Source organism: Cupressus sempervirens, chromosome 3, assembly GCF_028749045.1.
Source record: "Cupressus sempervirens isolate cs-2001-9-10 chromosome 3, ASM2874904v1, whole genome shotgun sequence".
NCBI classification, from domain to species: Eukaryota; Viridiplantae; Streptophyta; class Pinopsida; order Cupressales; family Cupressaceae; genus Cupressus; species Cupressus sempervirens.
Window position 1 is genome coordinate 379,842,051 of NC_143120.1, and position 72,089 is coordinate 379,914,139.

Consider the following 72,089-nt stretch of genomic DNA (forward strand, 5'->3'; position numbering starts at 1 on the left):
GTGATAGCCATCCACCATTAGCAATTTGGCAACCAAGAAATCGATAAGTAGGAGATACTTTCTACAAGTCAAATAATGATATTGCTATCCAGATTTGAGTAGATTTTTTAAATCAAACTCTTTAACTCATGTTTCATGAGTATTGATTCTCACAAACTCATCTTTCATGAGAATGAATGGACCACTTAACACTCATTAGATCTAGGTGATGCTCAGAGAGGTGAAGCATCAAGACTTCCCAAGAGGTCACCCATCTCAATACTAACCTACTCATGAAACATGGGTCAATGAGTTTGATTCAAGAAAACTACACAATTGAATCCTAATAACAATATCACAATTTGACTTGTAGAATAAATTTCCTACTTATCAATTGATGAGCATAAGGCACAATACTTAAAAGTTTAGCAAATGGGGTTGCAAGTAGAGTAGGTTTAATTATGTAGGAAACATTGTTGTTAAGCCGAATTGGAGTAGTTTTGAGATGGTTGATCTCCCAAGGAATCCTACTGCTTCATCTCTATGAGCATCACCTAGACCCAATGAGTGTTAAGTGTTTCATTCATTCTAATGAAAGATAGTTTTGTGAGATCCATTACTCATGAAATATGAAGCAATAAAATTGACTCAAAAGTTACTACATAGTTGAGCCCTAATAGCAATATCACAACTAAGATATTGCCAACAAAATGGTAACTTCACTAACCAATCAAAATTTATTTATTTTGTTAGGTATATACATTCAAAATAGATACCTTGAATTACAACCAATAATGCTCTAAAAAATCCCTTATAAGATAAGATAATGATATTAATGTCCAACAAAAGACAAATGAAGGGTCCAAGGGATTGGAAGATACGATAGGGCAAAAAAGCAACCTAGCGGGAGCACCAAACGGTATTTGAAAAAGAACGAGCGACAAAACAAGGAGGAAACGAGAATGAATAGACAAGAGGACTAGATATCCTTTCTTGGTACAAAGAAATCCATCACTGAGGGATAAGATCCAGGGAGACCAAAAGCCCACACTCGAATCCAAGTAGCACTAGGAGTAGAATCTCACTGCCTAATGAGTCTGTGACGTGATTGAACAGAGCTGGTGTGTCTCGATGCAGGTGTCTCTGACAGTCACTTCCTGCCCCTGGAGGGTGACAAGGGGGCAAGAAGGCAGTGATGAGTTGATTTGAGGCCTAACTCTAAGGAAACATGAGCTATAAAGTGTGGGCACAGAGTTGCAAAGTCTCATGGAGCTAGAGGGCTAAACATTGTTGGTTAGGGTAGCTGAAGAAGGCCAACAAAGATCTGCAATCTCTGAATAGGCAATGAAACCTGCCTCTGATCTCATAGTAGATGGCACATCTAAATATGAAATGTATCTCGATCTCTATCTCAGATAGAGTACAAAGGCGACAGATTCGATCATCTCTGACCAAGTGGTGATCAGTCTGGCAACGTAGCCTGTCTAAACCCACTGAAGGGCGTGGCTCCAACATCGGCTCAAATAGAAAGGGCGCACAATAATCCCCTCATGGATCTCAAGTAAATGCTCCAAGCAGAAGGCCATCCGCGGGCGTAGACCCCTATGTGGGTTAACCTAGGTCGTGGTGGTGTATTGTCTGTAAATGTTGAGTCTGACATGCCCATTCAACGCACCCTGTCGAGGAGCAAATGAGCGAGAGCATCCAATGATAAATGGTAAGGAGGGAGACGATCAATATTAATCCCTATCGAGCAAGGCGGTGGCCTAGGCATACCAGCCACGAACTCTGGGTCTTAAAACGAAGCTAGCAATATCAACAGAGGAGTGGTAGGCAAGGTAAGAGTATCTATGGCGATTATCCGCAGAGTCAACAAAGTCGTTGAGGCAATGGAGAAACCAAATCAAGTCGAAGATAGTACTAAGTTTGAAGGGATGGCCCCCGAACTCAACCAAGATAATACTGTGCGGAGTGTACCGGCGACATCTGATGATCCGAAAAAGGAGAAGGGTCTGGACCTGCTCGACTGATGCCCAATCAAAGTCCAAAAGCGAAGGTCCCCAAACCACCAAGCCGTAAAGAACTGTCAATTTGACCAGAGAGTCCAAAAGCGATAACTTGGACTCGATGCCCTAAAAGTGATGTCAAAAGCGTTGTCTCTCCAACAGGGCAAGGGAGCCCATCCCCTTGGCAACCATGGGCAGGCAAGCTACCCTCATGCTGAACCTGGGGCTTGAGAAGTTAATCCCAAGGTAAGTGTATGACGAGACAATCTCAATCTCCTTATCCTAATAGGTAAAGTGAAGATGAGAGGTCTTCAAGCAATTGAAGACCATAACCCAAGTCTTGCCCAGGTTCATAACGAGCTGGCGACGGACACAGAAAGAGGCTAATCCATCAATAAGTCTCTGGAGCCCCTCAAGGGAGCAGGCAAGGAGAACTACGTCATCAGCAAAGAGGAGAATGGAGATAAGAACCCAGTGTAAGTAGCAACCGTCTCCGAGGAGTGAGGTATAAAAAAATCCCTTATAAACAATATCAGGTAAACAATTTAGTAATAGAAAGCCCTAGTGGGCTATTCCATTATAATTACTATTTACTCATTTCATAAATGGTTATTTTGGTCCTTTGGAGATGCTAGACTATGGGAAATTCAATAAGATTGTCACCTATATGTCAACCATAACAACATGATTGTAGGATTATTTCCCATTTCTATAAGAGTTCATCATGCAACTCTTGTTTTAGGGGTCATTATACAAGAAGTTAGTATACATTCATATCCTTCTTAATGATTTTGCTTTATTTGGATAATACTGGTAAGACAAATAATCCATGGCAAAATGACTTTTAACTTTCTGTGCAAATTGATCGACTTCTCTTCAAAAGCAGGATATGAAAGGGTATCTGGTTGTGTTATAGTTATGATCCTAATATCTTTCAAGCTAATTGTAATTTTTATGTAAGGCTAATCAGCCAATAATCTTGAAGTTTCTTACTGAGAATTTACCTGGACATGTAATGATATTATAAATTATCAACTTCGACGTGGGTCTAGCAGGTTACAAATTTATATTCTGAATATAAGACTAAATAAGTCTCAGGCAAGACCAGAGGTTTTCTTAACTTCCTTTTCTATCAGTGCCTGCACTTAATGGAGTTGTATCTATAAAAACATTAAATAATTTAATAAAATTTCTTCAAGCTTGGCCATTTATCGAATGACTAAATAATGTTATTTGGTGCAAACTCCAACCTCTTGTGCTTGTTACTCCAAATAAAGAAGGTAATTGCATTTTCAGTCTTATCAAGTTCTATAGCAATGTTCAAATATCTCTCCCTTCTAATAATCACGCCTCTATGAAGTGTCATAAACAAGGATTAAGATTGTCGTTAGCATGTAGAAAGCAAGTCTACTGAGAAAAGCTTCGATATTTTGACACAAATAAATCTTAAGTAGAATTCTACAACATTTTGTGTCAACATCTTTGCACTTTATTAAATAATATGCTAGTGAAAGTTTCACTAAAAACAAAATTTCTCTTGGTTTCTAAAATAACAGTATTGGCTAGTTCTTGGTAAATACATAGTTGTCAATGGCTCGCTATGAAGATCGTTACCCTTCAAAACTAAATATTCCACGTACAAATATACTGTCATGGTAAATATATAGTTGTCAATGGCTCGCTGTGAAGACCGTTATCCTTCATAACTAAATATTCAATGTACAAATATACTATCAAACATAAACAAAAGCACGTCCAGAAAACATGTTCGATAAGGGTTCCAGTCTTCAACAATATTGCAAAATATAATCACATCTACAGAAGATCTTTGGTGGGAAAGTGTGTCCTAGTCTTCAATCTACTCAAATGGAAATGATAATACCTGTGCAGGTAGTGTTAACGCATATACTACACTCATCATCTCATGTATAGTATGTTTCGTTAGATATACTAATCAAGTGTAATGTCCAAAAATTCATTACGATTTTCAATAACAAATGCTTCCATATATAGACTTTCATATAATTTCCCCGAAATTGACCTCTTTGATGATCCCCTTTAATATCATTATTGTAGAGTTAACCTCCTTAATAAACAACTGGCCCAACACAAAAGGATCTTGGCCCCTGCCAGACAAATTCAAGTTCCATGAGCAAGTCAACTACTCAGTAACCTTGTATGCATCATATTAGCCTTGTCCTAGCCCTATGGATTTCAACCTCAAACGCATCCTGACATCCAACCTAACTCGGCGAATTTCACCACTGAAACAAGTTAAGGTAACAAATTGACTCATTACAGAAGCTACTTATTAAGCACCTACCAAACCAGACCCGAGTTCCATGCATCTCAAGTCCATTATTCAATGACCTCAAAAATCAAAATATCAAAGGCCCTAAGCATAAACCACTAGACTCGCACTGTATCCTTACGTTCGACTACATTTTAACAGTTTTCATCTCCAAAGCATAAGGAGTGTAACGCCCCGCCAAGGGATCCAAAAGAATTAACCTAAAGTTTCACTAAGTTTGCTAAACTTTTTTTTTTTTTTTTGTTTGTAAGAAAGTATAACATACACATCAAACACATAGTAGCGGAAGCAATAACATGAAATCATCGACAACCATACATTGCAAGTTACATTTCTTAAAGATCCCAAGACGTTGAGTCACTTTTAAATTTAATTAATTCTAAGTCTAACAACTATCACATACATATGAAAGAATAATCAAAAAGTCCCATGTCCATAATATACATTTGTTCCGAATGCCTCTTAGCAAATTAATTCGGAATACTCAATCATCCACTGTACAAGTCATGGGGTATGAAAGGCTTAAAAGAATATACATACGTAAAAATAGAAATGCATCAACCTCCACAAATCCATGTTACAAAGTACAGTAAAAATATATGAAACTATTCGCCATACATGATACATCCATACATCCATAATGGTAAAACATCTATCATAAAATCTAACCATCCATCATAAAATCCAAGAACATAGTGGAGGTAAATGCCAACCAAGAAAACTCCAGCCATGGTGACCATGGAACGGATCTCAATGGTAAGAGAAAAAAGCACTACCACCCGACTGCGTGGAACCTAAATGGTCCACTCCCACCGCGCTGAGGAGATAGTCTCAAGTCCCAAATAGGATAACAAAACCTATAATCATAAATACTCTCTAAGTCCAGGAAATCCTATAAGTATGCTAACTCAAGGGTTCCTAAAAAGATCGACATCTAAACCCAGAGGTACCACAAGACACATAAGAAACCTAATATGCAAGCGGGAAAGTGTCATCGTTAAAGTCACGTAGAAGTTACCCGAGCAATCCCTTAGGAATCTCGGGTCCCTACTGATCCCTGCGACCACTAGTATCCTCTCGTACTGACTAGACATACTACGGAATGCAAGGTCGTAACCAAGCGTTCTCTCTACCCCATCCTAGTCTGTACTAGCACTCAAGGCATGGGAGAGAACATACAATTATTTTGTTAGGTTCATTTTCTCTCATTTAGTGTAAATGTTTTCACTTATTAAAACAACTTACAATGTGTTACTCCAAGTAGCCTCTTAGGGCCCCGATCCCCATTGCAAGCGACTTCCCGACACTACACATAAATAACCTACCCTAGGCTCATGAAATCATGAATCAAAGAATCATAATAAAATCACCTCAGTCCTATACAAGCAACTGAAAAACATCATAAAAGATAAGCCACAAAAATTACATCAGTTCATCATGAGCAACAGATAAGCATCAAATAATAATCATATGATCACGACAGTTCTCTATCAACAACTGAAGGCATCAATGATAGATCACAAAATCCAATGGTTCTCCAATGAGCAACCAGAAAGTATCCCAATAGTAAATTACAATACTGATCGAAGACTCCAAAATGCTCAAGTCAAAACATGACATCATCAAGAACATAACAAACACTTCAATCCTCTCAAGCGACCAAAAAGCAATCCAAGTATAACTGATCGAGACTCAAAAATGGTTATCAAATATAACTGATCGAGACTCGAAAATGGTACACCTCAGCTTCACATAAAGAAATTGGAAAGCAATAACAAACAGTAAATACATCCATCATAGAGCATACAATCACATTATCTTGGTTGGTTTGAAAAGATCAAGAACAAATCATCATAACCTCACATTCACAAACTCGGGCCTCTGGTAACAACCTAAACTGGTCAATACTAAAACAACCCCAACATACAGAGAACACAAAGAAAACATCAAAGTCTCACAGATTGGATTTGAAAGTATATTATTGAGTTAAGGTAAGGTTTATGTTCCAGTTTAACATCGATTTCAAGTAACTAAGTTTTCACAACTACCCCTTACGATTAACCCATTTCTATAATAACTTCCATTAAATCAATAATCCAAATCTACAATTTAATCAAATAATATTCATTATTAATTAACTTTAATTAAACTAATTTTAATTAAATTAATCAATAATTATTTGTTCTAATTACTTATTTTAATCTATTTATTAATTGTTAATTTATTAATATTTAACCAAAATTATTAATAAATTAATATTTACAAACTATGTTAAATGCATTAATATTTAATTATTAATTGTTAATAAAGATTAAAATTTTATTAATTAAAATTTTAAATAATTATTATTTTTTTTATAAATAATAAAAATTATATAAAAAATCAAAATTAAAAAAAAAACATTATGAACATACGTTTAAAGCCCGTCGGCTTGCAAGACCTCCTGCGGTCGCAGTACCTGTGACGCAGGTACTGTCGGCTCTGTCGACAGTGGGGGTGGGTACGGGGTAATTCCCTCCCCCCCCACTTAATCATATTAAATTATAATTAAAAAAAAAAAAAATGAATTTGTTTATATATATATATATATATATATATATATATATATATATATATATATATATATATATATATATATATATATATATATATATATATATATATATATATATGCTAAATTAATTCCTATACATATAACTATATTAAAAGAAATTGCCTCCTTTATATTGGTATAGAAATATAGTCAACCATCCGAACTTCTAATTTAGAATTTCAGTATTAGATTCAACCCTTCCCATTTAAATATCATGTATACAGAAGTTTATTGACAAGCATTTGATAAATTCCAATATTGTAATGTTTAAACATTCATCACAGAGAATTTAGATTTACAAACTCCAGACACGAAAAGATAATTGCATATTTAATCGATAATTAAAAACACAAGACCCTACCTGATCCTGATGCTATTATGCAATCTCCAAGAACTATAAGAGAATTCGCTCCTCTCAATAACCTTCCTCTAGAAAACTTTCTGAGTGCCAGCCTTCTGAAATTCGCTTCCAAAAGTTCTTTCCCAAAAATTTCCGTCCAAATTTGTGTCACAAAAATGAACCCCCAAAGTTGTGATAAAGAGTTTTCTCCTCAAATCGGGGCACTAATTGTGCGTTTACCCGAAAAGACTCTTTGCACAACTCAGTTAACTCCCAAATTAACCTTTATTATCTTTTATTTTATTTTGCATTCATCTTTCATGCACATTAAGTTGAATTATTAAATAACTTTATTGAATATTCCACTTGACTTCTATTTTAAATTAATTTATTACTTTAATCTCATGTGCACTTCATAAAATTAAAATAACATTATTAATTTCTATTATTTAATCTTTTAATTTATTTCTCAAATTTAAACTCATGCTTAGATCATGCGATCTAGAATCCTTAATAATTTAATATCTTTCAACTTTTAATTTATTTTACAAACTTAATTGATAAAATATTTAATTAATTTAAATAACAATAATATTTAACATTTATTTAAAAATGAACTCCAAATGTATTATTATTAAATTAAATAAAATAAATATTATCCTGTTCTAAATTTATCTTTGAACTTTAACCTCTAAAATTTAATTCTTTTATTTAATTAATTTCTCAATTAATTAAACATTAAAAACATCATATTAATTCTCCATTAAATTAAATCATTAATTAATCTTTTTAATTAGACTTAATTAATAGAAAACAAATCAAGGACTCATATAACAACATACGAAAACCCTTCATAAAAAAAACACATACTAAATCAAAACAAAAAGGGTTATAATCACGAAATTACATCATTTGATGCATTCAGAAGGTACTTAACTCAGATACTTGTCCTAATTATCAATTAGGACAATTGGCTAAAGGGTTTAGGATTTGGACTTAAGAGTTTATCTCCCCTCTCTTACCATTGAGATAATGCGATAGGGTACGCTTATCCTGGCAATTCAGGGAAGTCGATACCCGGTACCTGCAACCTACATAAAATTCACGCATGTACAAACACAATATTTTAAGCTAAACAGACAATGGCAGGAAGTGGTGCATCGTGTAGATCCCAACTAACAGGTGACTACGACTCCCTTCCTTAATCACATCAGAAACACCATACATAAAGAAAACAAACACGCACACCATACACATGTAGTATGGGGTAAGTATCCATAAAAAAACACATATGATAATAAACCATCTAACTAATCATCATCGATAACTGAAAACATTGAATAATCATCATACATGCATGAAATATAGAGTACCAAGTAATCTTCATCATATAATAAACTGAGTGTAAACCAACATCTGATAATCTCTAACATAATAATACTAATCATCAAACATAAAATTGGCCTAAAAGAGTTTGGCAAGGATGACAAAAATGCGACTTAGGGGCAGGCACTACAAGGAGCTTAATAGAAGTGGTAGGAAGACTTCCCAAAAAAGTTGCAGACTTTATTACATACTTGACAATTCAACCACGATCTTGACAAGAGACGCCCTGCTTTTCTACAACACTCTAATTCCGAATTGTCTTCAACAATGACATGCTTGCAATTGATCAAACTCCTACTCCTTAATCTATACATAAAATATAAAACCAAAACAATAAACTCAAGTCCCAAGCACTTGCCAAAGGGTAGTTACAATTGTAAATGAAACAATTAAATGTGGTTGTTTAAGAGAACTTTACGAATCAACTATTCAAAGAGCTCTTGAACATCTTCGTGTACTTTGAAAAAAATCATATCTATTTATGATGGCCTAAAAATGATGATAGCATTATATATATATATATATATATATATATATATATATATATATATATATATATCACTATTTAAATTTTAGTTGACACTTGTGTGTACATGTGAGATAGAAGTGGTGTGCATACAACCATAAAACTAAGTGATTTCATTGTAGGGGGTTCACCTATAAAGAATTTAATCCCAAAATGTCTAGATTCTAGATAATAAAAATTAACAGAATGTGGATTGAAATTGTCATGTCATAGAATTGCATGCTTTCTATCCATACACGGATAAAAGAATTTAAACGAACCCTACAATGACATATTCCTATCTCCACATGGCTTTGTTTTTTCTGTGTCATTAATTTGAGAGTTTTGTGGCATAAATAATAAGACAAGAATACGAAGAATTTGTTGCATCGATGACAAACAAACACAGTAGCCTTAATACAAGAATTTGATCAAAGTTTGTAGCCTTAAAAGGACTTGAGAATATCATCAACTGCAACTTTGTAATTTTGTCAGACTTTCTTATGCAGACTCGGACAGATGATGGAAGAAAACGAAAAAAAGGCGAAGAAATTGAATGGAGAACAATGTAACCCCAATACTGGGGTACGTCGAGACGCTAGGACGAGTTTCCAGGACGGGGAGAAAATGGGCCTCCTTTTCGGGACGGTGGGGGGATTGCCAGGAGATGATGGCAAGGGGAGAATGGAGCAGGGGTGAGTGTCGAAAAGTATACATATAGAACTTGAAATGCTTGTTATGAAATGATGTTTCAATAGAACATACCAAATTAAAATATTTGAACATATCAAAATTGCAAGATGAACAAGAACAATTGAACATTCAACATAGTAACATATTACATACCCAATAGTAACATTCAAAAAACAAAATTCAAATAGAAATCCAAGTACCCATTCCAATGGGAGCATGGTTGCGGAATGGCAGAGGTGGGGGTACTTGGGTGCGCAAGTACTCGGTGTGGGGATGTCTCGAGGACGGGTACTTCGAGGTTTGGGAGGTGGGTGCGAGTCCCCGTGTTACACTGATGGAGAAATACATCTCAATATGAATTTCAACAGATAACCAAAAAAAGTTGACTCATAGAATGATTATTATCAGTTAAAACAAAAAAGAAATAAGAGTTATTCAAAGGCAAGCAAAATTAACCTATCAAAACAGAAAAAAAAGTCATGCCGTGTGACACTTCAGAATCTGCAATAATTTGGTTTTATTACAAGGCTATCAAAGTTTACAAGAGCATAAAGTCCCCAAGTTAAATTGGATGACATATTGATCCATCTAATCCTCTACTCGAGGGAAGCGAGTGCACCCATCACCCAAACTGGTCATCGAGAGCTTAAATTTAAATATAGATAACAAGGTCAGGCCTTGAAAGGTGCAGACACTTCGACTAAGATGGTGAATGCAGCTGAAAGAATCATGAAAAACATGCACATTCAATCCAATGGTGCAGAGTATAGATGCGTATATACCAATAGTGCAATAATTCATGTGACAGAAAACCAAGATTAATGCATTTCGTGGCACCCAATTTCCTTCGAAAGATACAAGGCACCCGGGAAAAATTTCTTCAGAAGATTAAGAACCTGTAAAATACAATGGAGTAAGACTCAACCAAGAATGTGAGCAATTCATTACATCACCTACACTGAGATTCTTCATGAGGAGCTGAAATAACCTGCAAAATATGATAAAGGTGTCAGACTCACTTTGACAGTGTCCAAACAAAAGCTTCCTTCAGAAAGAAACATTTAATCCCGAATTCAAATGAAAGAGTCACTTCTTGCATAGAAACTAACTCTTCAGAAGAAAAAGCACATAGAAAAACAGACATTTTGTAGGAACTTCAACAGAAATGAGAATGTTTAACAATGATCTAACACAAATTTTGAGAGATCTTGGTAACTAAGCAGAGCCATGCCATTGAACTGCCTGGCTACACTGCAGGAGTTAACACTGCATTCTATGCAATATTAAACATGTCGCCTCACATTTCCAACATTTTCCCTTTTTGATTCTCTAGGTATATTTTTGTCAATTTTTTTTAACTCATCTCAGTGATACTCTGTTCCTCTGCTTAACAGTTTTGTTATATTACATAATAATTTAGCTCAAATAAAATCGCCAGTTTTCGGTGTCTTCTCCTTAAGTTCTGATGGCATCAAGTGCAGATAGTGTGCATGATTGTTTTATGCACTTGAAGTATAGCAGCTGGGTAAGGTCACATAGAAAATTCTAATATAGGTTAGTGATATGTAGCATGTACTTACAGTTTGAATGTACTAAGGAAATCAACTAAGCAAGCCCTAAAAATCCAGCATTGTGAACAATATATTCCTTGCTCATTTATTTAGGGCATTTATTTAATAACCACTCATCTAAATAGCATTGATATTTAATATTTATGTAACTGGTTTATTTTCCCTCACAAACAGACATTCATACAAGTGCACACACATTAAAGTGAGCTAGAGATTAAACGTTCAAATATATTCCACATTTGTTTTTTCCAATGCTTTATTCATTTAATTTTAAATTATCCTATAGAAATTTCATTTTATGCTTTATTTATTTGATTAACCTAGATATTTTTAACTTTTGTATTCATTGCAGTATGATAATCCATATTCTCCTCCTCAATCAGGCTTCCCTCCTCCTAGGATACCGATTCGTATGGTTTTGCAGAGGCTTCCACATCGGATGCGGGATGCTTCTGGAAGCCCTGTGGATGCTGGCCAGAAGCCACCCGCAGGCTCCCGGATGCGTTCCAGACACATCCGGGAGCCTGCGGGTGGCTTCCGGCCAGCATCCGCAAGGCTTCCAGAAGTATCCGGAAGCATCCGCAGGCCTAGCTGCATGAAAAGTGTAAAACTCATTCATGTTATTTATCTTTGCAGCATTCATGTTATTTACACGCTGTTCATCTTTGTTTTATATATATATATACATATTTGTTTTCTTTAAATGCCAAACTATGATATTGCTAGTGCCTAGAATATTTGATTATTAAACAGTATGTAGATACAACTTTGTTTATGATGTATGATTCTTAATATTTGTTGCTAATCAAAGTCTTTGACCAAAATTATTCATGCTGACTGTATGTCTTTACTGGGTCTTCAATACTAAATACTCATCGCAGTTGTATATATATATAGACATATATTAAGTATATTTGATATTTCTTGCGTTTCTTTGCATATTTTATATACACACACACACACACATTTCCTTCTGCATCCACATCCAACAAAAAAAAAATCCCCGCATCCCGTATCTGCTTCCGGAATCCGCATCCGAATCGGTAACTTAGTCCTCCTCAAAAGGAAAGCATCCAGTATGCTCTTGAACTTGCTTTGCAAACAAGTTGGAGTCTGTGTCCACGGAATTTGTGACAGTTCTGTCATATAATATTCCACCTGCAGGGGTCAATGAATCTGAATATCACTCTCTGATGGATATCCCTTCCCCCAGCATTTGATGGAGTTTTCTGAGTCATCACTAGAGTCTGAGAAATGATAAGCCCATTGCACATCAGATGGTGTGTTATTTCTACACTTCAACATTTGATTTACTGGAGCAAATGAGTGAAGAGCATTGTGAAAATCTGTAGCTTCCTTATCCCTATTCACAAGGTTATCCATTTCTCAGCAGTCTATAGGTTTTCCTGCTATTGTATAAGTCTTCCCCATTTTGAATCCCTGTGATATTTCTATTTCAACATTTGATTTACTGGAGTCAATGTGCGAAGAGCATTGTGAAAATCTGTAGCTTCCTTAATCCCTATTCACAAGGTTATCCATTTCTCGGCACTCTATAGGCTTTCCTGCTATTGTGTAAGTCTTCCCCATTTTGAATCCCTGTGATATTTCTATTTCATGTAGGGACCCTAATCTTGTGCTTAGAAAAGGATTGTCATGACTAGTTGAATCAACTCCATCATGCCTTACATCCCTGGAATGTCTCCCAAACCTTTTGCAAGTCTATCATTTGCAACTTCACACGGACAATCTGCTCCCAAACTAGACTGTAGTCCAAATTGATTGGAAGGCTTCTTATTAACTGCAACTGACTCACTTAAACCACGCTGACCCAGTTCTGTAACCACATTTCTTTTCATTGAAGGTGTCCTTTCAATGTCACATTTGTCCATGCCACCTAGCCCCTTCTGGAAAGAGAACTCTGAGACATCGTGAACATGAACTCTTGTCCCTTCCTCCTTCCAAATTACAACAGTGTCAGCTGTCACCATTATGACAGATCCCCTCGCCGTCGTAATTTGCAACAGCAAAAGTCCGATGGCCATCCGACGGAAGCTAATTAGAGGTTCTGTCACTAGGGTGATGGGTAGATGTCGCAATTTGGGTCCAAATGTAGTAGTGATCCTGCACTCTCTCATCCTGATGATGGATTACACAGTGTGATCCAAAACGTTGATGCTCAAAAACACACACAATCGAATCCAGAAATGAACTAGCATTACAAATGGATTGTGGAAATTTGATATTGTTAATTTTGCATGCATGTCTACCAGAGCAATTGCAACTCAAACATATATATAATCTCGTCAAATCTATTTTGTGCATTTCTGGCAAACATGGCATACCATGACCACATTTCGTTTGTGAATTATGTCAAAAAAATCACATGCCTTGTCTATGCTTCCATTTTGCAAGCATATCTACCATGGTAATTGCAACTACATCATCTGACAAAAATCCTTTATGCTTTAATGGATGTCCATAGCCTATTCCAAAGCTCTTGTTTTGGTACAAGTAGCAAGAATGCTGGCAAAGGTTGCGTGATTTAGCTTTATACCTACCAATTGCATTTACTTGAATATAAACACGCACATACATACTCACATGCTATATATATTTGTCAACGCATATACATATTTGTACATATCTACATATGTATGTATATATGAATGCACATATATATGTATATATGAATGCATGCCCATATAAATATATATATTATACATACATATGTGTATATATGTTGTGCATACATGTTTGCAGTTTGCACATATATATCCATGGGATTCTGTTGAATATGGGATACATGCACGCATGCATATTTAAATGTACATATATACACACATACAGATGCATACACATACATATATATATATATATATATATATATATATGAGTGTATGCATCTATATGTATATATGTGTGTATATATATGTATGTGTATACATACATACATACATACATACACATACATACACACACACACACACACACACACACACACACACACACACACACATATATATATATTCCTTCCTTTCACGCAATCACCCATGCTTATCCAGGATTGAAAGAAAATCTGTGCAGAAATAGTATGTGTACCCCTTGAAACCACAAAAAAGTCTGCAAAAACACCATCAATTACACACTAAGAACACTGTAAGCCTTGTCGCATTTGAGCAGCACAACTTGTGGCACCAATCTTTTCGGGATGACTTCCTGACAGCACTAAGTTGCAGCACAAACACAACCCCCTGGTCCATCTGTATAATATGCCCATTCCATGTCATTCATTTATTCATTTAGTATATCCTCTGACCCTGAGCCACACGCCATGTAAAAATATAGATGCACAATGTATATATACCAAAAAAGCATATATGCGTGCCCTAGCCTATAGCCCTCTGCCCATTCTCTTCACTCCCTTCAATTCCAGCTGTTGTTTGTGATCCATTCTCTCGGAATATTGTAAAGATATGCATTTTAGTTTGATGTTTAGACATTTCCTAAATGCTTTGTGTATGCTTCCATATTTTGCATGCATGTCTCTACCAGGGCAATTGCAAATTAAGAATATATATTCTCTCAACAAATCTATTTGCACATATCCAGCAATCATGGCATGCCATGACCACATTTCCTTCAGGCAACATTCACATGCCTTGTCTATGCTTCCATTCTGCCAGCCTGTCTGCCATGGCAAGTGGAACTGCAACATCTGACAAAAATCATTTATGCTTTCATGGATGTCTATACCTTATTCCAAAGCTCCCATTTTGGCACAGGCAGTGAGAGTGCTGGCCAAGATTGCAGAATTCAGCTTTACACCTGCCAATCACATTTGCTTGATCATAACACAAATGGCAACTCTCATACGAGTCACAGGCAGGGCAAACAATCAAAGAAAAACAGGATCTTGTGAAAGATCCCCAGCATTCTCATTCCTATTTGAAGGGCGGCATTACTGTTGGGGAGACGAGTATTTGACAGAATGTGCCCAGCCAAACTCCTCACTCTTTGCAAGTATCCTTCCTACCTGTGCCAAAATGGAATGGGTTTGGACATCCACCAAAGGACTATTGAAATTTGAGGGAAATCTAAGAAATACTTATCACCAACTTCTTGCCCTGATCCATTCCATTGTTGTTGACTACTGCAAAGTAAGATTGAAAAAACAAACATTTGGGCTTACTGCAGGTGTACCAACGAATGTTTTCGCTGTTAATCATCAGTATCAACAGCAATGGTATCCTGAAGGGATAGAGATGTTAAATTATGGCCCCTGGGAGGGCTCTAAATCATAACTAAAATTTTCTTTTTGTGCAAGGGAGTTGGGGAGGAGAAAAGAGTCTTCTATAGGTGGTGCTGTTGACATTGCTGGCATTCTACTCCGGGCCTTGCAAATGCTGTTCACATGATGAAGAAAGAGATGAAATGTGAATGTGAGGGTCAAGGCACCCAATTTTCATCCATTGTTTATTATCTCAGCCTGTACTGTACCCCCTGGTCCTTTTTTTGTGAATAATATGTAACTTTGATATTTTAATTGATAGAGAAGGGACTATTCATAAAAAATGCATAAATTTGTATCAAGTTCCCATCCAACGTCAAAAATAGTTTTCTGAGTGATAAAAGCTCTAAAACTGCTTAGGAGATGTCACTGAAGGTTCCACAAGAAAGACTCATAAGAATCAGAAAACGAAGATTCTAGAGGCAACTGTGCAGCATTTTTTTTTAGTCTATTGAAAGTTTGTTTCTTAATGTTAAAACTTAAACTTCAAAAATATTCTTCAATATATAAGTGTGAATTACATTATTTTATAAAAACTATTATTTTTTGGTTGGTACGTGTGAGGTTTTCAGCCCAGTAGTCTTGTTTTTCTAACATTAAATTTAATTATGGTGACACGCCTAATTTATCATTGACTTTTTTTTAATCCCATAATTATTAAAATAGTTTTAATTATATTCTAAATAGAAATTATAATTAATATAAATGTTGTATTTAATTAAGTCAGGTGTAATTTATAAGTTAAAATTTTATTATTATTGAGTGATGAATTTTATATATTTATGTCAATTACATATAATATGGAGCCATTTTTTAAAAAATTGATTAATATTAGTAAAAAGTAGAACAGTCTTATTTGAAATTAGTTCGTTCCCATCACCTCTCTCTATTCACATTCATTCCAACATATTTGATCCATATGTTATTGCTATTCACATAACATAAAAGCATCAATTATTTATGGAACATTTCACTAATGAATAACATAAAAGCCTACAAAAACTTTGGAGAAAAGTATAATTCATCAAAAGTGTGTACAGAGTAGGTTTCTCCTCTTTTAGTATTTGTGCTTTCTCCACTGTTTGGATTCTTGTAAGTTGAGCATTATTTCTTTTAAGTCTAATTATATTAGGGCTTTATTTTTTCTTTAGTTTGTATGTGGTCAGTGAGACATTACTTTCAAATCAGTGGCAGCTATGACTATATGAAATGGATGGAGGTAATGATAGTAAATGCAACACTTCTATTTTATGGCCCCAGCATAAAAGTCAACATGTTGATCACACTTTCCCAACTCCTTAAAGGGAGGAAACACTAGAATTGGGAATGACATGGGTTCGGCTGATGTCTCCAATTTGCCCCATATATCTCCTCATTTGATTTAGGCTAGCTGTTTATTATTACTTGTATTTATATAAAGGATGTTGCCTTCCCTAACAATAATACACACATATTCATACTCAAATACATATACATATAGATTACACACAAATACACAAGCATTTGTGTTACAAATACATACATCTACATGTACATATGCATATCCTCAGATTCATACTTACAGTCATTAAATATGAAAAAAATGCATATCCTCAGATTCATACTTATAGTCATTAAATACAAAAAAACATACTCCCTCGTTTATAAATACAACTCACATACACATACAAATTGTCAAATACAGAAACACAGACATATATAACACTCATAAATATACATATATAATAGAAATTTTGTTTCCTCATAATGGAATAAAGTTTTCATCTGATGAAATTAAGAAAAACTGGTTTTCAACCAATGAATAGTAAACAATTGAAATATTGATATTCACAGTCCAAAGCAGAGAGTAAAGATAAAAATTTAAAAATGATTTATTACAACTCCATACAGTTTTTGTCAAATGTAATAACTTTGCCTGTACTACTATTTGAGAAATTTATTAGTTAGCAAATCTAATTTTTGGACATCTTATATAAAGCTGATCTTTTGAAAACTTGAAAAATAACCCATAGAGATATACTTCCCCTTCACTTACTTCCACGTATTTAACAATATAGGCTACATATTCCAGAGATCATAAATTGAAAAAGTAGGGTGACTTGTGAAAGGGGAAGCAGCCAGGACATGGGAAAGCTGTGGCTGCCTGAATTTATTAAGCAATATAAATTTATATTTGACTAATTTTAGATATTAACATCCACTAGTTAAAAGAAATACAGCTTTTTTAGCCATTTAACTTATTCTGAAGTCAGGTGCAACAAGAGAATTCAATCTGATTAAAGTCATGAATATTTTAAGAAAATTAATTCTGATAAATGCATGATGCAAATAATGAATGGCAAAGAAGATGAATTTGTTTAGATACTGTCAAACTTCATAGTCTAAGCAAGGATTCATAAAAATCCTTACCTTCCATTCAGCCGTGGTGTGCCCAACCGTGCTCTATCAGCTTCCCTGTTCTCAGCAGCACCACCTTAACAGAAACACCAAAAAAACATGTTGGTAGTGGCCCTTTCTGTGTTGGAAAAGAAATTCCTAAATTTGAAACTAAAAAAATACACAAATTTGGATTTTTTTTTGAAGGAAAAGATCTCAAAACTGAAACAGATAAGAAATGCTGACTAAACACAAAAAAAGATGTCTATTCATGACAACATGTGTGAGATTCATGAAAACATGTGTGACAATCATGAAATGTAATTTACTTTGAAGAGTTATAATTTGTAATTGTGATTGGTGCTGAGCTGTTGCTCAGACTGTTGAGGGGGTGCTAATTTTTGAAAGATTTGGTGCCCTTAAAGTAGGGGTTTGGTGACTCCGTAGGGTTGGTGCCCTTGAACATTTTAATTGAATGTATTCGTGAGGCTCAATTAGGACAGTAAATCCTAGCAGCATTTCTCACTGATTTTTTCCATCCTAGGTTTCCACATAAAATGTTGTATTTGCATCTCTTTCTGCATTCACTTTCAATTCCTTTCAGTTTTAAGATTTAAGGTTGACAAGTTTCGTTAAAGTTTATACTGATTAAGGGTTAAAAAAACTCAGTAGTTGAATCATATTGTACATTTACATATTTATATACCTATTGAATCATATTCCACATGTATACATATGTATATACCTATTAGTATACATACACAAAGGGTATTGTGTACTTTGCATATATATACATATCTATCCATATACATATGCATAGAAATACAATGTACATAAATATACACTTACATAATCATAAGGTTGTTCCTAACAAAATCAATAGAATTAATTGAGTTAAATAAATTATCCAATTCTCATTTGCATTAAGATGAATGTTCTAATCAATGTTGATTAGACCATTTTGATTAAAAAGATGAGTAAGAGCCTGTAATGTCCCAACTAGCTAACCCTTGGTGATACCTCTTTCCTTCCTCGTAGAACATGTACAGTAGAATTTCTCTCTAGACAATTAGGTGGCGAATTTGTATGCTGGGGTTTGGAGGCTGGAGATCAGACATCGAGGTTGGAGGTCATGTGACAACGTTGTATGTTGTGCGGTAGAGTGACTGCTGTGTTACCACAACTGATATTGTGATCCAAACTGATGTTGATGATGAATAAGGTTAGTTAACCAAGAACAGAAAGGGATGTAAAAGGATTGGATCAGTTGTTATATTGTCGTTGATGTCAAGCCTATTGACTTATTGATTTATGTAAGTTGCCAAAGCATTAAAGGATGTGTCGTTGAATAACGAGATGGTTGGCAAAGATAGAAGATGAAATGTAGAAGTGATGTTAAGAGTATGAGCTTAAATGGACAATCAATGAATCAGTCTTTGACAAAGTAATAGTGGTTTGATTATTTTACATGATTTGATGAAGTGTAAGAATGATATACAAGTCAGTTATATTGGTCAATAATAAAGAATTAATGTTGTGAAGGGAAAAGACAAGGAATAAGTGAATGCTACCAAGCTGGAAATGGTGGTTGGTAAGCAAAGATATTGTTCGGTGTAAGTGTATCAAATGTGTTAAAAAACTAAATTTGTGATAGAGTTACTGAGAAAATAGAGTCAACCGAGTGAACAGTCTTAACCAAGCAAATGAAGATGTTCAGTTAAACAAGAACGCAAGTCGGTAGAGGTGAACAGTTTTGCAAAATCGACTGAAAAACAACATCGAATAAGAATCCAGAATGATCTAGAAGATTCTACGGAAGGAACAAAGTTTGTTAGCAAAATCAACAAATGAAAAGGGTTAGGTGCAGATCAATGATGAAGATTTAATGGATAGTTCGAGATCCAAGAAAAGTTCAAGTTCCAAGGTGAGATCGCGCTGGCAAAATTCATAAAACGTTTTTCCGAGCGACAAATACATTGAATGTGAGCTAAGATTTGATCAAACGGATGAGAATAATTCAAGGAAACCCTAATGAATGAGATAAAGCAGAAAAACATTGTCTATATAAAGGACGAGCAAGAAGGTTAATGTTGTTGATAGCCGAATAAGTACACAAGAGTACACCGAGCATAACAGATTTACAGAAAAGTGTGAATTTATAGAAAAGTGTGAATCAAGAGAAGGAAAGTGATGAGATGAAGGTTTTGTGTTGATCAGCCAACAAAGAAGAGTTTGAAGAAGAGCAAAGAGCAAAGAGGAGATCTGAACAGGCAAAGGTAGTTGTTATTTCGACATATCATTCCACTGTTACTTTCTAACCATTGTAGTAGAAAATCTCTTAACCAAGTGGATTTAACAGTCCTATTTCTAAATCCTTTGTAAGGTGGCATTCTAATGAATGTGCTAAGTCCTTTAATAAGGCCACTCATTTAGTCCTATTTCTAAATCCTTTCTAAGGTGGCATTCTAATGAATGTGCTAAGTCCTTTAATAAGGCCACTCATTTTAGGGTCATAGATCTTGTTGATCTTTGGTGAGAATCCCCTAACAAGATCATATCTAGCCAATGTGTTTGTAACCTTTAATAGGGTTGGCTCTTAATCGAGTGCACTTCAGGAGAGTGAATTTCTTTGTGGGTGACAATTCCCATAGGGGTTTTTACCCAAATTTCCACATTAAATACTGGTGTTAATGTGTAAATGGATGTGTTGCATGTTATTTCATGTTTTCAAATGCATAATGTTGTAAACTCTTGTTCATTGGTTGAATGTTGAAATTGATTAGTAAGGATTATTTGTTGATAAGTTTAAGAGGTGAAAATGGTTGAACGGGCTTGATAAAACTAATTCACCCTCCTCTCAATTATCCAACACGCGAGACCATATGGTAGGTACAGATCACCTACAGTGATCTTGTTGGGAGGTACAATGGATGCGAGCCTTGAAGGTTGTACATCAAGGTCCCAAAATGACTGACAAGAAGAAACTGGCTTCTCTAGGTGGTACTATAGAAGGGGAAGTTATACGATTAATGACAAGAGTGTGTAGTCAAAAGGAAATGTGTTCCAGGTCAAAGTTATACGATTGATGAGAAAAACGTCCATTCAAGAGGAAATGCGTTCCAGGTCATGGACAATCGAAGTCTTATGCAGGGTAATCTTTTGTGATGGTATAGCCACAATGCAATACAGTGGTGTGCATAAGTCGTACAATGTTTGTGATGTCCCCATTTCCAAGGCTTAATTGAAGAAGTAATATTAAACAATAATAAATAAATAATTATTATAATTATTATTAAAAATAGTATTTTAATATGATATCAAATTATTGTTGATATAATGGCAATATAAAAATGATATAATTACATAAACTATAATATAATTATAATACATAATTATATTATAATATCGTCTACATTAAATAAACTAAATATATTTATCAAATCTTAAAAATGAAAGTTTACCAATGATTATAATCTAAATTTAATAGAAAATATTCAAACAAATAATAATGTCATCAAATAAATGATAATATTAAATAGAAAATTTATAAGATAATAAATATGAGATATTAGTCTCATTAATCAATATAAATTCAAAATATGATAATAATCATAATAACAATAATTGATATCATTACTAGATAGCAATTATTATTATTCATGACTCAACCTATGCTTGAAAGGTGCGTCTCTTCAACATTCAAGATTTACAAGATATATTATGGGGTTCAGACTCTTTGGAAAGATCATCACGGATATATTTTATATTACTATGTTACCCTTATAAATTATTTTAAGGGTAACAAATAGGGCAAGGAACCATCGGTCAAAACACATCAGAGCTGGACGGCATTGAAGAATTAGAGATATATAAGGTACATACACCACACGCAAGGCAAAGGGAGGGGACATCTGAAAATGACACATGGAATCGAAAGGCAAAAAAATAGGAAAAAAGAACATATTTAAATTCAACATAGCCATCGTGAAAAGAAGTACAGGCACAGTGAACAGAGAGCAGCTTAATTAGCATTGAAGAAAACGCAGGAGAAGATATCTCCAGCGATAACCCTTCTCAGCATCTTAGCCACAAAATACATATTAGAATATATTATTGAATACTTTACCTTTATTTACTTCGTGCAAGGACAACAATGGACAAGAGGAAAGATAGGAATCACTTCATTATGCGTACATAGGAGGATATGGAAGTTACATATTAAAGAATAGAATCATCCAGAATCCAGTCATTATAAATAGTGTAAGAGACTGCTTATGACATCAAAGGAAGAGGATATATTTAGTGCATCACATTACAAAGCGGGGATGCAATCACCCTTTCAGTACCTTCTAAGCGATCACAAATCAAATGAGCACTATCAAATCTAAACCAGATTTGAATCAGTACAACAAGTATCATACATTTCATCCACAATTCATCTACAGACATGCCGGGATGATTACTTGATATGAGCATTCAGATCGAATAGGATATATTATGGAATATTAATGGAAGTGAAAGATTCAACGTGGAAGATATGGGCTTGGATGACAGATAAATTTGTGACTAGCCACAGCCAGAAAATAGCGAACATGATCATAGGGGTGGGAGCAAACGGAGGAACAATAAGGGGAGGACAACCAACCTACATACAAATATAAGACCATTCAGTCTAAGCATAGTGAACGATAATTGAAACTAAGACAATAGTGGTCAACCACTGGAAGTCATCAGGAGATAAAAAGAACAGACCACAGAAATAAATATAAATATGGTCAGCGTACAGTAGATATACAATCAATTCTATAGCATATTAGTAATCATATAAGTGAAACAGAACTCAGTCCTACTCTTACAAATTTAAGCCAAGTGAATAATCCAAGGAACATGAATTATCATACCATGCCCATAATAAAGCAATCATCAGAGTTCCAGTCTGAGGAATCATTGACAATCACAATCTCACTATAAAATTGATATATTTCAGCAAATACATTCAGGGAGATATACATTAACCTGTATAGATGGAAACAACTATAGCAATACCTCATAATCAAAACCTTAGCAGATTAAGGAATAGGGACTACAATAATCTTGTGGAGGTTGCTAGAATAGCAATCGTGCTTTACCATTCCTTTATCCTACTACATCACTGTTATACTACATCCATCATATAAGGTCAAAGATTTAAATATCAGAAGTAACTTTCCTAATCCACATGGAGATCACAAGTGGATCATCACATATATCAGATTATCAAGGGTTAGAAACTTAGAAGCAACCATTAGTATATATTGTAGATCAATATATTTCATTGCACTTCTTTAAGTTCACTTCAGGTTGACACAAATTTCTATATTTGAATTATATCCAATACTATCTTTGTGGTAAATAAAAGAGTTGCATATAAATTATGGATAGGGAGATGTCTTTTGCAATTGAATTATAATAACTTTGTTCCACCTTTTAAGAAATATTGCAGAGGACCATTACAATGTTAGTTTATCACCTCTAGTCGTTCGTCCTTAGAGATTATATGGCAAATATAGCAACATAGTGCAACACGAGTTTGCACATCCAATAGTTGAATTAAGATTAATAACTTCAATTTCATACAATGACGCTATGTTCCCTGGGGATGTGTCCCCCCCAAAAAAGCCAGTGTTACAAGGACAGGGACGTCCCTGTCCCGAGGACTTCATTGGGGCACTTCAAATTTGCCAGAATCGAAGCCAAGGAAAACACAAAGCAAAATAGGATAAGGGGATGAATCCTGCCAAAACGACAATTTGCCAAATACGGAAGATCTTTCAATTCCAAAATGGCAAACAGAGCAAAAGTCCCATTGGAATTTGCAATACAATGAACAATTCAAGTCACATAAAAAATACATCATACAAGCTGGTCATAAATACCCCTATGGGGGAAATCTTTAAGGGTGCACAATAAGTGTTGACAAGACAACACATACACCTATAGCAAAAAACAAATATGGGCTCAAGATATACATAAATCAATTGGGACCCCAAATACAAATACTTTTATTTTATTAATTAAAGGTCCTTTTTATTATATTGTATAAATTAAGCAACCAATTAATTAATTAATTTAATTTAATTATTACATTACAAAATTTGGGGACATTACAAATCCTCGCCGCCCAAAGATTGCTTGTCCTCAAGCAAAACCATCATTTGACTCATGCTATCAACTCCAGGGTCCAACCAACCACGTAGATAAGAAGAGTGAAATGCCATCAAAATCTAGCTACACCATATTGTAATCAAACTTTCGTTGTGCCATCCTAATACAAACATTGCTATGAAACTTTGGTGATGCCACATTGTCATATCTATAGTCACAAGAATCCCATAAGAACCAAACATAAACCACATTGATGCTCAAATCCAAAATCTCCATGCTATCATACTCAACATTGAGCAAGTACGTCTGGTTAATTCCATAGGGAAGTTCTTCACATGAAGAAACTCATGCCCAACAAGAGAGTAAGCATGAAAATCACTCAACTACAAAGGGCAAGCACCAAAATTACACAACTACAAACATCCATCTATAGAGTTGTTACTTGGTATCTTTGCAAACTTTTGAAAGATGTGTTCTAGAAACAAGATTTCATTTATGTAACTCAAGATCATTGTCCATGCTCTCCTATATGTTGTCCCTAACACAGTCTATACATTGCCACCTCCAAAATTCCACCTCAATACTGGAAAACAGTCGCTCACTAATTTCTTTATGGTATTCTGATAACTATTGTCCCTGGATGGCTTCCCATTCTATAAACTCCGCTTTTTTTAAGAATATGCTCTATTACAAGATTGAATGTTGTCGTGCAATGTCAGTGCCAAATTGTATGTAAGAAAAATTCACCGTATATTGTTGGATGATAGTTTGTACGATGTGAAAGAATTAATTGTACATGTTAGCAAAAGTCATATGGTAGTACAAATCTAATGATCGTTGGGATTGATGGTGATGTCTCTGGCCTATGGTATAGATAGTAAGTCGTGTAGTGTGGGCACACACCCTTGGGACACAGACACAACACATACCTCAAAAAACGACCAAGAATGTTAACATGGATAAGGCATACAGGCACAGACATAGATATTGGCATGGATGCAAACACTAACGTGGCCACAAACATGAACACAGACACAGATGTGGTCACAGACCCAGACATGGCCACAGACACTGTTACAGATATGAATGCAACACTAACACAAGTATAAATGCAGAGGCAAATATGGAAGAGGTAACGAGCATAAACATGGGCACAGAATAGGCGCAAAGGCAAACACAAACACAAGTATGGACACAGACGCAAACACAAGCATGGGCACAAACACAACAAGCACAATCACGAACACAATCACGAGTGCTGACACAAAGAAGATGCTGACACCCCTTCTATACACAGACATGAATAGATCACCCCTTCTATACTACCTCAGCTGCCCTTGATTCTCAAAATGATGCACCCATGCAAAAGAAAGGGACCATAACAAACTAAATTTCAAAATCAAAGTAGGGAAATTGCCAACATTAATGTGTCAAGATACCGGTGTTAGATAATTAAGGGGGGGGTGAATCAGTTATAACAAGTTATCCTACAGGCCTTAAAAACACTTTTCACCAACTTAAATTTCTTAAACTTTCAGATCATTTACTCGGCAACCAAATCTAGCATCATAACTTAAACTAATATAAACTTGCATCAAATTGTCAACTTAATATACCTTAATATACCAGGTATTAGAGTAATCGTTCAGCTTATACTGTGTTGCCGCAATAAACAGTTAACATGAAATAAACATGCAACACAATAAGCATTCACACATTTTGACACAAGTATTTAACATGGAAACACTGTAAAGAGAAAAAACACTGTAAAGAGAAAAAACACTTGGGATCCCGCAACCCAAATATTTTCACTCTTCTAAAGTGAGCTCTATTCGGAGCCAACCTTGTTGAAGGTTAGATACACATTGTTAAAGTGACCTTGTTAGTGGATCAAAGATGATCTAGACCTTTTCACTTCTTGACATTTCTAAAGAATGGTCTGATCTAAAGGACTTGCAACACATTCAAAAAAATGTCACCATATAGGATTTCAAAAGACTATTAGGTCCACTCAGTTAAAAAAATTTAAATGATCCGTTAGGTTTTAGCACTACTTTGCTTATTCAGATCTCTGCTTTGCACAATCTCTTTCTTTTATCCCATTTTGGCTGATTTACACACTTCACACATCAACTTAGCACTTCCTTTGCTTGATCTTCATAATATTGTTCTACTCAGTTCACTTTATGACAATCACCTTCTTCTTGAACTTGATCGGCAACAATCAGCATCAACAACAATAAACATCTTGTTCATCCCTTAAATAGAAAACTTTTGTCATTCCTCTAGAATCTTCCAGGTTTTATCGCTTAATCAAAATCATTAGATCTTCATCAAGTTCAAATGCATTGAATCTAGACGCTTGGGAACTACACTACCACCTTGAACTTTGTACTCCATTTCAAATTGATAAATCTCCATCAAATCTTCATTGAATTTCTCCACCCGTTGATCTCATTGCTAACTTCATCCTTATCTTTGAAACTTCTCAAACAATCGCAATTTTCATCAAATGTCAACCTCAGATTAAATCTTTTCTAAACTTGTTCTTGTTGTTCATACTCGGTGAACATTACAACTTGCTTGGTCAATACTAGACTTGATTAACATGTCATTGCTCGGTTAACACTAAACCTCTTCACTCGATTATCATGAGAAATCCAAGTAGACGGATTTCCAGATGGAGCAAAAGAGCATAATTGCATTCTGAAGCTTCAGAATCTAATATTGCCATTCTTTCAAAATGAAATCATCGATGACATACGACAGAAAGCAGAGTTGATTCTAAAGTAAGAGATTTTTTATGAGGAATGGTTATTTGGATATATCCACTCATCTAAAACAATGGAGCTTATTAGGAATCTAAAATTTGGAAAACAAGAAGCAAGCCTACATTTGAGATCGCAAAAACTTGGGAGTTGCCACCTAATAGCTCATTGTGGCATTTATTTTCCTTAGCCTATCAATGGATTTGTATGACTCATCTAAAGCTGAAGCTATCAGAGGTAGGGGTTTCCTACCATGTACGTACGTTAGCTAGCAGTTTTTGTTGTGCCTTTTCCTCGTCATGCCAAAGCATAGTGAAGGTGGATTCTCATTATTAAACATTGTTGTAAATTATTCAACAAAATGTCTGGAAAAGATAAGCATTTTGATTCGAGGTCGGGTGCAAATTACATATGTCAAAGAGTTCTTAGAAACTTGAACAATGAGTATGATTGAGTTCCACAACCTTTCTAAACACACCCCATGTTAGTGCACTATGGTGAATAGATGACAAGGAAGATGCTAGCGTGAACACATACACCATAGTGGAGAAAAGACACGGTATCATTTGAGGAAAAACTTCCCAAAGATATGCGATATGTACACCAAATTGGCATGGAAATATGTTTGTCTAATTGCCTCAAAAGGAGATCGCACCTCATGGAGCTCAATGTCTACATAGACAAGCATGCGAAATGTGGAATCTTGTTATGAATCGAAATGTGAAATGCATCAAAGAGATTCATCCCAAGAAGGAAGTGAAATGATTGGCAATTGTATACTATAATAGATTTATAACAAAGCATGCATATTCATTAAAGAAAATCAGAAGAGGAATTCAACCAAACATTCTATGTGATAATGCATTGGTAGGCAGTATGCAAATTTTGGAACATCAGACAAAGAACCTACAACTTGTTTGACAGAATACTCAATGCTCTTTGATGGGAATTCATCCATTTACTAAGAAGCTACAAGAAGTTCTTAAGCTAGTAAAAGTCACAAGTCAGTGTCAAACCCAAAGTTTGAAATAAAAAGTTTTCAACCAAAGCACAAAATAGATGCTCTAATCTAAGTTCGCAGGTATAAAATCCAATTCAATAACTTTTAACAGTATTCTCCCCTGCCACATGCGATAAAGACTTTAGAATGAGTTATGAACATGCGTTGAAATATCTTGGAGTGAGATTTTAATCAGTTGAAAATTTCTATATACATGCAAGTGCAAAATCGGGACATGGCATATTAAATGTTCAATGGATAGGTAATATGATTAAAATGTAACCAAGTGAATAATATGAATCACAACTATGGCTCAATGCGCAAGAAGAATATGGAACCAAAGTCAATGAAATTAGAAAAATAAAAGTAGATCTAGATACAATTGAACGATATGTTCTTGTTGATAAGTGAATGGCTCTTGGTTCAAGAAAGTACTTGCCAGGTGCTTCTATAAGATTAGTTATTTGGTGTTCTTCTCAAAATATATAATTTTAAAATTGCCTATTGTAAAAAGTGACTTATGTCACTTACTGTAACTAAAGTTAAGAGGTTGTGCTTTGACTCCTTAAGAGGTTGGAGTTGATTATGTACTATCCTCAAAAATTTCCAAACTCTAACAATTTGAGTGGTTAGAAATCCGAGAAGTTGGTTATGCTAGAATGGCTTATAAATTAAAGAATATCACATGTTAAAAAGGGGGCGACTTTTTGGATTTTGAAAATAGGGGACACTTATGTTTTGATAGCAAGATATTTTTTGGAAAGTGCATACAATTCTTTGGATGACGAATATTTTGCATATCCAAAGAAACAGACTCTTGATGAACCCATCTTTACTTCGAACTCTGCAAAGATGGATGAAGAAGACGGTAAAGATAATCAGTTTTTCTCTTGCAAACCAAGATCATTCATTGTCAGAAAGAAGTTCTACATACGAGCATAAAGAAGGCTTCATTCAAAACTATGATTCATGTGAATCAAAGTTAAATGTTGCAGCTCAAGAAAGTAATTCAACATCTGCACTAGTTGCTCAACAAAATCATACTTCCAGTGATCTTGATCAAGCTTAGTTTTTGAAAAGCTTCTATGGTAATCGAAGATTTGATCCTACCAAACTAGACCCTTCATTGCTTCAAAAACTATAGAAAATTGAACAAGAAGATGAAGGGGAAATTCATTTTCTTGCTGATGGAATACCTTGCGAGAAGAATATTGAAAGAGATTTATCAGAAGATGGATGCCTAGAAGATGATCAAGAAAAGATAAGTGAAAAAGGAAAAGAAATATGTATTAAGCCTTGTGATAGACATTACAAAGATCTTGAGAAGGTAATAGAAGTGATTCATGAATCTGAAAACAAGGATCCCGATGGAGAGGAATAAAAATCTCTACATACATGGCTTGCACCCATAGTTTGAAAAGAATGATGAATAGAGTGTCAGAGGATGAATCATATGTGGTCACTATTCCAAGTTGGTGTCTTGATGCTTCAAATGATGATTTCCTATGTGGAGAAGATCTTCCCAATTCTCTATTACTGGTCGCCGAAGAGGAAGACAAATGTTGATAAAAGTCAAGGTATGAGCTCATGTATTTCTTCCTCTAACATGTTGAGCAATGAAACTCGTGATGATCTTGTGAAAGTCGAGGAAAATAATCTTCCATTACATTTGTTTCAAATTATATATCCTGGCATTGAAAATCAATCTCTAGATATGAACAATGCTAATATCAAGAATGAGGCAATTTTGGAAAGGATCCATTCTATGTCTACGAGTAAAGATATTGAAGACCATCTCAAGGAGTGTGATCAGGAAAGTATAAGTGCTGATAAACTCAAGGAAGTTCAAGATAATACCCAAAGCTATTCAAGATTCCCTCTAGATCAAGGTCCTAATGCTTTAGGAAGTGACTCCCTTTGTAAGCACTCTCAAGTTGTTGATCATGATTATGATTCATCATTTATGAAAGTACATAATCCAAAGAGGCATTCACTCCTCGAGGTATTATACAAATTGAAAAGGACCATGTTGTAGATAATGACATGAAGACCTTAGATCAATTTGCAAAGGGATCAAAAGTTCATGAGGTATGTTCAAATCAAGAAATTGAGAAATATGAAAATGGAGTAGAAGCGAATCCTACCCCACAATCAAAGAGCAAGTGCGGGAGATATTAGTGATCACGATTGGAAGTTAAAGTAGGAACATCTAAGGTTGTCTCAAATGTTTTACTTGTATATTGAATAGGGGAAAATAGGACCTACCCTCAACCTGAATTCCCAAAAGGAATGATCCGAATTGATTAACCAAAAGGAAGTGATTAATGCACAAATGGATCAAGCAATGGAGAATAAGGAAGGAGGAGATCCTATAATCTTTGTTATGGAAAAGTAAGGACTTGAAATCTGAAATGAATAGAAGACAAATACTCACCTTAAAATAGGAGAAATCTGGAAAATGCTGATTTTTGATGTCTATGTTCAATTTCGGGGAATTTTGCAACTTGATTTGGACTGAGACGGACAAAACCCAGAAATCTTTTGTCCTTTCAAAGGTAGGTCGACCTTGACCCAGATAGCAAGGCACAATTGTGCCCTAAAAAGTTGACGTTGACCTGCACAACTCCGACGGAAATTGTGTTCACGAATCCCGCAAGTTCAACGAAAAGGGTATCCCAATCTGCACTTTAATTCATTGTTCCACACCTGTGTCTACAAGAAAAATGGTTTTGTTGTTTGGATGAAGGATTTGCCTTGGTCAAACCCTGGTTTGGAATCAAGCTTAATAATGGAATTGAAATAGAGAATGCTAACAAGTAGTAGAAGTAAATCTAACAATGACGCTATGATACTCAATAGATATGCAGTTGCATTTGAAATGTATATAAGTATATTGATATAAAAGCTTGAACATAACATTTAGCAAATGTAAATAAAAACCTCCACAATTGTATACTTGGAATCCACCTTGATAGAAGAATGAATAAATCTAGAAGATGAACAAAAGATCTTGAAAGAAGATCACACCACCATGATGGATAGATCTAGGGTTTTAAATGATGAACCTTGAATGCTCGAACCAAATCCCTTCAAAGGCTTGAACGCTTCAATCCTTAATCTTCAATGGAAAACTTGGATGCTTGAATAATAGAATGCTCACTTGAAAATGGATGCTTGGTAATGGATCGTAGATGCTCTTCATAGAAGGTAGATAATAACTTTGCTCTTAGATAGTGGATAGATTGTAGATGTCAAAATGAGGGAAGAAGGCTTCCTTATATAGAGATCTAGGGCAAAAACTTCTAAAAAAGGCCGACACGGGAGCATTAAATCAAAATTAACCCTAACCTCTAGAAATGGACCTAGATTAAATGTAATTTAAGAGTGTACCATTCTAAAACCTGAAACCATCAACCAGAAAGCAGGAAAATGAAACTTTCTGAAGCCTGATATCCTGAAACTCCCGAAAATTGAAAAATGGACCTAGGGTCAGGGACGAAGTCGACCCTGCCCTAGGTCTAGGTCGAGATCGTCCTTGACCTAGGTCAAAGTCGAGGTCGACCTTGACCGAAAAGGTCATCCTTGACCCAAAAAGTCAAAGTCCTCAGTTTCACAGAGAAAGTTGTCAAAAATAGGTTAGAAATAGAGAGACAGAAGTAGAATAGGGGAAGAACAGTCAAATCCATGCAAAGACCCATTTAAAGAGCTTGACATGACCCCAAACACTTACTCGAAGGGCTAAACACTCTTAACATGGAAGTGCTTCCATGTTAAGACGATACATTTAACCCCCACTTTAGCAAGAGTATGATTCGATGCAAACTCTTGGTAAAGGAGAAAAAAAGAAGAGATTCAAGTGGATTCGATAAAATAACACTTAACTAAGGACAAAATCCCCTAGGCCAAGGATTCTAACTCAACATACACGCACAAGAGTGCGAAAACAAAAGGAAAACCGAAACAACAGAAAAGAAGGGGTCAATACCAAACAAACCCAAATCAACTAGCACAGGAAACCTTGCTAAGAAATATTTCTCATACTAATATCATATTTGAAAAACTATCATAAAAATATAAATGATTGCATAAGAAAGACAAGAGCAACACTATAAATAGCATAGCTTCATGATCTAGTCCTACTAACATGAAAGCAAAAAGAAAGAAAAGAAGAAGTGATTACCTCGCCCAGTAAGATGCCCACCTTACCATGAATCACCAAAAGAGAGGGAGAGCCCAACAAGTGGCCAAACCTGATAGTTCACCCATACACTGTGCTTGCAATTGTAATGTGTCTTCTGACAGCTTCTGGAATACCCATAGATCCACCTTCTTGTATCACTATGAATATGATATTCGTGTCTCCTCAGGATTTAGCAACTTATGTGTGTTACCTTCGAAAGATTTAGCATATTGAAAATTGAAAAATGCGTATCTCTTCAAGATTGAGCAACTTATGTGCATTACCTTCAGAGGATTTAGCAATGTGTGTCTCTTCAGGACTCAACAACTTATGTGCATGCCTTTAGAGGATTTAGCATATACAAAAAAATGATGGATCTCTTCAGGATTTAGCAACTTATGTGCGTTACCTTCCGAAATATAGCGTATAAATTAAAAACTATAGTACAAGGGAGACCCTATATATGGCCCCCTCCTTATCGTGGTTGTCTACGAGACACGATAAGGAAGAGGAAGAGGATACCTACTTCACGATGGAAGGAGATATCTTGTTTAACAACAATGTATACCATACTCTTAACAAGGGATATTGACCCCTACATCCAAGAGTATAGATAATCATGAAAAGGATATGTCACTTATGGAAAAAGGATCCTCAAAGAAAGAGATCTTATCAACAAGACCCCCACCATAGAGGAGTGCTTTTAGATAGAATATCATCTTTCAAAGATAAACCAAACGGGAACAAAGATTCAATCACCAAGCCTCCTATAAAGAAGAGGAATAGGAATCTTTGGAATGAGGAAAACAACTCTAACACCAGAACAAGGGTAAGAGTTTATAAAGAACATAATTTGCAGCATAGAGAAGAGGTGATGACCTAGGGCAACAACCTCTTATGTAAAAAGATTATCCATAGTCAAAACATTTGTCAATATGAAGAAATAATATTGCGATATAAATAAGCACCACTAAGCTAAGGAAAGTAGTTCCCTAGACAAAGAGAAAGAAGAAAAAACCTTGCCCCCCAAGGAGGAAGACAAGGGATACCTTTACAAAACACAATGTCTTAGAAAAGATATCTTGAAGAAAGCATAATAGAAAATAAGAAGAAAGAATACTAATTAAGCCAAATAAAAGGCCTAATGGATCCTAGGAGATTGGATGACAATACACCTCTTGGCCCCCCATCCAGAGACAGGAGGAGAAGAAATCTATATTATATCAAGAGGAGGGGAATCCCCTATATCAAAATTATGAAGGAATTGTAAAACTGCCCGAGAATGAGATATAATTCCTAAAGCAGCTCATTCACGAACATACAATTTGAAATGTCTACAATTAGCAAGTAAGTGCATATTACGATAATGAAAAGGACATCTGTACTTGGATAAGGCATCTTTCGGTATAGGTTTAAAGATTTCCTTTTCGGAATTCATTAATTCAACATACACCTGTTTAGCCACCTCTTGACGAATATCAGAGTTATCCAAGGTAGGTGTAGGGAGAAGTTTATGAAGAGGAGGACGATGATTAACATTACCTTCCTTAACTTGAGATTTCGAACAATCAACACCATGCAAATCCAATTTAAAGGGTATATGAACTGAATACTTAATACCATGTTAATTAACTCCAAACCCTAAACCTTTATAACCATGTTTAGTTATTAGATTATATCCTGTAGTATACATATCATGTAAAGCTTCTACAAGAGGTGATTGTTTATCATGTTCATGAGAAAAGGTTGTATAAGGTGGAATAATAGGTTTGGAAGAAGTGTCTTTGCCCTTTCCTTTAGTATCATCATGAATCAAAGGAGAAGGTAAATCAAAGAAGTCTTGCACATCTGCATCCTGATCTATAGCTTGAATGTCATCATAAGTATGGGAAGAACGAGGATTAACAGATGGAGAATTAGGCATCGGATTAGGAATAATAAGATGCAGATTAGGAAGATTAGGAGATAGTGTATCATCTACCAAATCCTTCACATAATCCAAAAGAATAATAAGTCTACCACATGAATCTTTAATGAAAGTTTTGAATGTAGGAAGACTAGTATTGGTTATATTCACAAAAGCATAAGCGAGAATAAAATGAAAGATCATGAACATAATAAAATGAATCATACTCTCATAAACATCATAATTATGGTAAAGAGATGCTAAAAGAAGGGTAATAAGGAACATAACCACACACCAAAGCATCTTCTTAACTTCATAGTAAAAAATGCAAGAAATGTTTTTGTATTTTATTGAATACATAGATTTTTTTGTATTTTTGAATTTTAAAATGCAAGAGCATAAATAAAATCTAATCTTAATGCAAGAAAAGACCTAACAAATATGAAATGAAATGTAATACAGCAAAATACAATACGGCATCTAATTCCACAAAAGATGGGGCATAAGCATGTCGGGTTCACCAAAAGAATAGGGGAAAATAGGACCTATCCTCAACCCAAATTCCCAAAAGAAATGATCCGAATTGATTAGCCACAAGGAAGTGACTAATGCACAAATGGATCAAGCAATGGAGAATAAGAAAGGAGGAGATCCTATAATCTTTGTTATGGAAAAGTAAGTACTTGATCTGAAATGAATAGAAGACAAATACTCACCTTAAAATAGGATAACTCTGGAAAATGCTGATTTCTAATGTTTGTGTTCAGTTTCGGGGAATTCTACAACTTGATCTAAACTGGAAATGTCGAGACAGAGAAAACATAGAAATCTTTTGTCCTTTTGAAGGTAGGTCAACCTTGACCCAGATAGCGGAGCACAATCTTACCGTGGGGCACAATTGTGCCCCAAAAAGGCGACCTTAACCTGCACAGCTTCGACAAAAATTACGTTCACGAATCCAGCAAGTTTGACGAAAAGGATATCCAATTCTGTACTTTAATTCGCTGTTCCACACCTATATCTGCAAGAAAAATGGTTTTGTTGTTTGGATGAGGAGTTTGCCTTGGTCAAACCCCATTTGGAATCAACCTTAATAATGGAATTGAAATAGAGAATGCTAGCAAGTAGTAGAAGTAAATCCAACAATGAAGCTATGATACTCAATAAATATCCAATTGTATTTGAAATGTAAATAAGTATATTGATATGAAAGCTTGAACATAACATTTAGCAAATGTAAATCAAAACCTTTGTGATTGTATGCTTGGAATCCACCTTGATAGAAAAATGAATAAATCTAGAAGATGAACAAAGGATCTTGAAAGAAGATCACACCACCATGATGGATAGATCTAGGGTTTTAAATGATGATCTTGAATGCTTGAACCAAATCCCTTCAAAGGCTTGAATGCTTCAATCCTCGATCTTCAAAGGAAAACTTGGATGCTTGAATAATAGAATGCTTGCTCACTTGAAAATGGATCGTATATGCTCTTCATAAAAGGTAGATAATAACTTTGCTCCTAGATAGTGGATAGATTGTAGATGTCAAAATGAGGGAAGAAGGCTTCCTTATATAGGGATCTAGGGCACAAACTTTTAGAGAAGGCCGACATGGGAGCACTAAATCCCAATTAACCCTAACCCCTATGGACCTAAGATTAAATGCAATTTAAGAGTGTACCATTTTGAAACCCGAAATAGCCGACCCGAGAGCGGGAAAATGAAACTTTCTGAAGCTCGATATCCTGAAACCCCCGAAAATTGAAAAATGGATCTGGGGTCAAGGACGAGGTCAACCCTGCCCTAGGTCAAAGTCGATAGGTTAGGGTCGAGGTCGACTTTGACCTAAAAGATCATCCTTGACCCAGAAAGTCAAAGTCCTTAGTTTTACAGGGAAAGTTGTCAAAAATAGGCTAGAAATAGAGAGAGAGAGAGAGAGAGAGAGAGAGAGAGAGAGAGAGAGAGAGAGAGAGAGAGAGAGAGAGGCAAAACAGGGGGAAAACAACCAGATCCATGCAAAGACCCATTTAAGGCGCTTGACATAACCTCAGACCACTTACTTGGAGGGCTAAACACTCATAACATGGAAGTGCTTGCATTTTAAGCTGATACATATATTTTGCAAAGAAGTCAACTTTAGGATTCATTTTGGTTTTGGTCCATTCCTTAGCTTTTTCCTAGTTATGGTTAAGGATTAAAAAATTAGAGTTGTACAAGTTAGAATTGGTTACAAACCATCTTCAGAGTAGTCATTAAAAAATTAGAGTTGTACAAGTTAGAATTGGTTACAAATCATCTTCAAAGTAGTCCTAACTTAAACTTTTTAAGTAGTTATTAACCCAAAAAGTTGGTTATGCTAAAATAGATTATAAATTCATGAATAACACATGTTATTGGGGACTTTTTGGATTTAGAAAGAAGGGGACACTTATGTTGAAGTTTGATAGCAAAGCAATTTTTGGAAAGTGCATACATTTTTTGCTCTTGTAATCAGCAAAATTTCTTATGTTCTAGGTGCAAACAAATTAAAGGAAGTGCATTTTGTGTTCTCTTTTCTACAAAGTCTGAACTGTTTGGGTGTTGATTCTTGTTGTAATTTATGTTTTCACAGTATGGTGTAGATGTTAATGAATCATCGAAACATCACTGAGCTAATGCTAGCCTTCAAGCGTAGTTCTCGATCGTTCTTGTTAGCAATTGAAGCTGATTTAGGAAGTCTTGAAAGTCGTTTGGTGCATTCGTTTTTAATAGCTTTCTTTGTATCTTTCTAAATTTGAATACATCTTTATTATAAAATCCAAATTACATCTTACGAGGGAGCTGCCCCTCCAAACGCAGAGGCAGGTCATATACCAAGAGCCTATCCAACTGTTGGAGAAATTGATTTGCCACACATTCCATTGGGCCAAATCATACTTTTCATAGTGACAAATCTGTTTACCAACACACGCCCAAATACTAAAGCACCCAATATACTGATCTACCAAGAAGGCTGCCACCCTATAGAGATATAGAAGTGTTTGACGGATACAAGGCAGGATATGAAAGACTCTTTCATAATGATGATATGCAAGACTTGATTACGGACGAATTCATACAATTTGTGGATGCAAAAAATCTACGCAATGATGCTCTTCGTCATCAATTTAGGAAGAATGCTCATAGTTGGTGGCACCTCCATGGCCAAATCTTCCAAACATTGCAGCCCCTTGCAATCAAAGTGATATTACAAGTTTAATTTTAAAAAAATTACCATCAGTTTACTTTGTCTTCATAAATTACTGGAAATTCTAAGAATCAAGATCCATAATTTTAATTTTATGTTAATTGGTTACTTGGTCATGTCTTCATAAGTTGCTAGTTCATCTTCTTTCGAATGAAGTTGGAGCACATATTCTTTCATCCACTCAATGAAGCACAATATGTTGCAATAAAAAGAGCAGAGAACTTGGTATTCATGCATTACAACTCGCATCTCCTTTCGCACAAGACTAAAGAATACAAAGAAGGGGAGACAAAGAGGTGGGATGTTGATGCAGTACAAGCCTGGTATACCCCCAAAGGAGATGACCAAACCCCTAGCAAATACAACACAACAGAAGAATAACAAGATACAATTAAAAACAAAGTCTTTTATTAACAACAGAATCTTGAATTACATCAGTTGAACCACATACATGTCGAGTTGTAAGGCCTTCTGATTTCGGCCAATACATTTCAGATTACAAACCAAACTCTTTACTTATGAGTTATACTCCTACTCTACTCTTCCATGCTCTCTCACAAGACTCAATTGCATCACATATATAGCCATCAAGATGCACAAGTGGTCTTTGAGTTCACAATCTCCAATAATAGGAAATGTTTTATACAATATAGGATTGGCCCTCAGTGAATTAATGACCAAATACATAATGCATTATAAGATCTTCAACAGCCTTAGGTATAGGTCCACACGTTATCCAAACATCTAGATCCAAGAGTGTGTAAGCTAACTCTTAAATATAAAAACTCAATGATACAAGTACCAAGCATCATATGAAGCACCACATACGATATCAGTACCTGAGAAGATGACCATAACTCCAAACAACTGTAACATTAAATTCTATGCACATACGATAATGATCCATGATAGGTTCACAATAAGAAGCCAAGCCCGTGGAATCTGGAAAGCCGAATTAAATTGCTAGGAAAATAACTAGAAATCAATAAACAAAGCAAATATCGTTTTGGGGATGCAAGATTGCTAACAGCCCAAGGATGCTTCTACATCAAACAACCAAGGTGACAAAAGATTTTCCATGAGGACTTATGAACATTTGAAAGAATTCAAGACATAAATCCCATGCTCATTATTAACCCATTAATCCTCTTCATCCATCAAAGTAGATGTTTGCCCAAACTTATTGCTGCATGTCTTCATCTAATTACAAGTCTTCTTTTTTTTTACCTCTATTCCTAATCATGGGAGTTGATAACTTTCTCAAGTCAAACTGTCCCTTATCAGTAATAACCTTAACCACAGGTTTTGACATTTTCAAACTAATTTTTTTGAAAACACTCGGGTTCTTTGTTTTTCTTCCTTCCTAATCCTTCAAAGGAGTCAAAACAAACTTCTTGCCATCCTTCTCAACTATGATAGTATTCTTTACGCAATCATGTATAGCTCCTCTGTCAAATTGCCAAAGTCTTCCAAGTAAAACATGACAAGCACTCATGTTAAACACATCACATAAGACTTCATCCTTAAAAGTTCTAATACTGAAATTAACCAAGCATTGTTCTCTAACCTACACCCAATGATCATCTTGAAAGCCAACTTATACCATAAGCAGTAGGATGTTTCAATCTCTACAATTCAAATTTCTTAATTATTTCCTTAGATACAAGATTATCAATACTACCTCCATCCATAATAACCTTACAACATTTACCTCCAAACTTACAAAAAATTCCGAACAAGTTCCTTCATCATGCTTAGCCAACATGATCCTTCTCATCAAAAGAGATTCTCCAACTTCAGGTGAAGCCAAATCAACATCAAAAGTTTCCACTTTTTGATCTTCCTATACTACCAAATTTTCTCTGTCAATCTTTCTACTAGGACATTGAAAAGCTCAGTGTCCAACTTTACCACATTTGAAACAAGTGCCCTTGAACAAGAATTTCTTATCAGAGATTACTTGCTACCCTTATCCACTTTCGCCAATTGTTTACCTTGCTTTTGCCCTAACTTATCTTTTGCCTTCAATGCATATTGATAAACATCCTCAACTGAACTAAGTTTCAAAATACTCAATTCATCCTGAATACTAAACTTCAAACCATTAACATACCTTGTAACCTTTTCCTTTGAAAGTTCACGATGTCCAAATCTGATTTGTACCTTGTAAACTTCTTCAGTATATTCTTTCACAAACATATCCTTCTGAGTCAAGTTTTGTAACTTTTTAAACAATTCAAGTTCATAATCATTGGTAATGAATTTAGCCTTAAATATAGAAACCATGGGTTTCAATCTACTAATCTTAGGTTCATCATTGTTTTCTCTATCTTTTTGTAATTCCTTCCACCAAAAGGCAACGTGACCTTTCAGCTTAGTTTGTGCTAATGTAACTCTCTGTAGATCTACAAATTCTCAAGCTCAAAATAATCCTCAAGTTCATTAATCCAATCTATTAATTCCTCGGGCTTTAAAGAACCAAAAAAAATTGATATCTCCATTCTATGACTCTTACCAACTTGTGTCATAGCGCTCAACAATTTTTCTTAATTTGCAGGGATCTATACTTCAGGTACTTTAAGATCTTCAACAACTTCCACATATTCATATTTTGTTTCAAGATTCCTTGTCAAACCATTCAAGACATTTTGGATCTCATTCCTCATCTCTACCTTGAATTCTTCAAACATATGTTCCAACCTCCTAGGATCCATCCTTCTAGGCGACATATTGAATCAAAACAAGGTGTAACTACCTCAATCTTTGGTGATTTGTCCACCAACAAAAAATCAAGAAATCTATAACAAGTTATCAACACAACTTGTGCAAGTCCTCTGCAATTGTGAGCTAGAACCATAATCTAACACCTCACAACCAAGAAGTTCAAGTCTTGACAAGTCCACCAAGCTAGATAAGCCACCAATAAGATAAACCTTCACTCCGATAAGTCCAACCATATCAAACCTTGCTTTGATACCATCTAATGCAATACAAGGTTGGTATATCCCCAAAGGAGATGACCAAACCCCCAACAAATACAACACAACAAAAGTATAACAAGATACAATTGAAAACAATGTCTTTTATTAACAACAGATCAAGATTCCTTCTCAAACCATTCAGGGCATTTTGGATCTCATTCCTCATCTCTGCCTCGAATTCTTCAAGCATTTGTTCCAACCTCCTAGGATTCATCCTTCTAGGCAACATACTGAATCAACACAAGGTGCAACTGCCTCAATCTTCGACAATCAGTCCACCAACAAGAAATCAACAAGTCTATAACAAGTTATCAACACAACTTGTGCAAGTCCTCTACAATCGTGAGCTAGAACCACGATCTACCACCTCACAACCAAGAAGTTCAGGTCTTGACAAGTCTACCAAGCTAGATAAGCCACCAATAGGATCAACCTTCGCGCTGATAAGTCCAACTAAATCAAACCTTGCTCTGATACCATCTGATGCAGTACAAGGTTGGTGAATCCCTAAAGGAGATGACCAAACCCCCAACAAATACAACACAATAGAAGTATGACAAGATACAATTAAAAACAAAGTCTTTAATTAACAACTGATCTTGAATTGCATCAATTGAACCACATACATGTTAAATTGTAAGGCCTTTCTGATTACAACCAATAAATTACAGATTACAGACCAAACTCTTTAACTTACGAGTTATCCTCCTGCTCTACTCATTCATGCCTTCTCACAAGACTCAATTACATCACATATATAGTCATCGAGACACACTGGTTGGCTTTGAGTTCACAATCTCCAATAAGAGGAAACGTGTTATACAATATAGGACTGACCCTCAATGAATTAATGACCAAATACATAATGCATTATAAGATCTTCGATGGCCCTAGATATTGGTCCACAAATTATCCAACCATCTAGATCCAAGAGAGTCTAAGCTAATTCTTAAATATAGAACCTCACAGAAACAAGTAACAAGTATCATATGAAGCACCACATAGAAAATCAGCACCTTAAAAGTTGATGCATAACTCCAACCAAGTGTAACACATAGTTTCACCGCCTTGCGAGATGAGGGGACAAGTTTTCAAGATGGGGGTACAAGGGGGCCTTGATTTGGGGACGGTGAGGGGATGGCAGGGGGACAACGGCAGGGGATGAGGGGTGGCATGGGGAGCAAGGGTGTATATACTATACATAAGGTACTTAGCTAGTTATGAAAAGATGTACTACGATATAAGATATAAAGATGTAAAAAAGTTAAACATTGAACATTGCATTGAAGTTTTGAACTAGAATATCATGATTCATGATCAAACAATGAACATTGAACATCAGCAAATGAAAGAGTGTTAAATTATATAATTTTAAATTTATAATATATTATAGATCAATAGTATGAGTATCTACTATCTAATCACTGACCATATGAGTCATGACATAAAGATGATTACAATAAGTATCATGTGCCATGAATCATTATATCAAAATAATTATATAATGCAAACAAAAACTACAAGTCTCCAAATCAAAATGCCAAATGAATGATCAATGATAATCCCCTAGAAGTCCATGCATCCCCCCACACCCAAAGGGCCAAGCATCCCCCTGCACCCAAAGGGGACGTGGTTGCATGCCTCCGCACCCAGAGGGGACGTCTCGCCGTCTTCAGCAGAGGTGGTGCTCCAACTGGCACCGCCCAAGACGCTGAGACGGCATCCCCCGTCTCAAGTGCGGCCCAATTTTGGCAGGGAAACACGTCCCCATGTTTCACTGGTGTAACATTAAATTCTACACATATAGGACAATGATCCATGATAGGTTCACAATAAGAAGCCAAGCCCGCTAAATCTAAAAAGGAAAAACAAGTGTTTGATGAATCAAACTGTCAAACAGATAACTGGAAAACAATAAACAAAGAAAATATCTTTTTGGAGATGCAAAATTGCCAACAGCCCAAGGATGCTCTTGCATCAGATATAAAGGCTAAGTTGGCAAGCTTGGATACTTCTTCTTCTTGGCTTCCAATTTAAGATTTTGAAGATTTTGATGCCCATACGATTATTGTTGTTGAAGATCCCATTGGCCTTAGCTCTATTACTGAGTCAACTAATGCCGAAGAACTAGGGGTAGACACAGAAGAAGAAGAAGATGATAATGAAGATGAACATTAATAAAATTTTAATCCATCAGTTGAAACTTAAACTTGAAACAATGAGACTTGAACTACTTGTTATGAGCCAGGCTTTTATTTTAATGTTTTGAATCTTTGATGCTCTTAGAAATATATGATGGTATGACCACGATTCATGATGCTTTGATTACAAGTTTAAAGTTAATGCCTATGATGTTTTGTTGTTTAAATGATTAAATCATTATGATACTATGTGACATTCTAATTAAAACTTATGCTTCTAGACTTCATAAATATGTATATCTATATATATATATATATATATATATATATTTTTTTTTTTTTTTTAAATTTTTTAAATTACATTTTTTTGTACAACTAAACCCAAAGTCCTTTCCAAACAAAATTCGTGACAGTAAACCAATTCTTCAAACTTAAACTTCGAATCGAACTCGAATGGAAACTAAGATAATATATTAAAAGTCAATAATAATTTAAATTTTAAAACTACTTCATAATATTAATCATAAACTATAGAGGTTTGATCCTTTCCTATCAAAGTGCCATCTATAATATGTCTATATATAATTTTATATAATTTTTACATGTATATATAAAATATGTGTATGTGTGTGTGTATGTGTGTGCGTGTGTTTATAACTTTTACATGTTTTTGCACAAATGAACCCAAACTCCTTTCCAAAATTTTGTCGTACTGGCAAACCCATTCTTTGAACTCGAATGATAACTAAGATAGTATATTAAAAGTCGATAATAATTTAAATTTAAAACTACTTAATTATATTAATCATAAATTATAGAGGTCCAGTCCTTCACTGTCAAAGTGTCATCTATAATAGTGCATAATAATTGTGATTTTAAAAATTAATGTATAATATTATTATAAGCTCGTTCACATCAGATTTTATTGGGTGGGGCATTTCATAGCAGATTCATCAGCTGCTTTGACAATGTCTGCAGTATCTATCAAACCTTCACACCATACTACACTGTTAAAAATTCTCCATTAGTGCCTCAACTTTCTGGACCCATATCATGCCTTTGTAAAATGTGGTAAGGTTCTTTCATCAAATCCATATGTAATTTGCTTCCCTTCTACAATTTTCCGTCCAACACAAGTCGGTTTTTAGATATGTTAATAAAACTTCCTTTTGACCCAGATGTTAGTAAGCTGTTAGTGTGCTGAGGATGCTCTTCTGTTGACAGTTTTACGCCCTCTGAGCTGTTTTTTATGAGGATAGCACCCTTGTTTTGCAACTTATTAATATAAAAAACAATAGTCTTCAAAATGATAATCTCAGATTAAATTAACACACAGATTGCTGCATCATTACAGCCCTTATTTGAAACCTGATTGACTCTGTTTTCAAAGGACTTCATCCTTGTCCAGCCATAATAAAAGGCCTGAAATGCAGAAATCAGTTTGTGAGGCGATCTGTCCGGCTATCTTTAGCCTTGGAGAAGGCAAAATGCAATGAGAATGTTTGAAGACCTTTCAAATTCAGTCAATGGCCACCATTGCACCTCTTGCTCCTCCATTAAAGGTTTTCCAGAGGTCAGCAAGAAAACTAAAGGACAAAATAACAAACTCTTCTCAAACTGAGGCTCCAACAACTTTAATTCCATCCCAAGATCAGTTCTATTTCTGAGTGATTCAATAATTGCCGGCTTTTCTAGGGTTTCACAAGTTATTGCAATGATTTTTTTCACTTTTTTGCCAATTTTAGAAATTTTTGTTATTGTAAATAATTAATTATTATTACACTTAAGTTCACTTAGGAATATGCATAGACATATGAGTTGTCTTGGTGACAACACAGGAGTTAGCAACTTATTAGAGCACATGGTGTCTACAACATCTCTTTATGAGATACACCTATGTAAACTTATCCTCTCATCATCGCACAAACTCTTGTGCTCAATGGAGAATAATCCACTCTTGGTGGACATGTACTTAGTTGTGATGTTTATCTCTTTGCTAACTTCTAGTCATTCTAGTTGCCTTTATATACAAGGCACTTCTAGTGTGTATTCATATCATATTCAATTATCTCGTATCCAATTATCAGATATCCATTATCATCTTGATCATTATTGAGATTTTCATCTCATCACTATTTGTCTCTCTTGTGCCATCTACTGAGCTTCTTGATCTTGGCGTCATTTTGCCCTACGGCAAATTCTTACATGGTATCAGAGCTATACCAAATTCTTACATGGTTTCAGAGTTATTGGAGCTTCATTGCATAGCCATTGGAGAGTTTTTTTTTGCAGGTCAAGATTGGAGCTTGCTGGTGCAAATCAAATACTGGTATCACATTTAGAAGGTCAAAAAACCCCCAAATCAACTTTTGTTTCATCAAAATCGGACATCTGAGGTGAAATCTAGAGTCATTTGATTTTTGGAGGTGCGACAGCGGCGATTCAGGAAAAATAATTACAGAGGTGATTTTCAAACAACGATATCTCCCTCATACGGACTCCTTTTTTTGAGTAATTTTTTTTGTTTTGGGGTAGAATTTTGTGATCTACATATTGGTGCAGGATGTTTGAGATCTTTGTTACTGAATTTTTCTGCAAATCGCAAATCCTGATTTTTGTAACTTCAAAGGCTTAGTTCGGGCTCATCTGGACACATATTCAGGTGCTATTTTTTTTTGGAGTGCATACTTTTTGTCTACTTTCCAAATCTGGAATCAGTTTGGAGTAATTTTGAGTAGACATAGTACTTCCAAATTTTGGTCTCATTTTGGCCTATTGGCACTTGTAATTAATTGGATCCTTAAGAGGTCTTGTGTTATGTTTTTGAGTCTGATATAGCTTCATATTTTTTGTTGTAACCATCAAAATCAGCAATCCACTTACGCCCTAAATTGGCAAGTGGCCATTGTAATCGCACTAAATATAAAGTGCCAAATCATGCATTACGAGGGGTTTCTTTGATTTTTTTGTCATTTTGGGGGTGCATATATTATTTGATCTCATGGAGTCATGTCAAAAGTGTGATTTTGGTTTAAGATTCAAACTGACAAAAAGGAACTATCAGAACTGGAGTGCTTTCATGATTGATCATCTAAGAGAACATAAGGAAGTGTTTCCTTATCTATATTCGAAGATATTTTCACCTAATACTAATTGGCAACATCTTTCTCTTCTTCTTTGCTTTATGTATAACAGTATGAGTAAGGAATCTTTTGCTCCTCTTAGTAAGGCAAGTAGTCCTCATGACATTTGGATGTGTCTTTCGGAAGCATATGGAGATCCATGAGTCCCTCCATTACCAGAGGACATTCTACCTCCAGTCACTCCATTTGTGGTACCTACAACTCCCGTTGAGACTATACCTCCTGATGCTCCTGTTGCTTCTACTGATCAAGTTCCAGCGACAGATGCTCTTGATTCAGTGCAACAGGAAACACCATGTCTTCCTATTTCAGCTTCATGGGATGACTTCCTTCCAGACATTGCAGGGTTGTTTGTGGAGTCTTACATTGAAGATGTGGGAGACATTATTGATGACATCCATCTTCTCTTTGTTGAGGAGAATTCTTCTTCACCTGTTGCGAGGGAACACTCTGACCCTCAACCACTTGATCTTTCTTTTGAGACTGACATGATTGTGGACACTTCTTTTCAGCAGTTGAAGGAGGACTCTTTTACTTCAAAGGAGATGGAGATTGTATTCCAATTTCCTCGGACACCATATCTTTTGAGGATTCTTCCTACTAATTGGGGAGCATTCTCTACTACACCTATGGCACCACTTCTTCCTACAATGAGAAACATCATTCAGTTTTCATGGTGCAGCTTCTTCAGTCATCAAGGAGCTTCTTTCATGGGTGTGCATTCATCATTGAGGGGAGGCTATATTGCTTCTCTTCCCATATCTTCCTATAAGGATGATTCCTTGTCTTTGGAGTTTGATTCACTTTCATACATGGACAAGTTACCTTGTTTGCCACCTTCTTTTGGGCATCCACCAAATTGGCTTGTGGCATCTACATTCATCAAGGACTTGTCAACATACGAGCAAACTTCAGAGGCAGCATCCATAGCATACTACATATGGATTCCTCATCCATCTTCCTATCCACAATGAGAAGCATACTTGCACCTATACTTGGTGTATCTTCTTCCTAAAGGGAGAAATGTAGTTTGTAGGCATTGGATACTTTTTTGTCTTCATGACATCCTTGCAGGAGATTATTCAATATGGGGGGATACCATCATGTATTTCTTCTTATGGAGGATATATGCTTGTACATGCATGATGTATGTCATACTGGGGGGGTCTTGATTACTCCATCCTTGCATGCATCTTGAATTACTTCATCTCTCTTTTTGGAGGAGGTTTTTCCCATGAGGTTTTCCCTCTTTCTCCATTTTTAGAGAGATTGCATTGCATCGCATTATATATAGAGCATTGCATTTGTACATGGGTACCTAACATGGCCTAGTAGCCGGGACCCACATTGCATCTTGCATTTAGCTTTGTGAGCTTAAGTGCATTTCCCTAAGTTGCACTTAAGGGGGAGTGTTAGTGTAAATAATTAATTATTATTACACTTTACTTAAGTTTACTTAGGAATATGCATAGACATATGAGTTGTCTTGGTGACAACACAGGAGTTAGCAACTTATTAGAGCACATGGTGTCTACAATATCTTTTTATGAGATACATCTATGTAAACTTATCCTCTCATCATCGCACAAACTCCTATGCTCAATGGAAGATAATCCACTCTTTGTGGACATGTGCTTCATTGTGTTGTTTATCTCTTTGCTGACTCCTAGTCATTCTAGTTGCCTTTATATACAAGGCACTTCTAGTGTGTATTCATATCATATTCAATTATCTCATATCCAATTATCGGATATTCACTATCATCTTGATCATTATTGAGATTCTCATCTCATCACTATTTGTCTCTCTTGTGCTATCTACTGAGCTTCTTGATCTTGGCGTCATTTTTCCCTAATGCAAATTCTTACATGGTATCAGAGCTATACCAAATTTTTACAATTTTCATATGAGATAAACATGATTTAAACTCAGTGAATAATAGAAAATTGGATCAATAATTGGTCAACCATTTTTTGGGGTAAAAATTGGCTGGCTTCACAATTTACAATACATTGGGTGTGTGCTCAAAATTTTCAGAATATTTCTTCTCCGGTATATATGTACACATACATATATATACATGCATACACATACATATAGATATACATATATACATACATGTGCATACTCAAGGCAACATCTAAACACTAAACTTAAACATAAATTTTAGCGAGGGGGACACTTAATTTTCTTTTCTATTTGCCTTTATATGACTGACTTTTTAGTTTACTGTTTAGCCAATTCTGTACATATATACATTCATACACATACATATAGATTACATATATACATGCATATGCATATGTAATATACATATATACATACATATGCATATTCATATATACTTACATACATATGTAAGTATATTAGGTACCCTTTATGTGTTGAGTGTGGGATTTGAACATGGAACCACCTCCCTTCCTCTGTGCTCTAATCATGCAACCCGTTTTCACGCTAGCTTTGTATCTATGAATGTTATTACACAGATCTAGGCAACTTAATAGATGCAAAAATAAGTGTACAATTTACCTAGATCAAATTAAGAGAGCTGGTGCAAAATCAATCCATCAAGATGGGCCAAAACAATAGATTGACATAGAGCTTCAAGAGTGAGTCAACATGACAGCTTTTTTCCATAACTCTAATGTACAAGTCGACAAGTTAATTACAATGTATAGCTGCTATAGCTAACTTTGCATTATCCAAGCTCCTAAACAGTACATTGAAACTTGATTTATTTTTTGGCTTTTCAAATTAAACTAAGTGAGTGGCTATTGGCCCACAACATGATTTTTAGTGGAACACCAATGGTAGCTGGGCCCCTTCCTTGTTAAATGGGCAATTGGGAATGGAATGGATAAGCAAATTTAACCAGTACACTCAATCATACATAATTTCTTTCTTTCTTTCTGTCCCATGGGCTATCTTTAGCCTTATGGGCGTTCTTTCTTTCTTTATACATTCCATCAAGATGAACCAAAGCACTTTAAAAGAGTTGGATCAACGTGTCAGCTTTTTCCATGTATTGGCTAAAACATAAATTTAGATGTTGCCTAGGCCAAGCATGTCATTCCCTATTTTAGCTTTTGGTCACTGTAAATAGTCAGCACATTGTGGTCAACATGTCAACTTTAACGTTGGGCACATCGAAAAAGTTGACACGTTGACCCAACTCTTTTTAAGAGTTTTGGTTCATCTTGACGGAATATAGGTAGAAAGAAAGACATTAAAAGCCCATGGAAAAAGGTTTACGTTTTAGCAAATACCCTACTGCTGTGCATATACATATAACACAGATTATCTGCAATTATATATATACATACATACATACATGCATATATATATATATATATATATATATATATATAGAGAGAGAGAGAGAGAGAGAGAGAGAGAGAGAGAGCAGTCATAAATATACATATGTGCGTAAATAAAAGAGATTTCATTCCCTCCTAATGGAATAGAGTTCTCATCTGATAAATAGTAAACGACTGAAACATAATTATTTACAGTCCAAAGCTGGGCAAAAATATTAAAAAATGAGAATTACAATATCTCAATGAATTTTCTGTCAGATGTAAAAACTTTCTAAACTATTATTTGAAAATTTTTACAGTGAACAAACATAAGTTCCAGACAGTAGACATCAAAATCCTAGTGACGGGGAATGCAGCTTCAAAATCATGAAAAGCAAGGGCACTCGAACCGATGGTCTAGAGTACACAAGAATACATACTCTACAGTAAAATAGTTCATGTGACAAAGAACCAAGATCAAAATGCATCCCATGCAACAGCCAGACCACCTTCTTTCAAAAGATAAAGGCACCTGGGACAATTTTCCTCAGAAGGTAATAGAGACTGTGAAATATAACAGAGTATGACTCATCCCAGACCGTGAGCAACTCATTACATCACCGAGACAAAGTTTCTTCATGACATAACCTGCAAAATATGATTAAGGTGTTAGGCTCACTTTGACAGTGTCCAAACAAAAGCTTCCTTCCAGAAAAACCATACAATGCAGAATTCAAATGAGGCAGTCACTTATTGCAGAGAAACTAACTCTTCAGAAGAAGACGCATATGGAACAATAGACATTTACTTTATTTTGAAATTACCAAAGAGTTGAGAATCTTTAACAATGACACAAGAACATGAATCTCCATAGATCCAAGTAGCGTAGCAGAGCCATGCCTAACTAGTGCCATGTAGCATGATGCGATAAAAAACTAAGAGTAACTTCAAATCTAATCCACACGAGATAAGCTACAATGAATAATTAATCACATTATGAAACCTCTGATACATCTAGATTAGTTGATTACTAAATGCTTTATTTAGTTTATTACCCTAGATATTTCTATTTTATGCTTCATTTATTTCATTAGCCTAAATTTTTATTTTATGCAAGTGTTTTATTTTCCCTTACAAAAGGATTCACATACATATCTAAATGAGTGTGTGCGCGTATGTGTAATTGTAAGGGTGAAAATTAAATACTTATTCATCTCCATTTTGGCCTCAAATTGATGTGTGCCTCTGCACATGTGAGTGTGTGCCTCAAATAATTCACATGCCTTGTCTATGCTTCCACAGTTTGCATTATTGTCTACCAGAGAAATTCCAACTAAAACATCACAAAATTTATTCATCCTTTGTACTTTGATGGATGTCTATAACCTGTTCCAAAGCTCCCACTTCAACATATGCAGGTAATATGCTGGTAAAGGTTGTGGAATTTGCCGTTGAATTTGTCTAGAGGCTTTTTGTCAAATCTATTTTACTCTAAGCCTGCTTCTGAATTTGATTGTGTATGTATTCTTGCATCAATGTTTCAGATCACATGTTGTGATCCATCATCAGGATTAAAAAGAGAGCATTAGATGGAGAAAAAAATACACAATCAAATCCGGAAACAAGCTTACAGTGATCTAATGGATTGTGGAAATTTCCTTGCTCCCAATTCTGTGTTACGCATATCCTGAAATTATTGTATGCCATAAAATAGCATTTCTTTGAGGAATCAAATAAAGAAGTTCAAATACCATGTGTATACTTTGAGGGACGTCCATGTCCTTTTCGAAAACTGCCATTTTGGCGCAGGCAAGGAGGATGCTAGCAAGGTTGGTGATTTCTTTATACCTCACGACTGCATTTTCTCAAATATAAAAGTATGCATGCATGTCTGTATTTTCAACAAATCCATGTCATGCATATTCTTCAATCATGGGTTACCATGTGACCACATTTCTTTCAGGCATTCTGTCAAACAATTCTCATGCCTTGTCTATGCTTTGATTTTATACGCGTATCTACTAGGGCAATTGCAACTACAACATATGATATAATTCCTTTATGCTTTAATGAATGTCCATATCCTATTCCAAAGCCCCCATTTTGGCATTTTATACGTGTATCTACCAGGGCAATTGCAACTACAACATATGATATAATTCCTTTATGCTTTAATGAATGTCCATATCCTATTCCAAAGCCCCCATTTTGGCATGGGCAGGTAGGATGCTGGCAAAGGTTGCAGAATTTAGCTTTACACCTGCAAACTGCATTTTCATAAATATAAACACATGCATGCATATGCACATATACAAGCATAGACACTACATGTACGTACCCAAAAATGCTATATATATTAGCATCTATATATGTAGGCATTGAATGCACACATATACATACATATATGCATATATACATAGGCATGATATACATATATACATAAAGCATGCATGCACGTATATATACAACACACACATGTACATGTATGTGTATATATATGTATATGGATTTGTTGAAATTAATTATTATTATGTGTTAAGCTCGAATAGACTCAAACCCAAGATCTCCCACATGAGAGGGTAAGAGTCTCACAAGTTACCATTGTGTTGTAGGCTCTTGCCTAATTTATTATAATGCTATTAATAATATATTAAAATTCAATCATAATTTAAATTTTAAAACTACTTCATAATATTAAGTATAAACCATAGCAGTTCAGTCCTTTCATGTCAAAGCACCATCTATAATAGCACATAACAGTTGCAATTGATTGAGTGTGATCTTGATTTTTTTTAATATTTCTCCACTAGTATTCATGTGTGTTTATGTATGTGTATGTATGTACACACACACACATATATCCATGCGTGCACATACATATATATGTATATATATACATATGTGTGTGTGTATGTGTATATACATATATATATACACACATACGCACACACACATACATATGTAAGTACATACACACACATACATATGCATATACATACATACATATGTAAGTATATCAGGTACCCATTTTGCTTACCATGGTCCAAGCTAGAAAGTGCTCAGGTCCCTTTCTGTGGTGAGTGTAGGATTTGAACATGGAACCACCTCCCTTCTTCTGTGCTCTAATCATGCAACCCATTTTCAAGCTATCACTATATTTATGAACATTATATGTGTCTATACAACTATATGTAAATACCGTCTCGTTACATAGATCTAGGCAACTTAAAAAATGGAACAATCAGTGTACAATTCACCTAGATCAAATCAAGAGAGCCGGTGCGAAATCAATCCATCACGATGGGCCAAAACTATATATCGACATAGAGCTTGAAGAGTGAGGCAACACGCCAACTTTTCTCCATGGCCCACATGTACAAGTCGACATGTTATTTATAGTGTATAGCTGCTATAGCTAACTTTGCATTATCCAAGCTCCTAAATGGTACCTTGAATTTTAATGAATTTTTTTCGCTTTCTTCAAATGCAACTTAACTGAGTGGCTACTGGCCCACTACATGATATTTAGAGGAACACCAAGGGTCTGTTTGGTTCATGGCAGATGACAGGAATTGGCTTTTTCAAAATCTGGATTTGAAATTTTTTGCGTTTATTTCAATATTGGCAAAATGGAATTAGCATACCGGACTTCCAATTTTGCCTCAAAACCAGCTTTTCCAACTTCCTACTAGCAAGTAGGAATTGAAAATCAAAACCTGGTTATGTTTTTTAAGGAGTGTAAAAACAATAGATTAGACTACTTTTAGAAATTTGCCTTCAACTCCAAGCTTATACATAAAAATGTGTCTTCACATGCATCTTCCGAGTGAAACAAACAGTTCAAGTAAAATCCCAAAAATTGGAATGAAGACTTGCAAAACCTTGATTTGGCTATACCAAGGTTTGTAGAAATCCTGGTTTTTTAAATTCCATGAACCAAACAGACCCCCAAGAGTAGTTGGGTCCCTTCCTCATTAAAGGGGAGATTGGGAATGGTATGGATATGCAAATTTGGAATTGGCTAAGATGTAAACTAAAACGTAAATCTTGCCAACGGGTACACTCCAAAGTTTGAAAAAAAAAAATTGTCCCCCTCGGTAAGATTGGCAACCTCTAAACAGTAAACTAAAACGCATATCATACCAAGGGGAGCAATTGATTTTTTTCCAAACTTTCCTCTAACATTATTACGGTTTGGTTTAGTTTGTTGGATAGCCACGGGTATTGGCCTATGTCCCAAATTTGTCCCATATCTCTTCATTCAATTTAGGCTAGTTGAGTATCATTGCTCGCACTTAATTGGCCTGGATCTATGCAAATGAGATTGCATTCTCTTACAATTATGCACACCACAATCATATGCACATACATACCCACTTATAGATATACACACCGAATATATCTGCACTTATATATATGCACAAACACACACAGAGAGCAGTAACAAACATACATATGTGTGTGTATAATGGATATTTCATTCCCTCGTACTGGAATAGAGTTCTCCTCCGATGAATAGTAAATGACCGAAACAATATATTTTACAATCCAAACGAGGGCAAAAATATTAGAAAACAAGGATTACTATATCTCCATGAATTTTCTGTCAGATGTAACAACTTCCTAAACTATTATTTGAAAATTTTAACGGTTCCCAATTATGAGTTCTAGACATTTTATACGAAGCTAATCAATGGAAAACTTGAAAAACAGCCTCTAGAGATAAACTTCAGAATCATTTACTTCTATATATAAAACAAAAATAGGCTACATAATCAAGAGATCGTAGAATGGAAAGGGAGGTAAGTTATGAAACGAGAAACAGCCAGGACATGGGAAAGCTGCGGCTGCCTGAATATGGACTTTTTAGCCATTAATGCACTTTTAACTTATTGTAATACAAGTGCATTATTAGAATTCAATCTCGATTAGTGTCATTAAATACATTGAGAAAATGAATTATGACAAATGCATTATGAGAATGATGAACGGAAACGCAGAAGAATTTGCTTCGATACTGCCAAAGTTCATAGGCTAAGCAAGGATTTATAAAAAATCCTTACCTGCCACTCAGGTGCGCTGTGCCAACCTTGTTATTTCCGAATCCCTGTTCGCGGCAGCAGCAACATAACACTAACACCCAAAAAAATGTAATTAATTGTGACCCTTTCCAGATTGGAGCATACAATCTCAAAATTGCAACAGAAAATAAACACTGACGAGACCCCATAAACCATTTCTCTAGCACAAGCATTGCAATTCAAACAGAAATTCTAAAGCGTGAGAATGTTTGAATATAACATAGAAAGTGACATTCGGAACGAAAAATTCCTCCAGCGGCGCAGTTAAAAGCAATGGAGGGTTAACAGCTATTGTCTCAAAAAGAAAGGGTTTGCATTAAAAGTATTGCAAAATAGACCAGAACGAAACATGATACAGAATACAGTATCCCTCACATTTTGTGCTTGCTGCAGTTCTCACCCTTATTTTCATTAGGCCTCCTCAAACTCGTTTGAAACGATGAAATGGAAGGGAAATGCACCGTAAATCTCACCAGGCCACTTGGACACGCATGCAAAACACCGAAGGAGAGGTACAGTCCATTAATGGCGTACACTTTTTCAACTGTCACGCTCTTCTCGAAATTATTATTTTATAAGAGACATTGGGATTCGCCATCCTATCCTGCACTGTTCGAGTTAAGTGAATCGTAACCAGGGGTGCCACTCGTTGAAAAATATTGGTACCAAATTATAGGAAATGCATCAAATGAAATGAATTGAAAAATTTTAATAACGACAATGAGGCTAAGTAGTCTATGGGCTCGAGAGGATGACCCTAAGGTAGGAGAGAAACTAATCTAGCTATAAACTTGTTTCTTTATAGTTGAATTTTAATAATCAGAGTCACTATTCTCTTCACTTGATTCTCCTCAAATAAGGACTTGAAGTCTTTGTTCTCTAATAGTTCTGCATACCCAGATCTGATGTCATTATATGCCAAGACATTCCTTGACAAAATGGTGCTCTGTCTCTACCACCCCCATATTACAGAATAAACAAGTTCTATCTGACCACTCTTCTTTTGGAACTTGTCTTCTACCAATTTCACATCGCAACCGATGTGAACTAGTTATGAGTTGCGCTATCAACATTTTTGCTCTCCAATTAATAGGTGCTCTTATATAGGCCTTTTCATCATGAGTAGAAGTGGGATTAAATTCTTTAGTGTAGTAAGATTTTTTCTGCCCCTTGTGTCTTATCCAAATGATATTGCGAAAGTTTTCCATGACAAACTTCTTTATTTCTTTAATACTAGTTGGGCATGTATGGATGTTGATATCCCACTTTCGCATCCACTTGTCATTTTGTTTCATCTATGTGCCTTTTCTCCTAACAAGTTTTTCATACATGACTAGCTTGGGCCAACGATGTTTTTTCAAACCTTGGGTTTTCTTCAAATAGCTTAGCATCCGGACCAATGCGACGGCTTCCAACGGAAAAGAACCCACCTTGACCAATAAGGTCTCGTAGGGCACCGTGGTCTTGACTCTGAGATTGCATGTAATGAAGTGTTTTTGAATTCTTTCTACCTATCGCCATTTTCGTTCAGACATACTGTCGCCCCAAACTTCACACACGTATAAAATGATCGAAGTGACGAACAAACCAAAAAGAGTTTTCATGGTCATCCAATCCCATAATTTTGTGTTCTTACACCTGTTTTGCAGAGAATATAATGCCTTCTAGCCCCCTTAAAAACCTTTTTGATCTGCATGTATCTCAATTGAGTTTGTTATGAAAATCTACACCCAAGTATTTGCACTCCTTCACAATCTCAAGAGGGTTACCCTCAAATGGGAACTCGTTCGGTATACGCCTATTCTTTTTCAACGAGAAGATCATAACTTTGGTTTTGTTAGTGTTCACTTACATTCCCACCTCGTGACAAACACTTTCTAGTGCTTTCAAGTGTTCTTTCAAACCCTTAATCGTCTTAGCAAGTATGATGAGATCGTCTACATATAGAAGCAATCTTAGCACAAAGTGAACCATCTGCACCCCCTCACTGTTGGTCTTGTTTATCCATTCTTCTAGCTTGTCAACAAAGCCCAAATAAGGTTGGAGATAGCAGGTACCCCTGTTTAACCCTAATGTTGCCGCCAAAATCTTTTGATAGCCCTTCTATCGTTTTGATTTTAGCTTTGACCTACTCATACAATCTGTGAACAACAAACCTAAGTTCCTTAGGAACTTCCAACTCTTCCATTCTATCCCAAAATTTATTATGTCGCACTGTGTCAAATGCTTTTTTAAAGTCCACAAAACAGCAGAAAGCCTCGGTCCCCTAAGTGTCCCAAATTTTCTCTACCAAATATTTGAGAGTGATTATGTTATCTACAGTCTAGTGTTTTAGTCTAAAGCCCACTTGCCCATTTGCTCTTTTGCCTTATGTTTCAACCCATTTACTAGTTTTTCGTTCTACCATGCTCCAAAACAACTTTTTGAAGAGTGGATTGATCATGATAGTGTTAGAGTGGGGTTGTTGTTGCACCAAAAGATCGATCTGTCAATGCTCGATACAACCACTCAACTTATAGTACACAGGACACAATTAAGCCTTAGCCACGAATCCCAAGGGGAGCGCTGAACAAATTTCTAACAATCTCCCCCTCAGCATTACCCAAGGGTCTGAGGATTCGAACCTATGACCAAGCTTTGGTACCGCTTGTTAGAGTGGGGTTGTCGTTGCACCAAAAGACTGATCTATCAATACTCGATACAACCACTCAACTTATAGTACATAGGAGGCAATGAAGCCCTAGTCACGAATCTCGATGGCAGCGTTGAACAAGTTTCTAATAGATAGTTCGGTAATTATAAGGGTTATTTATGTCTCCACCTTTGCGGAGTGGAATCACTACATTAGTTGTCCAATTTATAGGGAAGCCTTCCCTATTGACACTGTTGAAAATCCTAGTGGTGTTAGGGTTTTAGCACCCCCCCTTTAAATATTCAGCTTGTAGTCCATCTATGTCTTGGGCTTTACCAATAGTTAACCTCCTTATGCCTTGAATAATATCCTTCTAGCTAAATAGGTCAACTATAGTCTTGTTTATTATGGTTCTATGCTCTCCCAAATCACACTCATAGGGGGTCTTGGCATATTCTAGCCATTTGGTCCCTACAATGTTGTTCTCTATCTGTGTCTTTCTTTGTTGAAGCTCTTTCCAAAACTTGCTAGGGTTGTTTTTCCCAAGATTAATCAGCTTGATCCTTCTCAGGCTCACATATTCCTCTTTCTTTTTTTTAACCAATTGATCGTACTCCTTTCTGCTTTCTCTATTCATGTTCTTTTTCCAACTTATTTTTGCCATTTTGCACTCCTCATCACACCATGAGTTAACCAAAAAAGTATTCTCATGTTCTCTCTTGGCCCTTGATATTTTACACTCCTCTAGGGCTTTATTGATAGTACAAACAAAATTATCTTTGTCCATGGAATGTTGTTTAGAAGGCTTGAGATATTTTCCCTGAACACTAGACAACCATATAAGAGAGTCTTAGAAAATATTATGATTTAATTGTGTCATTAAAAGTTTGTTGGTCGGGAGCATCTTCCTCTTATGCAAGGGTTTTGGGACATTATGTTGATCCTTAATGTGAGTGGCCACCCTTATCGAGATGGGGTTATGATTAGATTTTAGCTCAATGGGGCATTCCGCTATCTCAAAGTTAGTTATCTTTGAGACATGGTCTTGAGAGCATATGACATAATCAAGAACACTTTGCTCGTTGTGTCTTTTGCATGTGATTCCACCCAATTTAGGTCATTTTTCCATACCATCACATATGACCATGTTATATAGGCAACATAAACTTAGTAAATCAACCCCAAAGTGATTGACCTTTCCCATGTTGTCCTATGGTGATCTTTCCCATTTTTCTGTCCCCTCTTCCTCTAGCCAAATCGGGTCTTTGTTTTCATTGTAGCTCAAGGTTTAGAGTTTGGTTGTTCTCTATCCTAGTGCTGAAATTTCCTATTATCATTATTTTCCCTAGGGAGCTAAAAGTTGCAATGTCTTTTTTGAGTGTAGCAAACGGGTCTTCTCGGTCCAATCTATGTTTCTTATACATTTTTGAGCCTTTAGGGGCAAAGTAGCAGGCAACCACCATTGTAGAAATCTAATTCTCTATTATTTTTATCCATATATAATGCTTATTTACATCTTCTTTCTCCAAGTTTATAAATATGCTCCAAGTTTCTTTAATTGAAACAATGATGCCTCCATGTCCCTTGCCATTTTCTATCCTCTCGTTCCACAATGATACCTTCTTATATCCCTCAAAATCTAGAACCCTACATCCATTGTGTTCATGAGTCTCGATAAGCATAATGATGTCATTATCTTTAGCTATTGACCCTAACCCAGGTCCTCTTCTCCAAGGATAACCTCTGCAATTCCAGCTGACTATAGTTAAATGTTCCTAGATAGGCCTAAGTTCCTATTTATTGTGTGTAATTTTGTTGTTGATTTGGGCTTTGCTATTTTGTAGCCACGTTCGTTTGTCGTTCTCGGTTGTTATTTTTACCTTTTCCCATTCCTTCCTTCTCTCCTTTTGCTGAGTTGAGGTAAGGTCGTCATCAAGATATATATGTGTGCCTTTGAGAAACTTTCTATTACTTTGAATTATGTTTTTGTCTCTTGCATTTTTCATTGTCACTCTAACATGCCTATCCTTGCATCTTTAGTGTGGTCAACACTAACAAGATATGTGAAGCCTCATAGTTCATATTAATATATAGTATAATGTATTCAGAGTTAATAGTTAAAATTAACAAGTGGCATAAGTGTCAAAGTTCTGACTTTCATTGTGGTAGGTTAATTAGTTGTGTACTTAGAATAGAGAAAATGACTTGGCATTATGATCTATGTTTGAATTACCATTTCAACACTCGACCTCTTCATTACTAACTTTACATAAACAAAATTAGTAAGTAAACTTCACATGAAAAGGGAGAGAATTTCAGCTTAAGGAAAGCTTACAAATTGAATAAAAGAAGGATTTAATTAGGAAAGAACAAGGAATACATGGTTTGCAAAAGATATATTTGTTTAAATATGTAATGAAAACATTGTTTTAAATTAGTAAATAAATACATATTTTGACAATGATTTCCAAAGTAGTGATGTAATGCCTACAGCTACTTGACTTTTCTGATTGTATTGTTGGATTCTTTTGGGTCAATTTTTTGATCATGTTTTAGGATTATCAGTACTTAGTTATCGGATTAGATTAGATGTTGTTTTATACTCAATTGATTATATGTGATGAGTTAGTTATTTCAGCTATCTCATGATTGCTCGATGATGATATATATGTCTATTTAATGACTTTTAATTATTTAATGATGTTAGTTAGACGAATGGTTTATATGCGGTTTCTATGGATACTTACCCCATACTTGCATGCATATAGTGTATGTGTATATTTTCTTTATGTATGACATTTTTTGATGTGGTTGACGAAGGGAGTCATAGTCACCTGCTAGTTGAGATCTACACAATGCACCACTTCTCGCCATTGCCCATTTAGTTTAGAATATATGTGTTTGTGCATGTGTGGATTTTATGCAGATTATAGGTACGAGGTATTGACTTTCTTGAATTTTCAGGATAGGCATACCCTATCACAGTATTTCAATGGTATAAGTGGGTAGATAACTCTTGAGTCCAAATCTTAAACCCTAAGCTAATTGTCCTAGAAAATAGTACAAGTATCTGAGTTAGTTTCACCTTTCCGAATTCATCAAGTGACATGAATTCATGACTTTGACCCTAGAGTTTGACTTTGTTCTTTGATTTTTAGTTGAGTTGTCATATTTGGTTTTGTGGGTTTGTGATGATTTTCTATTATAATTAAATCAAATTAAAAGATCATTTAATGATTTAATTAATAGAAAATTCATAAAGAAAATTTAATATTTAATTATATTTAATTAATTAAGAAATTAATTAAATAAACAAATTAAATTTAAAAGATTATATTAAAGTTTCATTTTTGATGTATTTATATTTATTTAATTTAATGATAATTTTTTTAAAAAAAAATTTTAAATTTTATTTGAAAAAAGAGGGGTAAAAACTTTATTGAAGAAGAGATCAAAGCTGTACAAAATAGAACAGGGCCTAAACCCCAGGAAACACTAGAAACCACAGAAAAATCGTAGAGGCAAAATCAACTCTCCCTGATTCCACTTACATCCTCTGACAACGTTCTCTCCAAGTCTTGACGTAACTCACCTGGCAGTTGCTCCCACTCATCAATCTGCCAACCATCTACATTTCCATATGCCCACTTTGCCAAACTATCAGCTGCCCTATTCCACTCCCTTGGAATACGGGTATAAGACACTGAATCCATCATAGAACTAACCTGTAAAATCTGTTGCACTATCAAAGACAACTCCCAAACAACATCCGAACACTTCCTCTCAAGTAGAAGATTCACAAGAACCTGAGAGTCACATTCACAAATCACCTTGCGCCACCCCAAAGCATACGCCCTTTGCAAAGCATAAAGAATAGCCAAACCTTCCATTCTATTAACAATTTGCATCCCTTTATTGACTGAGAATATAAAAACCACCCTTCCAGAAGAATCCCTACCAATCCCACCTATACCAGCAAGCCCTGGGTTTCCCCTAGATGAACCATCAGTATTAACTTTCAAAATGCCATCCGGAGGGGACATCCACTTCCCTATCCTTTGAAATTTATGTTTCACCCTTCTGCCTCTCCTAACACAGGTAGAGTCTGGAGAAATTCCTTGAATTCCAAACCTGTCAACCATTACAGCATCATCCCTCTCGAGAGGCATCACCACCTCACTTTTAGCTAAGATTGTGTCCTAAATCATTCCCAGAATTCTAATCCAAACTTGTTGAATCCCTAAAGCTTCTCCCCGAAATATTCTCCGATTTCATTCCAGCCAGACTTGCCATAGCAAAAAGGTAGGACCAATATACCAAACATCCTGCAAAAAGGAAGCCAGGGACAGGGGCTTCCCTAGTCTTAACCAAAAATCCGTCAAAGAGGAGGCGTGAATGTACAGGCGTTTCCAAACCTCCCACCAGAAATGCCATAACTGTAGAGTGAAAGAGCAATGGAAGAATAAATGCATAGAGTCTTCTTCCCCACTACTACATAGGATGCATCTCGATGGGCCGGAAAAACCCCTCTTCCAAATATTGTCCCATGTCAGGCACCTGTTCCAAGCCAAGGTCCAAATAAAGCAGTTACATTTTGGCCAAGAAAACTGACTCCAAACTTTCTTCCACCAATGAACCTCCCCTCCCACCAGCTGCTGGGAGAGCAACTCTTGATAACCAAAGGAAACAATATAAATGCCCTTGGGATTAGGGGACCAGGCCAACACATCCACACCCCTAAGGGCATTACAGTCCCGCCCCAAAAGAATGAACTGGAGCTCAGCCCGCTCCGCTTCTGAACCAAAAATAGGCCACTCTTCCGGATTCTTCCACCTTGCCTCCACCAGTTGACCCTGAGGGGAAAAGGATTTAAAGTTGCACACTCTTGACCATCCAACATCACAGAAACTCTGAGCCAACCTATGCAAATGAGGATACTGAACAACCAAGGGAGGATACCCATCCCAAGCATCATGCCAGAACTGAGCCTCTGAGCCACTTTTGCAGATCTAGTGTAAGCCACCCTTAATGAGCACCGCTCCTTTCTTGAGAGTACTCCAAATCACAGAGCCTTTCCCACACAAGCCATACCAAGGAATATCATTATGGGGGATCCTTGGAAGGTACTTCAGAGACAAAATCCTAGCCCAGACCTGTTCCTTTTCCACACACCAAAGCCAATACAATTTAGCAGCCAGAGCAGTACCAGTCAGCACTGATTGCCGTAAGCCAAGACCACCAAACCGTTTTGGACTACAGACAACCTCCCATTTGACAAGACTCCACTTGGTTGAAGATAGATTACCAGCCCATAAAAATTGTCTTGCTAAGGAATCCAATTCCCTAACAAAGCTCAACGATGCCACCTGAACCATACTCCTATAGAGAGGAAGAGCTTGAACCACAGATTGAATCAATCAGACCCGTCCCGCAAAGGATAGCCAGCGGTGAGTCCAATGAGTAACTTTGGCCCGAAACTTATCAAGAATAACCTGCCATGATTCCTTAAAATGCCTACCACCAGAGATAGGAATGCCGAGGTAGAACATCGAAAGACTTCCAATTTGGAATCTGAGAATATGAGCGATTCTCCTCTGAATAGAAGGTGGAGTATTAAAGAAATAAATGGAAGATTTGTCCTCATTAATAATCTGACCTAAAGCAGCAAGATAAACATCCAACACTCTGCGTATATTAGAAGCCTCCCGAATGGTAGCCATACCCATCAAGGTTGTATCATCCACAAACTGTAGGTGAGATTGCATAAGGAGACCTCCTCCCCATTGCCATCCCTGAATAAAGCCCCCTTCCACATTATTTTTTATCAACCGGCCCAGACCTTCTGCCAAAAGAAGAAACAAATAAGGAGATAAGGGATCGCCCTGCCGTAAACCCCGAGAAGCACCAAAGAGATTAGAGTGTTCCCCATTAATCAAGACTGAGAAAGAAGTCGAATTCACACAACTCAAAACCCACCGAATCCATTCCTCCTCAAAACCAAAGGCACCTAGAATCCTTTAGAGAAATGACCAACAAACTCTATCATATGCCTTAGCCATGTCCAACTTAATGAACATAGCCTTGTCTTTAGAATTGGCCATAGAATGAATAGTCTCAGTCGCCACAACCAACCCATCCAGGATATGGTGCCCCATCACAAAGCCACTCTATTCTTTAGAAATTAACTTGGGAAGCCACTTTTTTAACCTGTTAGCTATCAGCTTAGATATAATTTTATAAATAACATTGCATAGAGAGATAGGGCGAAATTGACTAATCCGATCAGCCCCTTCCTCCTTGGGGATGAGAGCAAGGAAAGTAGAATTCAGAGCCCGGAGCATTTGCTTGTTTCTCTGGGATTCCTGAGCAACTGCCAGTAAATCTATCTTGATAATATCCCAAAATTCCTCGAAGAACTCAATCGGAAAGTCGTCTAGACCTGGAGGTTTTCCTGTCTTCATTTGGAAAATAGTCCCCTCTAATTCCTTCAAAGAGATGGCGCTCATAAGATGCTCTTTCATTTCCAAAGAGACTAAAGAAGGAATACAAGAAAGGACCTGGGCCTCTTCAACCAAATCCCCTTGTGAAACCTCCCTAAATAAAGACTCAAAATACTGTACAGCTTCACTGAAAATATCCTGAGAAGAAGAGAGCGTTTCTCCCCTAGCATTCACCAAGGTTGATATGGAGTTACCATGTTGTTTGGCCTTAACTGAATTGAAGAAGAAAGCAGTATTCTTATCACCTTCTTGAAGCCATACAATACGAGCCTTTTGTTTCCAGTAGATTTCCTCTCTCAGCTGCCACTCCTCCAAAGTTTTCAGAGTCGTAGCTTCCTCCTGCAACAAATAATTTGACACCCCCTCTTCCCTTAACAACCTGGTAATATCATTCAACTCAGCCTGGGCCGCATATTTCTCTTGGAAAATATTACCAAAGCAATACCTGTTCCATATTTTAAGCTGAAATTTAACATATTGTAGGAGTTTAGCAAAGATATACATTGTTGTACCAAAGGCAGGTCTACCATCCTTCCACCACTCAGCAACATAGCCATATAGGTCAGGGTCCCTTAACCACATAAGCTGGAATTTAAAAGGTGGCTTCCGAGGCAACCGGTTGGAGGAAATAACTAACTTAATGGGCCAGTGATCCGACCCTCTCCAATATAAAATCTCAGACCTAGATGACCATAATCCACCCACCCAAAAACAGGACACCATGAAGTGATCTAGTCTTTCTGCAATGCAATTATCTCCTATTCTTCTATTATTCCAGGTGAACTGGCCATTACTAGGCTTGATATCAATGAGATTGAGTGCCAAAATGTTATCCCGAAGAAGCACAGAGGAGGGCTCAAGTCTTGCGATACCCCCCCATTTTTCAGAGAGATCTAGAATAGCATTAAAATCTCCAGCAATAATCCATGGTAGGTAAGGAAATAACCCACGAACAAAATGAATATTATTCCATGTAAGGATCTTACCTTGGAGCTCAACAGGGGCATAGATGTTGGAAAGAAGAACAAGCTCTCCTGATTCGTAGCATATAGAGACCAGGGAAATAGAAGATCTAAAGGATATCCACCACATAGGCTGGGTCTTTCGTGGGTTCCAGAGGCAAGCTACCCCCCCTGAAGATCCCTGCATTCCAATGCACTAACATTGACCATTCTTCCACAATTTAGGAGCTATACTCATCATACTCTCAACAGAAACTTTGGTCTCCTGAAGAAAAAGAACATCAGGAGAATGAATTCTAACCAATTCTTGAACAACTTTTTGTCTAGGGCCGCTGTTCAAGTCCCTTGCATTCCATGAAATAATGATCATTTATGGGAAGCCGAGAAATGAGAATCCAAGGTCTTGACAGCTCTTGACTCCACCAGATTCTCACCAATCATCTTAATCTTTTCCATGTCCTTCTTATGCCCACTTTTACCACTTTTCTCAGAAACCCCCTTCTTGCCATCCTTCTGAAGAATACCCAAGTGAGGAGAAGACTTGCCATGCTTATCCATATCTGAAAATACACTCCTTGCAGGAAGGGTCGCGCCCCCTGCTTCCTGATCCCAACCAGCATTTAACCCGAGAGACACCTGAGCCCCTGCCTGCCCATTAGTGACCATAGGCATAGCAGGTTCAACCTGTGGAGTAGGAGGAGGGTCAAAAGAGACAATCTCCTGATCAGGCTCCACAACCAATTGAGCCAAGCTACTAGATCCCGGAATAACTTCTTGCTGCCCCAGCTCATCTAGGACTTCAAATCTATTAAAGGTATCCTCCTTCTGTCTCTCCATCAAAGTCCTCTTATGACCTCTATTACGATTGCGAGCCTTGACTTGTACAAAGCCCTCAGCATCCTTTTCCTCTCCTGAATTTGGCTTCTTCCCTTTATCAACCCCAAGATTGTGACGAGGAGGGGGCGGAGGCTGCTGATCAACTGGCTTGGCCTTCGGGCACCTACACAGCAGGTGGCCATATTCATGACAAAGTCGACACCAGAAGGGAAGGGTCTCATAATTGAGTTGCTGCACCCAAGAATGTGAACCCACGCACAATTCAACTTCATCTGGCAATGGTCTACTCAAATCGAGCTCCACATAGATTCGAGCAAAAGTCATAACCCTTTTCCCAAGGGTTTGGGTTGAGGACCCAACCGGTTTCCCCAACATCGAAGTGAGCATATGGAATACATCCTCCCGACAACACTCTATTGGAAATCTGGGTAGCCGAACCCATACTGGGACTCGATTTGGAAGCTCCTCAGAGGGGTTAAAGCCTGCATGCCATGGCTTAACAAATAGCCCAACCTGGTTGTAAAAATAGGGCCCGCCCTCAAACACCCTACTATGATGTACCATGCAAGTGAATGTAACCATGAAAAAGTTGTTTGCAAGCAACGTGACATCCATTTCACCCTTTGGCTCCCAGACTCTCTGAGCCCAGTTTTCTAAAAATTGAAGGGATACTCTTAAACCCAGAAATTTACAGTACAATGAATGCTTTGAATAGTATTCCACATCCTCAGCAATCACCTTGTAAGGGATTACCAATTTAGGTCTTTCTTTGCATCGCTCCAAGCACCCGTTAATCTTTGTGATCCGGGAACTGCTAGACGGATTTGATGCTATAACCCCTGAACTCTGAGAAAAAAGGGCATTATCAAACAAAATTGCCCCTTGATTTGGCGGATGCATGTCCTCCGCGTCATGCAAAACAATGTCAGGTGAGACCCCTGACGGCTCACCCCTCGTCATTCTACCCACAGCCTGGAGAAATCACAGTAGGGGACCACAAACCAGGTGTCGCGCGCCCCACCGTCCTCACAGCCTACAGACCGACCCAAGAACAAAGAACAACCTACAAAAAATGGCGTAAAAGACCAGGCACCCACCCTCACGGCAATTGGAACACCTTCCTCCATAGATGCACGCACAGAAGGCTCAAAATGGGGCTAGGGCACGACAGCCCTAGCTCGTCAACCTCGCACAGAAACCCATCGCCCATCGAATCGCTCCCGTTTATCTCTCAAAACCCAACAATGAACATCAATTCAATGATAATTATTTAGGAGTTTTATTTTAATAATAAACTCTAAATAATGTTATTAATTAAGTTAATAAATATATTATTAAAAATGTCTCGTGAATTAATTAAATAAAAGAATGAAATTTAAAGTTAAAGTTATGGTTCTAATTGTGGCATAGTTATATTTACTTAATTTAATGATAATTATTTAGGAGTTTTATTTCAATAATAAACTCTAAATAATGTTATTAATTAAATTAATAAATATATTATAAAAAATGCTTCAGAAACTAATTAAGAGAGAGTAAGCAATTATTTAATAAAGTTTATTTTAATTAAATTACATACTGTGTATGTATGAAATTAAAATAAAATAAAATAATTAAAGGGAGAAAGAAATTTAATTTAATAAAGATATTTTAAATTGCTAAAAGTGTGCATGAAGATGTAAAATATAATAAGATAATTAAAAGAAATTGATCAGCGAGTTCCCTCACGTGATTGCACAATCAAAGCCCCAAATTTAGGAGAGAACTCTTTATCAGAGATCTAGAGCTCATTGTTGCAGGAACCAGATTTTGGAGCAGCAATTTCAGAGGAGAAGGTTTTTAGAAAAAGGGGGATTATTTGCGTGCTTCATGTGATTGTCATTTTAGCATCAAATCTAGGTAGGATCTCGTGGTTTATTTGTACAGTAGCTTTCATCCTTTGAACTTCTGTCTTCTCTGTGTCTGTTGTATATTATGGTTTCAGATTGTTATTTGGGTTGAAACCCTTTATGCAAGTTCATTGTTCTTTGATTGAGAAATATCTATTTCCAAAATGAATTTGGAATTGAAACCCTTGTCTAGTTTATTTATTGTTCTTCATTTTTGGAAACCTCTATAAGCGATTTGATTAATTGAAACCTTTGTTTAGAAATCTTCATTGTTCTTTGTTTCGAAAACATCTGTGAATGGATATAGTTTTAAAATCTTTTATCTGATTGATTGGAAATCGGGACGAGAGCTTGGAAAGGAAAACTAGATTTAAAATGCAATGTCAGATTGGCTAATCTGTTTCCTCTATCAGATCTTTTATGTGAATTATATTTTATTTTAAAAATATATATTTATTATAAAATTACCACTATGATAATTTTATACTTTTAAACACATGTATTGACTTGAGCAATTTCTATTTGGATGGGGGCTATTGTTTTGATTTTATTAAAAATAAATAAAATAAAAGAAAATAAATGATATTGTACTATGAATTTGCTATATATGGGGAGATGTGTCATGTCTATTTTATTATAATAAAAAATAATTTAATTGTTTTGGGAAGCCGGATCCCAACCCCACTTCCCTCCCCTTCCTTCTTCCTTTGTGACTGCCAAGGCAAGAACTGCCATGGCAATGCTTGTCGTAGCAGTGGTTGCCTTCAGTAGCCAAGCCGCTAGGCGACTTCCCTTTCAAAGGGATGTGCAATTTGAAATCACATTTACTATTTGTGATTCTTTTTTTTAATTATTATTTTTAAAATATATTTTATTAATTAAAATAAATTTTGTTATATAGTTTTTTAATTAATATTAATTATATTTTAATATTGTTTAATATATTAAATATTAATAATTTTTAATATATTAAATACTGATGATTTTAAAACTATTAAATGTTATTTAATAATAATTATATTATTAATTATTATTATTAGATTAATAATTATCTTATTAATAAATTAATATAAGTTATTTTATTAATAAATCAATAATTATCATCATTAATAATATTATATGATTATCGAGTTAATTTTTAATAATATTTAATTAAAGGCTTTAATTTATTTATTATTAAATGTATGTTTGCAAGTTTGTTGCGAATTTGTAAATTAGGGAGATGGTTATCTTTAGTAAACTCAAATTTTATTTGGCGGTTTAATTTAGATGTGAAAATGATTTATGAGTATTAAAATAGATTTGAAAAGTAAATTTGATAATTAAAACCTTGATTGTATATCGAACTTTTGTGTTTTAAAAGATAAACAAATTGAATTATGAAAACTAGGTTTAAGCAACTTTATATGATTTGTTGAATCGTCTAGGATTCTAGTGAACTTGGAAAACTTTAGTGAATCTGGAAATCAGAGAAATGAAAATTGAAACTCAGAGGAGATTGAAAAACGTTATGAACTGATATATTTGATAAGGAAACTGAAAACTTGAAAACCTATAAGTGAAAATGGAACTTGTGTGTTTTCAAAACCTAATATATTGTGAAAGTAACTTTTGTATGCACTCTTTTTAGGACATGTTATTTTACTGTTGGGCATCGGGTTGTCTTAGCTTTGATCAAATCAGAATGTTTACCAGAGGCTCGAGAGTTCTGTTTTGTGATGTCATGTTGATGTTTTGATCACAATCTTTTATACTCAACCGTGGTAATGTGTCTTGTATGCTCTATGAGGTGTTTTGATCTATTGATTGCTATTTATTTCCAATGTTCTTGTGTGAAACTGAGGTAAATGGTGTGACCTATCTTATATAACCTTTGAGTCTTCAATCAGTTGTATTTGGATTGCTTTTCAACCACTTGTATAGGACTGAGGTGTTTGTATGATTTGTTCTTGGTGATGTCATGTTATGATGTGGATTGGTTTATGTATACTTGACTTTGGGATCAGTCCTGTTAGGATGATCATATTGGTGGAATATGTGATTATGGTTAGTGTATTTTAATGCTTGTCAGTTGCTTGTTTAAGAACTGATGTATGGTATGTGGTCTTTTGAGATCTTTTTGCTTTACTGAGCTTAGGGTAGGTTATTTGTATGTTATGTTGGGAAGTGTCTTGCAATGGAGGCTAGGGCCTTAAAGAGGTTGCCTGGGTAACCCATTGTAGGTTGTTTTAATAAGTGATAACATTTCATTAAATGGGTTTAAAATGAATTAACAAGATATTGGTACCATAGAAAGTCACTAGGGGGCCGAAGGATTAAAAGACTAATCGGTAACCTTAGAGCTGACTCGTTAGTATGCCTTGCCAGTACGAAAGGATACTAGTGCCTTATAGAGTCACTAGGGGGCCGGAGGATTAAAAGACTAGTTGGGTAACCTTAGAGTTGGCTTGTGCGATGACACTTGCCCACATGCATAATAGATTTCCTATGTGTCTATGTTGCCTTTGGGATTAGTTGATACTTATGTCTTGGTACCCTTTGAGATAGTTTGCCTTCAGGTGATTCCTTGAACCTAGATATTGGTTTTGACTTTTGAGTTTGTTATCATGTTTGGGACTTGAGTTTATCTCCTCAGTGTGGTACGAGTGGGCCTTTTGGGTTCCATGAGGTCGGGTGGTAGTGCTTTTTCTTATACCATTGAGATTCGATTGTCAAATGTCGTTGTTTGATGTGTTTGTGTAGATGTTCCTTTCTATCTATTCCTATATTTCTATAATGAATTGTTATACCTAGTGTATTGTTTTTGATTTCATAGATCTTACGAGATGATGTTATTTATTTCATGATGTATATTATTTCAGCCTTTCATACCCTATGACTTGTACAATGGATGATTGTGCATTCTATTTATTGCCAAGTGACATCATATATAATTATATATTATGTAAATAGAATTTGTACTTGTAGTTATTCTTTAATGTGGATGTATTATATATTGGATTTAGTATTATTTAAAATTAAATGTGATTCAACGCACTGGGATCCTTAAGGAATGTAATCTGTTTATGTGTTTCTTATGTATGAATGTATGTTATTATTTCTGTTGTTTTATAATTGTTGTTATATGTTATCTTTATAAAAAAAATGTTTGGCAAACTTAGTGAAAAATTTAGGTTAGTTCTTTTGGGTTCCCTAGTGGGGTGTTACACAGTGTCATGTGGCATTCATCTTTTCTCTAGCTTATTTTCTACATAAAATTATTCTGATTATTGATTCCAAATTTCAGCAATCCTCTGTAGATCCTCCCCAACTTTTGAAACATCTAGTAGTTCATCTACACCTTCCATGGCACTAGTCTCTGTCAAATTACAAACATTTTCTTAAAAGTTATGCACAAAAAGCTAAGCTCAATAGCTTAAGTGAACTTCAAAATGGCCTCTTAAATCTAAAAACCAATGATCATTTTGAAAATATATCTTGAACTATATGCGGTCCCAAATTTTGAAGTTCATTTGTCATTGCAAACATAAATCTTAATGTCCAACATTAATAGCTATAGGCACATAGATCAGTATCTCTGTCAGAAAAGACCCTATTTTTGCACAATTTTCTGTTCCTTGATATTCACATTTGGCAAAAGTTTATGATTATTTCATAACTTTATATAATATTAATTTATAATTGAAACTACAAAAAAAATTCAACAACCTTTGACAATAGTGATGAAATCTAATAACACTTACAAGATTTATGTGAACATGGTTTTGTATTGGAAGATTTAATAATACCCCAAATTCTAAAAAATGATAGACTAGTCAACAATTTCCTCATTTAAGAGCACAAGAGATAAGAATGAACTCAAGTACAAAAGAAATAATCTACTTCATTAGTTACTTCTTGGAGGCAACTTGGAGATGTACATGTGTCTGAGTCAAGAGCAAGCAAAGAAGCGACTTGAATCAAGTGATTAAATTCATCAATATGTTTAGTAATCCTAATTAACCTTGTAAGCAATGCCTTGGACTTTCTCCAAACATCCTCACAACACTCGAATGTCCTTCTCTTGCATCTTCATGCAGGGCAGTATCCCATTTACTATTCACATAGTATAACATTTTAGGTTTGATTCTCAAATATGAAATCTGCATGTCCAACTCTTGCAACCACATGTACAACTAAATTCTGACTCGAACTCATGACCTGTTGCATAACGTTAATAGTCTCTTCTATCAGAGATTGAATGTCACTAATATTCTCTTCTATTAGAGATTGAATGCAACTGATATTCCCCAAATGGGTTGCCTCGAAAACTCTCAAATCCATTAATTCCCATTGTTTTGCCTCTTCCATCCTCTCCTGATTTATAGTTATGATTGCCTGAAATTGCACATATACGAGCAACTTTGACAATCTGAAAGTGATCCGCCAAAAAACATATGATCTGCATGCATTAGTTTCTATTGATATCAGTGGGTGCAAAATAATATTTCCAAACTTGTAGAGTGGATGTAATCAACACTTCAAAAAAAATGGATATGAAATACTAAAATGAAGATACAACATGTAGTGATCGAAGTTGTGATAAGAAGGCTTAAAAAATTAATAGTAAAAAAATCATTATGCAACAAGTTAGAAATAAGAAAGTAAGCAATGTAGTAAATTATGAGAGAAAAGAAAAAATGCTAGTTTAATGGTTTAAATAGAGCTGAAAATGCATCACAAAATCATTAATAAATATAAGAAAAGTTCCTCATAAGCACAAAAGACAATAATAGAATAAATGGAGAATGAAGCTCACGATACGGTAAGAGTTCTTGTTACATTCCAACTCTACACAACCAACCAACTAGGAGGACATTTCCTGGATTGAATTCAATGATGCCACAATTGGTAAATTATGACGCCAATAATTAGAAATCTTGTAAACAAATTCAATCCCGCACAATTGGACACCAATAACAAGAATTGCCAAAAAAAGTTAAAACAATCACAAAATTGTCCCACAGTTACAGTTTCCCTTCCAGTTGGCTTGTGCAAGAACTATCCATAGAGCTCAAGGCTTAACAATGGATGCAATCGCTTTCAATCCTTCCAAAGTACACCAACACAGACTTGTGTACACTTCTCTATCACGCATACGGAATATAAAATTATTGTCTATGTTGTATAAATTAGAACACCAAAACTTCAAAGTGTCTGAGAAGGTGAAAACAAAAATACATCTACAAACCTCAACACAATGGATAATGCAATACGGTCTACCTGTTGCAACATCAAATGATATTACTATATGCTCCTTAAACACCCGTAGCTTAATCTCACATGCCCAAGAAATCACTCATGACCATT

General features: G+C 35.7%; 1 long non-coding RNA gene across 1 annotated transcript; it reads right to left on the reverse strand.

Moving 5' to 3' along the window:
- Nucleotides 1-10,315: 10,315 nt before the first annotated feature.
- On the reverse strand, nt 10,316-54,511 carry LOC149566593 (uncharacterized). Its single transcript, XR_016362260.1, has 4 exons — nt 54,296-54,511; nt 53,903-53,972; nt 18,085-18,148; nt 10,316-10,801 (listed from the first exon to the last, which is right to left on the reverse strand). It is a non-coding gene; the product is annotated as an uncharacterized LOC149566593 (long non-coding RNA).
- Between the last annotated feature and the right edge of the window lie 17,578 nt (nt 54,512-72,089).